General features: G+C 38.3%; 1 long non-coding RNA gene across 1 annotated transcript; it reads left to right on the top strand.

Annotated features, from left to right (window-relative positions):
- The first annotated feature begins 34,049 nt into the window (after nt 1–34,049).
- LOC116575365 lies at nt 34,050–70,161 on the top strand. Its single transcript, XR_004279735.1, has 3 exons — nt 34,050–34,145; nt 58,861–59,004; nt 69,221–70,161. It is a non-coding gene; the product is annotated as an uncharacterized LOC116575365 (long non-coding RNA).
- Nucleotides 70,162–72,089: the final 1,928 nt, after the last annotated feature.

Genomic DNA, 72,089 nt, shown 5'->3' with positions numbered 1-72,089 from the left:
ATAATTATTATCATGGATCAGCAAATCATAGAAACCTGAACTTTTCACTCTGGAACAAGGTTACTCATTTTCACCTTATTTGAATAATAAAATTAACAGAACTGGGACCCCTTAGGCTCAGCATTCAGCACAAATCTATGTAGGCATTTCTCTCCTGGGTGCATAGAGTTTGAAATTTAAGGAGGCTGGTGGGAGAAGAGAGGAAGAAGGTTTCCCTTAGAAATAATCTCTGTTAAGAACAAGGAAGCAATATCTTACTGCTCTGAGCTGCCAAAACTCATTTTTATAGAATCAAATCCATGAAGAATTGGCTACAGTCCACGTAATATTGTGAGTGTTAGAATTTGCACTTGGTCCCTCTAGTTACTTGATCTGTGTGAAAAAAATGCTTTTTGCCAGCCCACTCCCCACTGGCTACTCAGAGTATTACTACTCCACTTAGGAATTATATTCTAAAAAGAGACTTCAATTAAGGCCCTTTTCAAATGGTAGAATTTGAGGATGTGCTAGGCCATTTAATCTCCTGGTACCCTTCCCACCCCTGCCACTCCATTCTGATTCCTTTGTAGCGACAAATGACCCATTTTGAAAAGCCCAGCATGAGACTTCCTACTTCTGAAGTTCACCAGGCACCAATATCACACCTAAACACTTTGGGTCTCTTTCAGCTTGACCACTGGCAGTCTTGCCAAGGTACTTAACTGGAGGGATTTTCCAGCACATTTTCCTGAAGTAATTTCACTTGGGACACCTAAGAGCTAATTTTCAGAGATTCATGGTTCACGCATCCTGAGTGGTAGGTAGCCTAAGTTTGTGAGTTTTGACAACCTAGTTATGAATATATTTAGACAGTCTGCAGGTGCATTCCATGCTGCAGGCTTCTCATTCATTCATGCATTCATTCATACATTTGTTGAACAACGATTCTATCTCAGGTGCTAGTTTCAATGCTCACCATGACCAACAAGAGCCTAAAAATGTCATAACCCTGACAGTCAAAAATATCAATACCTCCCAAAACACATGATTGGGGTCGTTTCACCCTTTGGATCTCCACTATGGCGCTTTGCCCTAGAGGTGTGCTCTAGTTGGCAATCTGGCTAAGCATCTCAATCTTGCACTCATCTCCCACTATATTTGCAGTCCTGCATCAATGAAGCATCTGGAAAGCCAAGTACTGCTGAGAATATCTGTATAATATAAACTTTACGTGGGCCTAAATTTTCACTGTTATACACACAGGCTAAGTTTGGTGATTAATGGTCCTTCTTGGAATGGGAATTGAATCATAGAAACATGCAATTTTAGAGTTAGAATGGATTTTAGATATTGTGCAACCCAATCCCTGGTATGACCCAAGAATTATAAAGCCACCTACTAATTTAGTCACTGATGTGACTATTCAATAACTATTTATTCATTAGCTATTATGCTATTATAGGATAGGCACTAGAGATACAGTAGTCAAGTGTATAAATTTGACTCATCATGGAGCTCATAGATGAGAAAGAGAAATAAACATTAAATAGTTATTTACACAATGATGCCATTACATGGAAATACAAATCACTAAAGGAGCATCTAATAGGAAAAATACTCCCCTTGTCTGGGGAATCAAGAATTATTCTCTAAGGAAGTGAGGATGTGAGAAATAGTGACATAGGCAGAGGGAACTGTGTGCTCCAGGGCTGGACGGTGTATGTCACATCAGAAACTCTGGGAATCCAGTGTGGGTAGAGAATAGAGTGGAGGGGAAGAGCAATTCAGCATGAAGTTAGAAGTGTAGGCTACAGGCCAATTATATATGGTCTTATGGGTCAAGTTAAACACTTTAAATTTCATTCTAATTGTAATGTGAATTCACTTGAAAGAATATATCAGGTAAATTATATGGTTTCTCTTATCAATTACTTTTGCATTTAAACTTAATTTCACCTATACATACTGTTCTCATAGAAGGTTTGATACATAAAGAACAAAGACTGAATCTTGGCCTTTGAACTCCTACCTTGATTTTTTAACTTGTAGTAAAAACTACATAACACAAATTTTGCCATCCACAACCTTTTTTAACTAGGTCGATTTTTATAAATATATAGCAGAGACAAGGGTCATAAAAGCCACTGTTTATAACTCAAAGGGCCACAGATTTGAGAAAATAAAATTCTTTTGACTATGAAGAAAGGGAGCACAAAGTTTACACATTAACAATAGTTGGAAAGAATAGACCCAATAATGTAAGAGTTGATTTCAACAAAAAGAAATGATATTGTGTTCAACTAGCTAGAAGATGGAAAATGTTAGGGGAGGAAATAACTAGAGCTTAAAAGTAGTGGGTCTTTGAAAAGTGCTCAGAACTTCAACCCCTCCTCCATGGAAGGATTTCTGAAAAGAAGGGCAATAAGTATCCCCGTGTACACTTTGTGGGGATCCTACAGCTGACAGCATCCTTGATGTCTTCTTAAAAGGAACACACCAAGAACACCCTTCAACAGATGAATGGATAAAGAAAATATGGTCCATATATACAATGGAATATTATGCCTCCATCAGAAAGGATGAATACCAACTTCTGTATCAACATGGATGGGACTGGAGGAGATTATGCTGAGTGAAATAAATCAAGCAGAAAGAGTCAATTATCATATGGTTTCACTTACTTGCGGAGCATAAGGAAGAACACGGAGGACATTTGGAGAAGGAAAGAAAAAGTGAATTGAGGGAAGTTGGAGGAGGAGATGAACCATGACAGACTGTGGACTCTGAGAAACAAACTGAGGGTTTTGGAGGGGAAGGGGTTGGGGGGTTCGGTGAGCCTGGTGGTGGGTATTAAGGAGGGCATGTATTGCACGGAGCATTGGGTGTGGTGCATAAACAATGAATCTTGGAATACTGAAAAAAAAAAAAAAAGAGGAACACAGGACACCATGTACCTGTTCAGAGAGCCTTACCCTTAATCAGTGGGTAATATCAGTGGGCCATCTCTTTCTGTGTGAAAATCACCCCAAAACATAGTGGCTTAAAGCAAGAGCTATGATTTCATTATCAATCATGTTTTTTGTGGGTCAGGAACTCAAGAAGGGCTCAGCTGGGCATGCTAGTGGAAGATCAGCCAACAATCCTGTATTCCAGATACCAAGAAGAGGGAAGAAGAGATGGGTAAAAGAGGTGCACTTTCTAGCTGAGACATTTCCCTTTGATGATTATCTTTTTTGCGGAAAAGCCTTCCTGAAAGTCCCATATATCACTTTGACTTGCAACTCACTGACCAGAATTTACCCATAGAGCCATACTTAGCTCAGGAGCCTGGGAATTATGGCCCTTTTCTAGAGTCTCAAATAAAATCAGCATTATTTTGAGGGTGATGAGCATCTAAAAGATGAAGGGCAAAACAAATTACGGTAGGCAGTTAGAAGTCTGCTGGATTACATAGAGCAGACAAAGAGTTTTAAACCATAAGAAACTCAGTTGCCTGGCAAGACTGGTTAATTGCTGGAATCCAAGTGAGAGGTGATGATGACCAGGATGGAAGCCAGGCAGATAGAGAGAGATGAGCAGATTCAGGTGATCATAAAGAAGTAGAGTCAACCAGGCTTGGTGATGGTCTGGGGAAGAGAATGTGTTAAAGAGGACTTCCAGAATTTGGACTAGAATAATTAGCCATGGCATACAGGGGGAGACAATACTACCATTTACTGAAATAAAAGTCACCAGGAGAGGACCTTGTTTGAAAAAAAAGATAAATTTCATGTTAATTCTGTAAAATTTGAAGTGTTTTTGAGGCATCCAAGAGAAACATGAAGCAGGTAGTTGGGTTTTACTGTCCAAAGCCCAGAATGGTCTGAGTCGGAAGTACATATTTGGGAATCAGTATATAAACAGTGATTGAAGCCACGGTTGTGAATGAAATAACTCAGGATTAGCAAACTAAGTGTGTAGATTTTAAAACTCTGACAAGGAGGCTGAGTCAGCAAAGGAAACTGAAAAGAAACTATTTAGAATATTAGGTGGAAAATAAGGGAAGTAATATGGCTTGTAAGCCAAGAAAGAAAATGTTTCAGGAATGAGGAGAAGGAAGACTAAAATATTTGGCCTGGATCTTGTGATGTGGAGGTCACTGTGACCTTGGCAACAGCTGTTTCGGGGGCTTAGGAGACAGAGCTAGACCCAGATGGAATGAGGAATGATAGTGAGGAGAAGAATGGGAGACCATGGGAGCAGTCTGCTGTTGAGAAGTTTGTCTGGAATAGGAAGGAAAGAACATGGAAGTGGTTTGGGGGCCAGGTGGAGGCCTTTTATTCTAATGACATAAATTCATCAGGAATCAGAATCAGGAAATTGCTATTGTCTTATGCTTTCTTATCATCTTGTCTGTAATTTACTTTAAATTACTTAAGCAGTGTGATATTTTTGATTGTTGATTTTGATTTATATTTTAGGGGTTGTCAGTATTCTGATCAGGAATACACAATCTAGAAGTGTTTAATTAGCACATTAAAGCTTCTGATCAGAAGCCCAGACATCAGAGATGGCTTTATGCTAACAGAATAAATTAGTAAGTGGCTTTTCATCAGTGATTGGGAAGTTCAAGATACATGGATAGGCCAAAAATATTATAAAAGCATCCCTGCTCCTGCATAGACAAAGTATAAAAATCTCAATGGCCTGTACCCTTCAGAACTGCATTGTAAGTGTAATTCTAAAGTGGTTCCATGTCCAGCTACTGATGAAAGATTCTGGACTTCTAGAATAATGCAGTGTTTGTCTCAATTAACCATTTTTGTTGTTTCTTTTTATTTCAGTTTTTTATTATATTCTGTTAGCCAACACATAGTACATCATTAGTTTTTGTTATAGTGCCCAATGATTCATTAGTTACATATAACACCCAGTGCTCATCACAACATGTGTCCTCCTTAATTCAGTGAACCCATTCTGAAAAGTACTATAAGAATACCTAAACTAACAAAGACCTGTGGCTTCATTAGGTGTCAAGTTATAGAAAAGATTGTAGGATTGTTTTATATCTGCTAGTGAATAGGCATCTGCAGATGGGGTAGAATTTAATACACAACTCCACTGTAACTCATCAGGTTATGGAGGATCTTATCTGTTGATTTCGTCTGCCTATAAATATGACAGACTACTAATTACTCCCCCAAAGATCTTCATAATTGTGAATAACCAAATTAGCATGGGTCATTCATTCAAAATCCTTGGAAGCAGTTGATAGAAACCCCAGGTAGTTCTAAGGGGAATTTGAAAATAGTCAGAACTTATGAATAGCTTGAGAAGAAAACAAAACTCCTACAGAAGCCCATGACACCTAAGCAATCCTTGGTGGAGTTGGAGAGACAGGTTGATAACCTGATAATATATTCAGTGTTGGCATATGGGGGCACTCAATACATGTTAGCCAACTCATTAGTTAGGTTCCTGGCAGGAGATAGATGGCCTACTAAAACTGGCTAATTTCAGAGTTTAAAAAAGAAATGCTTTAATCATTATTTAAATGCTATGAAATGGTTTGAAGAATCTAAGAAAGTTGCTGAAGAAGCAGAATGAATCCATTCTAAGTCATGCCTATTGTTATGGTTTGAATGTTTGTGTCTCCCACAAATTCGTATGTTGAATCGCCAGTGCAATTGTATTAAGAAATGAGGTCTTTGGGAAGGTAACTGGGATGAGCTCATGAGAATGTAGAACTCATGAATGGGATTAGTGCCCTTAAAAGAGTGATGAGAGAGCTTTCTTCCCCTCTCTGCTGTGTGCTATGAGGAAAAATTTGGCCACTGCAACCCGGAAAAGGGCCCTCACCAGAACCCAGCCATGCCTGTACATTGATCTCAGCTTCCTAGACTCCAGAACTGTGAGAAATGGATATCTATTGTTTATAAGCCACCCAGTCTATGGTATACTTCTTTATAGCAGCCTGGACCAAGACATCTATCTTGTGACCTTCAGCTCAAGATACGTAGTTCAGGCTGACCAGTTCAATTGACCTAGCTTGGGTCATAGGTCATTGGCTCACCCTTTGACCAGGCAAAATAGGTGTCTTTTATTGTAGTAGAACATATATAACATAAAAATTTACCATTTTAACCATTTTAAGTATATAATTCAGGCTACTAAGTATATTCACAGTGTTGTACAACAACTATCACTATTAATTTCCAGAACTTTTTCATTACCTTAAACAAAAACCTGTATCCATTAAATTCCTTGCTCTTCCCAGCCCTCAGTAAATTCTATTCTACTTTTGGTGTCTATTTTCTTATTCTAGGTACCTCATATAAGGGGAATCATACAATATTGCTCCTTATGTGTCTGGATATTTTATTTAGTATAATGTCTTCAGGGTTCATTCATGTTGTAGCATATGTCAGAATTTCATTCTTTTTTAAGGCTGAATGATATTCTCCAGTGGGTACTGGCTGGTGGTTCTATGAGATAGCATACAAAGGGGACTGGCAGGTAGTTGAGGTCTGGTAAAGGAAAGGTCTAGAAAGGCACGCATAGCAGATTTTCCAATAGTCTTACCTCTCTGAGCCTTCATATTCTTTCTTCCACAATATGCAGGAAGTTCTGGCATTTCATTCTCACTGGCAATTAACCTAGCAGACTCTTAACAACACTGCCAGGTACCTGAGCCAACTCATTCTACCCAAACATTGGGTGGATACCTGCATGCCAATAAACTCTGCCCAGTCAAGCCCTGTATTTCTCTATCCTTGTTCAAACACCTTTAGAATTTGCCCCCATGCACTCCTCAGACTCCTAGATACAGATTGGTAAGGTCCTGTATGTCTCTTGGTATAGAGCACAGAATAAGCCTGTGTTCTCCACAGGCCTTTCTTGGTCTCTTATAGGTTTACAGGCAATGAGAAGTGGTGGGCGTGGACTTCTAAGAGGCGTGGCATCAGGGTGAGGCTCCTGCCCCAGGTGCATGCATTGAAATGCTTTAAGCATGGGGAGACTGCTTGGGAGTAAGAGGGGTTGCCTCCACAGACTGGGAAGGTTATGCGAATTCATTGTTCTAGGGCTTATTCATGTGTGCCTAAATGTCTTTATTCCAAATGCAGAGTCCCACACCGTTCCTACAGTGCCCCTGCCATAGTTCAGGAGACTTGATAGGGTTGAGTGTCTATATCTTGCTGCAAATCAGTCACTGTTACTACCAGGCGCTATACCTGATACTCAGCTGTATCTATTCTGTGTCCACAGGAGACAGAACTCCCTCGAAGCCGTCCTTGATGGTTTTTCACCTCCTTTTCTGTTCTGAGTAGAATACTCACCATCTTCAATTTCTCCTTTTCCCTTTTCATCCTTACTAGGGCACTAAGTATAGCCTACTTCTTTACAATCACCATTTTTGCCATAAGCAATTAAGTCCTATTACTACTCAATGCCCCAGTGCCTTGTCCTGCTCCTGTACTCTATCCTACAATTCACTGGTGATTATTGGAGTAAGTGGATGCCCTGCTGTGTTCCAGATGCCCAGCAGTGATCCCAACTCACACAAGGAGGTCATTTGTGTTCTCCTAAAATATGAGCAACTGAATTGGAGGATGTCATTTGGAGATACTTAGAGAGTACCTCTAGAACAAAGTGCTCACAAGATTGTTGACATAGCTGGCTTTGAGAAAGAAGCCTAGCAGTGGGGGCAAGATGACCCCCACTTTTCAATATAGTCCTTTTATCCATGTATAACTTAATAATATAGTCTTTTCGTTTATAAGATGTGTTTGTTGGATTAAATTATCTTTAAGGTATCCTTAAGCCTAAAATACTTGAGTCAGGACAGCCGGGTGGCTTATTTGGTTGAGCATCTGCCTTTGGTTTGGATCATGATCCCAGAGTGCTGGGATGGAGTCCCACATTGCATGGAGGAGGAGGGCTGGCGGAGCGGAGGGGTCCTTGCTCAGCCGGGAGCCTGCTTCTCCCTCTTCCTGCCCCTTCCCCTGCTTGTGTGTGCATTCTGTCTCTCTGACAAATAAATAAAATCTTTAAATAAATAAATAAATAAATAAATAAAATAATTGACTCTCTAACTTTTTGAATGTAGAATAAATAAAACAGAATTAAATGTGGATTCACTTTATTACAAAAAGCTTAATGAAGATTTAAAGTCCAGGTTTTAAAATCCAGATTTTTAAAGAGCTAATTGAAGATGATCGTTTACTTTTCAAAAGCCTTTCCCATGGGAGTTCTTTTCAGTGATTCTTTGTCTTGGGAACACCTAAAATCACCTGAGAGGTTTAAAAAAAGAAAATCTTGTGGTGCCTAGGTGGCTCAGTCATTTGGGTGTCTGCGTTTGGCTCAGGTCATGATCCCAGGGTCCTGGGACTGAATCCCATGTTGGGCTCCCTACTCAGTAGAGAGCCAACTTCTCTCTCCCTCTGCCTGCTGCTCTGCCTACTTGTGTGCTCTCTCTGTGTTAAGTAAATAAATAAAGTCTTTTAAAAAAAGTAGACAAAATAAAATTTCTGTAACCAGGCCATACTCTAGACCAATCAAATCAGAACCTCTGAAGGTAGAATCCAAGTAGTAATTTTTTTTGATGTTTTAATTTAAATTCCAGTTACCATACAGTGTGTTTTTAGTTTCAGATGTACAATTTAGTGATTCAGCACTTACATAGAACACCCAGTGCTCATCACAAATAGTGCACTCCTTAATCCCCATCACCTATTAAACTCATCTCTGTCCACCCCTACCCTCACCTTCTCTCTGGTCATTATCAGTCTGTTCTCTATAGTTAAGTGTTTCTTGGCTCACCTCTCTTTTCTTCCCTCCATGATCACTTGTTTTGATTCTTAAATTCCATGTATGAGTTAAATCACACAGTATTTGTCTTTCTCTGACTTATTTTACTTAATATTCTCTACCTCTAACCATTTGTGGCAAGTGGCAAGATTTCATCCTTTTTGATGGCTGAGTAATATTCTGTTGTATATATATTCCATATCTTTATCCATTCATCAGTCAATGGGCATTTGGGGTCTTTCTGTATTTGGCTATTGCTGGTAATGCTGCTATAAACATTGGGGTGCATGTATCCCTTTGAAGTAGAATTTTCGTATTCTTAAGATAAGTACCTAGTAGTGCAATTGCTGGATTTTAAGGTAGCTCTATTTAACTTTATACTGTTTTCCAGAGTGGCTGCATCAGTTTGCATTCCTATCAACAGTGCATGAGGGTTCTACTTTTTCCACATCCTCACCAAAATCTGTTGTTTCTTGACTTACTAATTTTAGTCATTCTGACAGTTGTGAGGTGATATCTCATTGTAGTTTTCATTTGTATTTCCCTGATTATGAGTGATGTTGAGTATCCTTTCATGGGTCTGTTTGCCACCTGTTTTGATTTTTTTTTAAATTTGTCTATTCATGTCTTCTGCCCATTTAAAAAACTCAATTATTCATTTAATTGGTGTTAACATTTATAAATTCTTTTATATTTTGGATATTAACCCTTTATCAGATATGTCATTTGCAGTTTTCTTATTGGGGGGAAACTGAGAGCTTTTCCTCTGTGGTCAGGAACAAGACAAGGATGTCCACTCCCACCATAGTTATTTAACATAGTATCAGAAGTCCTAGCCACAGCAATCAGACAACAAAAAGAAATAAAAGGCACCCAGATTGGCAAGGAAGAAGTAAAACTCACTATTTGCAGATAACACGATACTCTATACAGAAAGCCTCAAAGACTCCACCAAAAAATTGCAGAACTGATACACAAATTCGGGAAAGTTGAAGTATAGAAAACCAATGCACAGAAATCTGTTGCATTTCTATATACCAATAATGAAGCATCAGAAAGAAATGGAATCGATCCCATTTACAATTGCACCAAAATCCACAAGATACCTAGGAATAAACCTAACCAAAGAGATGAAAGACCTGTACTCTGAAAACTATAAAACACTGATGAAAGAAATTGAAGAGGACACAAAGAAGTGTAAAGACATTCATTCTGTGCACATGGATCAGAAGAACAAATATTGTTAAAATATCTATTCTTCTCAAAGTGGGGTGCCTGGGTGACTCAGTTGGTTAAGTGCTCAATTCTTGATTTTGGCTCAGGTCGTGACCTCAGGGGTGTGAGATCAAGGTCCGCATTGGGCTCCACACTCAATGGGGAGTTTGCTTGAGATTCTGTCTCTCCCTTTCCCTTTGCTCCTCTCCTCATGCTCTGTCTCTCTGTCTCTCAAATAAGTAAATATTAAAAACAATGTCTATACTACCCAAAGCAATCTATACATTTAATATGATTTCTATCAAAATACCATTTTTCACAGAGCTGGAAAAAGCAATCCTAAAATTTGTATGGAACTGCAAAAGACCCAAATAGCCAAAGCAACCTTGAAAAAAGAAAAGAAGAGCTGGAGGCATCATAATTCCAGACTTCAAGTTATATTACAAAGATGTAGTGATCAAAACAGTATGATACTGGCACAAAAATAGACACATAGATCAAAAGAACAGGGGCGCCTGGGCAGTTCAGTGGGTTAAAGCCTCTGCCTTTGGCTTGGGTCATGATCCCGAGGTTCTAGTATCGAGTCCCACAATGGGCTGTCTGCTCAGCAGAGAGCCTGCTTCCTCCTCTCCCTCTCTGCCTGCCTCTTTGCCTACTTGTGATCTCTGTCTGTCAAATAAATAAATAAATAAAATCTTAAAAAAAAAGAACAGAATAGAAAATCCAGAAATGAACCCACAACTATATGGTCAATTATCTTCAACAAAGCAGGAAAGAATATCGAATGGAAAAAAGACAGTCTCTTCAACAAATGGTGTTGGGAAAGCTGGACAACAGCATCATGCAAAAGCATGAAACTGGATCACTTTCTTATACCATACACAAAAATAAATACAAAATGGATGAAAGAACCAATGTTAGACATGAAACCATTAAAATCCCAGGGAATGTTGACTGTTTCCTTTGCTGTGCAAAAGCTTTTGATCTTGAAGAAGTACCAGTAGTTCATTTTAGCCCTTGCTTCTCTTGCCTTTGATAATGTTTCCAGGAAGAAGTTGCTGAGGCTGAGGTTGAAGAGGTTGCTGCCCATATTCTCCTCAAGGTTTATGATGGATTCCTGTTTAACATCGAGGTCTTTCATCCATTTTGGGTCTATTTTTATATGTGGTGTAAGGAAATGGTCCAGTCACTACTGGGTATTTACCCCAAAGATACAAATGTGGTGATCCAAAGGGGTACGTGCACTGAATGTTTACAGCAGCAATGTCCACAATAGCCAAACTATGGAAAGAACCTAGATGTCCATGAACAGATGAATGGATAAAGAAGATGTGGTATATATGTACAATGGAATACTATGCAGCCATGAAAAGTGAAATCTTGCCATTTGCAATGATATGGATGGTACTAGAGGATATTATACTAAGTGAAATAAGTCAATAAGAGAAAGACAATTATCATTTGATCCCTCTGACATGAGGAATTTGAGATGCAGGGTGGGGTATCATGGGGGGTAGGGAGGGAAAAAATGAAACAAGATGGGACTGAGGAGAGAGAAAAACCATAAGAGACTCTTAATCTCAGGAAACTAACTGAGGGTTGCCAGGAAGTGGGAGGGGAGGGTTAGAGTCGCTGGGTTATGAACATTGGGGAGGGTATGTACTATGGTGAGTTCTGTGAGTTGTGTAAGACCAATGATTCACAGACCTGTACCCTTGAAACAAATAATACATTATATGTTAATAAAAATAAAATAAAATAAATAAACAGTAAGGTTAAAAAAAAACAACTCAGGGAATACTTTTTAAGCTTCCTGATGATTGCAGTGTGCAACCTAAGTTAAGAAACACAAATGGTGAACTTAATCAGTTGAATCCACTGAATTAAATGCCCTTATGATATAATTTCTTTAATCAAGTAAACTAGGGCCTACTAGAAATTAAAAAAAAAAAAAAGGAGTTTATAAGTGTTTGCAATCCTGGAAGCAAAGCTGTATTGTTATGATACATAGATGCTATATCTATGAGAACAGATGCATGTCTCTTGAAAGACACCTGACAGAAGGACTGAAGGTACATCATGATGGAGACAGTAGTCCAGCTGACTCTTTCTTTCTTTTTTTTTTTTTTAAGATTTATTTATTTATTTATTTATTTACCTAGGGGTAGGAGGATCAGAAGTGGGGGTGGGGAGGAGCAGAGGGAAAGGTAGATAAGCTCAGACTCCCAGCTGAGCCTAGAGTCCAACATGAGACTCGATCTCACAACTATGACATCATGAGCCGAGTTAAATCCAAGAGTTGATGCTCAACAAATGGACTGAACCACTCAGGTTCCCCTGAGCTGACTGTTTCTTGAGAACATTTGCCAACTCTCTGAGGAGGAGGCATTGTTGATTAAAGTTAAACTCACACTTGCATTGTATGTTTGAAATTGGTTGTCATGTTTAATTTAACTGTTAAGTAAATTGAGTTAGAAATTTATACACAGTGGTTGATTAATTTATTTTTAAGTATACCTCCTTCTGCTGCAAAGCTTAGCTAAAACCACAAAGAGTGCTTTGGTTATATGAAAAAGAGCCCCCAGATTTTCTCACCGCACTGGTTTCCAAGAAGTCATGACTACTTCTAGTAAATTTATCCTTATCTATGTTATAAGGAGAGTAGGGAAAGAGGTCTGGGGACCATAGTCTTGCATAGGGGTGATTCCATGTGAGTAATCCTTACAAATTCAAGATGCCTTGGGTTGTCAGTTAGGGGATGCATAAAATCATTGATGAAATTAGTGCTCATATATAGAGAGAGCTCCTGCCCAGGAGCAGGAATCAGAGTTTGGGAGGTAGAACAAGGGATTGTGGTTTTATTATTGTTTTTACGAACCTTATTGCTTTTGCTTTTGTAAACCATAAATGTGTTAATTTGATAGAAGTTAAATTAATAATAAAAATATCTGGAAGGATATATATTTAATTTATTAATAGTGATCCTTCCTAGGGAGAATTAGATGGAATTGGGAAAAGGATGACTGTTACTCAAGTTTTTGCTCAAATTTGCTTGTGAATTACCCATTTTTTAACTAGAATATATTCATGAATTACTTATATACTTAAATGAAATAAGATAAAAGTGAAAGAAATAACAAAAGAATATATCCTCGGGAAAGAGATTTCATTTGAATGAAATGAAAGGCCAGCAGACTTTGAAATGAGAATGGTACGGTATGCTAAAATTGCCTATCTAATAAAAACAGACTCACACCTAGACAGAATAGAGTTTAATTTGGGGGATGCAAATATAAAGAAAAAATCCTAAAAGGTGCCAGAGGAATAAAATAAATCCCTATTTTAGAAAAAGTATAGACTGATACTGTATTTCTCACCAGCCATACTTGTTCTAATGAAATAATACAACAATATCTTCAGATATCTAAGGAAAAATTTGAACCTAGAATTCTTTATTTAGCTGTACTATTATTTAAACATGAGGGCAAATAAAGATATTTGAAACATTTAATTACTGGAGAACTCTTTAACTATAAATTTCTTCTAAGGATATTAAGGAAAAATGCATTTCAACAAAATGAAAAAATAAATCCCCAAGGAAAGCAAAGGACACAAAAGAAATAACAAGTGAAGAAACAAAAAAAGAACTGAATGTTAGAAGAACAAGCTTAAAAAAGAATCTGAATTTAAAATACCAATGACAGCAATGCACCAGAGGTATAAAAGCCATAAGCTATCCTGCGTCTAAATACATTGCTTTGAAAAATATGAAACAGCATCTGTGAGAAGCATATAAATAGAAGCTGATAAATCCATGATCTTATTGGGATATATTAAGACACTTCTCAAAAGTATTTTTGACAAAATTAATTACATACAGAATTTGAAAGATCTAATGAATAATTCTGATTCTATATCTATATTTATATTTATATATCATTGCATCCAGTAAAAACAATAAAGGTTTTTTTCTCCAAATACATATGGAAAATTCACACACAAAAAGCACACATGACACATTAAGACATGAAAATAATCTATTGATTACAAAAGTAGAAATTATGCCAGGCACATTCATTACAATGAAATTAAAATCTATGCCAAATAGATAGAAAAGAAAACTTTGAAATTTAAAACCAATTTCAAATAGACTTTGAGTTATAAAGAAACTATAAATAGTAAACTTCTTAAAAGGGATAAATGAAAGCACAATACAGTAAAGCCTGTAAAATTAAAATGAAGCTGCGGTCAGAGGAAAATGTATAAACAAAATATTATAAGTTATAATATGATGAGCCAAATATTCTAAAGTCATAATAACTGAAAATAAACTAAGTGATCTTCCAACCTGAAAAACTTAGAAAATAATAACAAAATAGGCTTTAAAAAGTAGAAGAAAGGCATTATTTATTTATTTTTTAAAAAGATTTTATTTATTTATTTCACAGAGATCACAAGCAGGCAGAGAGGCAGGCAGAGAGGGGGAAACAGGCTCCCCACCAAGCAGAGAGCCTGATGCAGGGCTTGATCCCAGGGCCCTGAGATCATGACATGAGTGGAAGGCAGAGGCTTTAACCCACTGAGCCAACCAGGCACCCCAAAGAAAGGCATTTTAAAAGGTAGAAATACTAATTAATGAATCAATCCATTAAAATGTTTATTTGAAAACATTGATAACATTACAACAAACTTGGAAAATCTTATTAAGGATAAAAAGACAACTGAAATGCCATTTAGCCCATAAAACAAATAGAAAAGAGTAAATGTCAGAATACATGTAAAGCTTTATAATATTATATTTGTAAGTTATATGAGATGGAACATTTTCTAGGAAAATGTGATTTATATTTTAAAAAGGTTCCCAAAATAAAGTAGAAAACTAAATAAGCCTATAATACAGTATAATTGAAATGGGAATCAAAGAACTAATATTAAAAATAGAGAAAGTAGACAAACCATAAGTGACTCTTAATCTCACAAAACAAACTGAGGGTTGCTGGGGGGAGGGGGTTTGGGAGAAGGGGGTGGGATTATGGACATTGGGGAGGGTATGTGCTTTGGTGAGTGCTGTGAAGTGTGTAAACCTGGTGATTCACAGACCTGTACCCCTGGGGATAAAAACATACGTTTATTAAAAAAAAAAATAGAGAAAGTACTAAATGGATATATGGGTGATTTCTACCAAAACTTCAGGAAACACATAATCTCCATGACCTGTAAATTATTCCAGCACACCAAAAAATTATAAAGCTATGTAACTCATTTAACTAAATTTCAAAAACTTGGCAAGAGAAACAATAGATTAGAAAAGGAAAGCATAGAACATTTTTACTTAAAATATGGGGCAAAATTTTTAAATGAAATGCCAGCAAATAGAATACAACTCTATATTAAAAGAAAAAAGCACATGGCTAAGCAGGGTTTTCCCAGAAATGCAAAGATGATTCAGCATGTGAAAATTTTACCCGTGTAATTTAGTACATTATAAAACAGATTAAAGGAGAAAATCTTTTCAATCATCTCAAATAGATGCAGAGAAACCATCTGATAAAATTCAGTGACCCATAAATCATATACAACTTTCAATCAGCTAGAAATAGGGTAAGTTAAAAAAAAATTTTTTTTTGAAGAGCATCTAACAGAAATCTAGAACAAACATCACACCTAATGGTGAAACAGAAGTACTTCTTTTTAAAAAATTTTTATTTATTTTTTAAATTTCTTTTCGGTGTTCCAGAATTCATTCTTTATGCACCACACCCAGTGCTCCATGCAATAAGTGTCCTCCATAATACCCACTACCAGGATCACCCAACCTCCCACTCCCTGCCCCTCCAAAACCCTCAGATTGTTTTTCAGAGCCCATAGTCTCTCATGGTTCATCTCCCCCTCCAATTTCCCCCAATTCCCTTCTCCTTTCCATCTCCCTGTGTCCTCCGACTCCTGATGCTCCACAAATAAGCGAAATCATATGGTAACTGACTCTCTCTGCTTGACTTATGTCACTCAGCATCATCCCTTCCATTCTCGTCCATGCTGATACAAAAGTTGGGTATTCATCCTTTCTGAGGCATAATACTCCATAGTGTATATGGATAACATCTTCCTTATCCATTCGTCCATTGAAGGGCATCTTGGTTCTTTCCACAGTTTGGTGACTGTGGCCATTGCTGCTATGAACATTGGGGTACAGATGGCCCTTCTTTTCACTACGTCTGTATCTTTGGGGTAAATACTTAGTAGTGCAATTGCAAAGAAACAGAAGTACTTCTAATTAAGTTAGAAAAAAGACAAGGCTGCCTATTAACACTGAGATTCTGAATTTTGTGCTGTTGGCTATCTTTTTAAAAAGATTTTATTTATTTATTTGAGAGAGAAAGAGCTGGGAGGGGGTAAATTGTGGTGGAGAGGGAGAAGAAGACTCCCTGTCGGACAGGGAGCCCGGGTGCAGGGCACGATCCCAGAACCCTGAGATCACAATCGGGACCCAAGGCAGACATTTAACTGACAGCAACCCAAGTGCCCCTGTGCTGGTGATTTTAGCCAAACATGAAGACAAGAAAAAATAGGAGTATAAGCATCGGAAAGGGGTCATCATCATTTATAGCAAAAATACATTTTTATACTAAAACCCAAAGAGGAATAGCTGATAAAACTAATAAAAGAGTTCAGCAGTGGCTAAAATGTGGGAACCAAATATTGAAATTAATTAGTTTAAGAAACTTGACTAACCAATATCAAAATAAATGCAAACTTATTTTTAGTTTTTGTCTGGGTTCCATTGCAATAGGGGGCAATTACTTCCACATTTCAAAGTTGTTACTGCCCCACCCATTAAGGACTAATCCCTGAATCTACCCAACTCAAAGGTATAAAAGTACTAAAATTTTGGAGCTGAAAATAAAAGACATTGTTTCTTTGGTGTAAAATAGACTACGTAGGACCACAGAAAGACTGACACAGGTTTCCAGAGGTTGAGGGCCCAACAGGGCAGGTGTTTAACACCTGTCTGAGGATTCTAAAGACACAGCAAAACAACACATATTTCTAATATTCATATATGTGTTTGTAAATCTGTAAGGATATATCTTATATCTATATCAATAGTTACTTTGGCATGGGAACTAGGATTGGGATAAGGAAGACACAAGCTTTATTTGAGTTGTTTGAAAGAAACATTACATTGCTGCATCAGTGGGTAAATTATATGCTCCAAACTTGCTTTTTGAAGAGACTATAACTGCTGGGTTCACATATTCATTAATAAATGTCACTTTTTAAATATTTTGTTTATTTATTTAACAGAGAGAAAGATCATAAGTAGGCAGAGAGGCAGGCAGAAAGAGAGAGAGGGAAGCAGGCGCACTGTTGAGCAGAGAGCCCAAAGAGGGGCTTGATCTCAGGACCCTGGGATCATGACCTGAGCCGAAGGTAGAGGCTTAACCCACTGAGCCACCCAGGCATCCAAGAAATGTCACTTTTGATAAAGAACACAAAGTGCTTTCCAAGGTCTGAAGACATAACTTCCTTTAAAAGACTTCATTTTTTATCTTAGACCTTTTCCCATGAACTTTATCTTAAGTCTTACATATTTATATTATACCTGTATGCATATTATAAAATTTCAAATAATACAGAATAATTTAATTAAAGTTAATGTTCCTCATTCACGTCTCCTTTCTCTAGTCATCCACCTTACCTCAAACTAACCATCATTATCAGTCAAATGTGTATCTATTGAAATAAATTCCATGCACTTATATGTATATTTATGTGCCTATAACACATTTACACATTATTCTGCAGGTTATTTCTTCATTTAACAATCATCAACATTGTTCCCTGTAGATACTCTGCATTCTTTTAAATTCTGTGTGATATTTTACTGTAGATGCTTTACAACTTCTTCATCCCCCTGTCAATATCCAAAATTTAGATTTTTCCTAAATTTTTACTGCAGTGAACATTCTTGTACATTCATCTTGGAGTACAAGTTAAAATATACAGATGGGAGTGGGATAAAATGGTTTCTTAAAGGAGAATCAAGATACTGTTACTGTAGGAAGGAAGGATGGATGGATGGGTGGATGGAGGGATGGATGGGTGGATCGTGGGTGATTGAAAGCATACCCCCAAGATTTGAAATCTTACATATTTATTTTATTTTATTTTTTTAAATATTCCATTTATTTATTTGAGAGAGAGCGAGAGCAGAGTGAGAGAGTAAGTATGAGCTGGGGGAAAGGGCATAGGGAGAGGGAGAAGCAGACTCCACGCTGAGCCGGAAGCCCAACACAGGGCTCAATCCAGACCCTGGGATCATGACCTGAGCAGAAGGCAGACACTTCACCAACTGAGCTACCCAGCTACCCCATGATCTTACCTATTTAAGTAAAATGTTTGCTTCTGTAATTTGGTTGAACTGTGTGAGAATGCTGAACGGTATGCGTGGGTGTTAGCACTAAGTTGAAAATAACCAGTCTATAATCTGTGAATGTGTAAACTTTGGTCTTTCAGAGATAAATCGAGACTGAGCTTAAGTCCACATAAGCACCTTTATCAATGAGAGAAGTAAAATGAAATTATGTATCATATTGATATCATTCTATATGAAAGGGAGGATTGGTAAGTCTTTAGCTCATATTAGTGATTAGAGAATACTGATTAGGGTAGGTAAGGCTCCACTGTGGAATATCTATACCAATTTTGTAGTGTGAACTCTACATAACTTGATATTATTGACTGATTGTGTTAACTCTACCCTTGACTCTGTCAGTTCAGTCTTAGCTACTAAATTCTTTGGATTTAGGGGTTCCAGGCCAGGTTTGGGAATTCTCGTTCCCAAACTTCTTACTTTCACTTATTCTTTCCACTGGATCCTAATGGCTTTGCTTGAGTGATAACCTGTTAATGTGGTCTGTTAAGCCCTTCCATCTCTGGATGGAGTGATGATCCAGGGGATCATCCAACCCTAAGGATGATCCTAAGATGATCCATTGCTTAGCTCATGGGGAGTGGGTTGCTGCTGTCGGAGGAACACAAATCATTAGTGGTTTTGGCAGGATTTTGTTGGAAGCACAATGCTAATGAGGAAAGGTCAGTTTTATTTAACTGATGAAAACAATGAGTAGCAGATTAAGTTCATTTTCCTGTAAACAATGCCATTTCTTTCCAGTAAATAGTGTCAAGATGCCTTGATGAATAACATACTTGGAGATAAAGAAGAACATCTCTCAGTGATGGAAAATTAGGTATCTTCATGAACTCAAATATGCCTTTGGTTTTCTTGCTATGATCTGTTCCCTAAAGCATTTATCAACAGGTCATTTGGTTGTATTCATGGAAAAACTGAAGTATGTTCCACTGAAGACACAGTCTATAAAGAGGGCCCAGCTTAAAGACGATTCTTTTCATCTGAAGTGTTAAGACATCAAAACAAAGCAGTGTGTTCCGTGCTACTCCTGTATTGCCCACCCGTTTGTTGAAACTCAAAGATGAGCTGGAATGCAGTAAGAAAAGAGCCAGTCTCATAAAAATTGAATGCAGCATACCAACCCATCAGCATCCTTCATGGCAAGATGGAAGACCTAGCTTTGGCCTGATTGCATGCATTTTTGTTTGTTTGTTTTGAAGCACACGTTAACAGTCCATGCAGAGAGAATCTTTAAACAAGAAGCTACATGGTGTTTGCTATCTAGACAGTTAGGTTCTCCATAGTACCTGAGTGGCTTTGTGGTAGTAAATGCTTAGGGTATATGCTTTTTTTAAGGGTACATGCTTAAGGGAGAATACTAACTCTTGCAAGGTGTTCAGAAACTAGTTAGTAAATTTTTTGTCATAATATCTCTAGCAATAATTAAAAGAACAGCTAATATTCATTGAATGCTTATTGTATTCAGTACTTTTTTCAATACATTGTTTTAATACTTTTCAGGAATAATAATACTCAGTCCTCACAATAACCCTGTGAGAGGAACAAGAGGCACAGAAGAGTTAATAACAAGTGTTTAAAGTCACAAGGCTAGTGTTAAAGTTGGGATTTGAACCCAGATGGTATTTAAGTCTTGGATCACACTCTCACCATTATACATAATACCATTAAATTATCTCCTAGAAGCTTGAAGTAATGATCGCCAATCTTTTTATATTTGGGGTGGCTGATTATTTTTAAAACTCATCCTGACTTCCCCTAAAGGACTGTGTATGGCGTAAATAAATTAAAGGAAAAATAACTTGAACCAATTAACTGTGGGGTTTTTCCATTTATTTTTAGTATTTTGCAATATCCCTCAAGATATTTGGAGACACCCCACTGAGTAGTGAAGATAGCAGTGAATTGGTCAGGGACTTTAAGTGAATGAATTTCTCAAGCACTTACAATAGCTAGGTTTTCCACTTGAAACATTTTGAAACATCCTGACGCCTGAAAAAAGGAAGAGCAAGAGAGAGCCAGCAAGCTGACGGAGGTGAGGGGAATCTAGTTGCTTACCCATGTCTCTGCTTTGCTGCCTCAGATGTTAAGGGAAAAATCTTTGGAAACCATTACTTAAAAATGGAGCTTTTTGGACACTGATTCAGAACTGGTTTTGATCTTTTGGCCTGTTTTTGTTGAAACGATATATTGTTTTACAAGCAGTGCTGCGCTCCAGTCCCACATTCCTGCTGATATAACTACTATTATTTCATGGTTTCAGCATCTTCTCTGGTAACCCTATGCATAATTAAAAAAAAAATATCTAGAACTATGTGTGTACAAGTGCATGCACATGTGTGTGTTTTGGTATGGGGGTAGGGGGGAATCCCTCAGGGGAGTGCGGCACTCCCCTGAGTCCATTCAGATTTTTCTGAGTATGGACAGCAAAGCAGATGTGCCTAAGGTACTGTGTTTACAAAGTTTACAAAGCAACCAGTTTGTATAGTAGAAACAAACTGATTCCATAGAATGAGTGGCTAGAGTTGAATGTGTACCTCATGTGGTAAATGCCAGGCCCCTATTTTGCATTTTCCAGAAGGATCAAATATCTTTACATTTCTTAATTAACAATTTCGCTTTGCAATTTTTCCATACTACTTATAAATACATAGTTTACTAAGGCCTTTTTCTATGGCTGCATGGATAAATATTAGATAGACATTTAGATTGTTTCCAAACTTCATTATCACAAACTACTTACATTGTGCAGTTATATATAAGCCACTTTGAATGTGTGAGTTTGGGTTTTAGTATAAATTAGTATGTTTTAGTATGAATATATAAAATGAATTTACAAGGGTGAAGGATATGTAGATATCCAGCTTTGTAATATGTTGACAAATGGCCCCCCACAGAGGTTGAACCAATTTACACACCCACCAGAAATATCTGTTTCTTCATATCTACTAATAGACTGTGTTAAAACTTTTTGATATTTGACAATTTGCTACATAAAGCATGATTTCTTAGTCTATTTTTAATTTGCAATTTTTATATTATGAGTGGAGTTACTTTTCATGTTTGAAAATAAATGTATTTTCTTTGAACTGTCTCTATGCCCATTTTTCTACTGGGATGTTAATCTTTTTTCTTCTTACTGATTCATAGAGGTTCTTTATATATTGGAGACATTCATCCTTAATTTACAATATAAATTGCCAGGACTTTTTTCCAATTGGTATTTTTTTTTTAAACTCTGCTTGTGAAAGTTTTTGCTTTGTAATTAAAAAAAAAATTTAGGGAGCCAACTCTATCAACTTTTTCTTTATAGCTTCTGGATCATGTCATAGCTAGAAAAACCTTCCCCAATCAAAGACTGTAAGAGAATTTTCTCTCTTGTAGAGCTTTTATAATTTCAATTATTATATTTAAATATTTGATCTTTCTGGAATCTATTTTAAATAACATATGTCGTATGAACCTACTATCTAGTTTTTGTTTCCAGATGGATACTTCTTTGTTCCCTTACCATTTAATAATTATTTTCCCTATAAATTTAAGATACTCTTTCAATATATTTGTGTTTATTTCTTTGCTTTTTATTATGGTACAATAATCCGTCTCTCTATTCAAGTGCCAGTAGCATACTGTTTTAATTCTTGAGCCTATAATAATATGTTATAAAATTTATTATAATGATGTTTTTGCCTCTCTAGTACATCTTCATACTGCTCTTTTTCAAAGTTTTTCTATTCTTGTTCGTTTATTTCACCCTATGAACTTTAACATCAACTGGCTTAGTCCCAGAAAAAAAAAAGTGCTGCTATTTTTATTGAGATTATGTGGTATTTATAGATTAATTTAGCAGGAACTGGAATTTTTATAATGTTGAATCTTTTTACCCTAGAACATGGTATGACTTGCCTTTTGATCAAGTATTCTTTCTGTCTTTTAGGAGTATTTAAAATATTTACTCAAATAAGAAATTTGTGTATTTCAGTGTACCTGGGTGACTCAGTTGGTTAAATGTCTGACTCTTGATTTCCACTCAGGTTGTGATCTCAGGGTCTTGAAATCAAGCCCCATGTAGGGCCCTGGTCCATGCTGGATGTGAAGCCTGCTTAAAATTCTCTCTCTCCCTCTCTCTCTGCCCCTCCACTCAATGGTCTCTGACTCTCTCTAAAAAATAAAATGTAGGGGCAGCTGGGTGGCTCAGTGGGTTAAGCCTCTGCCTTTGGCTCAGGTCATGATCTCAGGGTCCTGGGATCAAGCCCTGCATCGGGCTCTCTGCTCAGTGGGGAGCCTGCTTCCTCTTCTCTCTCTCTTTCTGCCTGCCTCTCTGCCTGCTTGATCTCTGTCAAATGAATAATTTGATTCACTTAATTCATTTGATCTCTGTCAAATGAATAAATAAAATTAAAAAAAAATGTATACATTTGACGTTTTTTCTAGCATTTTTTCCTTTTACTATTGTAAGTTGAATTGTATCTTCCCTATTTCTGTTTGTGCATGTATAATCTATGGATTATATATTAATCTCACTCAGCCAACAGCAAAACGTGATAATTTTACTTTTTTGATCCCAATTTTTTATCTTTCTTTCATAGAAATTTCTTTGGCTAATACCAAGAAGCAATAGTTGATTAGATATTAGTGGCAATAGTGGAAATTATGGTATTTTTTTCAGATTTTAAGGGCAACGTTTCTAGTGCCTTATTATTAAAAATTACACTAGCTTATGTGTTGAGAGCTATCAGGTTGAGAATATTTTCATCTTTCTTATTTAATTAACAGTTTTCTTTGATTATTTATTAAGATCAAGGACAAACATTGAAGTTTATCAAATACCTTTTGAAAATCTATAGGGGAAATTATAGATTGTTTTTCCTTAGATCTATTAATATGATGAATTACAATAATGTTTTTCATTATTGAACCATCTTTACATTACTGAAATAAATTGCTAGATAATGGCATGATTCTTTTAATGAGCTGTTAAAGTCTGTTAATATTTCTTTGGTATTTGTATCAATAATCATAAGTAAGATTGATTTATATTGTACAATTAGTGTTGAGTTTTGTTATCAATATTACGCTTGATGCATAAAAAAGGTGAGAGCTTTATTTTTTCTGTGTTTTGGAACAGTTTAGCTGTGGGATTATTATTATTATCATTATTATTATTATTATTATTAGGAAGGTAGAATCTCCTCACACAATGATATAGGCCTGGTGATTTTGAGGGAAAAATAGCTCTTTATAATAGCTTCCATCAATTTTTCTATGGCAATTGATTCATTTAGATTGTTTATCCCTGAGGAAATGTCCATTTCATCAAGATTTCCTGACATATTTGTAAAGTTGAGAAGATCATTCTATACCATGCTTTTTGGTTTCTTCTGTATTTGTATTTTTTCTGTATTTGTTATTTCTCCCTTATTGTATCATTTTTTAGATTATTTTATTTTTATTCCCTCCAGTACAGATATCTTTTTAAAACGTTTTTTGTTTTGTCTTCTGATTTAATTCAAGTATAATTAACACATGTTACATTAGCTTCAGATGTACAATATAGTGATTCAACAATTCTACACGTTTCTCAGTGTCCATCAAGATAGGTGTACTCTCCTTTATTTTATCTTGTTCATGCATTTATGTTCTTTCCTCTCACTTTTCTTGATTAGCTTATTTAAAATTTCATTTATTTTATTGGCTTTCTCAAAGATTCAGTCTTTGAGGGGCACCTGGGTGGCTCAGTGGGTTAGGGCCTCTGCCTTCTGCTCAGGTCATGATCTCAGGATCCTGGGATCAAGCCCCACATTGGTCTCTCTGATCGGTAGGGAGCCTGCTTCCCCCTCTCTCTCTCTGCCTGCCTCTCTGACTACTTGTGATCTCTGTCTGTCAAGTAAATGAATAAAATCTAAAAAAAAAAAAAAAAGAGATTCAGCCTTTTAATGTATGTATTAGTTTTCAAACTAATTTACACTTTAACTTTAATATTTTCCTGCTTTTATTAAGTAACTTCTTGAATTGGATACCTTATCTTTAAAACTCTTTCTTGTTAATGTAAGTACTGTAAGAAGGTAAGGATTAGGGGCGCCTGGGTGGCTCAGTGGGTTAAAGCCTCTGCCTTTGGCTCAGGTCATGATCTCAGGGTCCTGGGATCGAGCCCTGCATCGGGCTCTCTGCTTGGCAGGGAGCCTGCTTCTTTCTCTCTCTCTCTCTCTCTCTCTCTCTCTCTCTCTGCCTGCCTCTCTGCCTGCTTGTGATCTCTCTCTCTGTGTCAAATAAATTAAAAAAAAATCTTAAAAAAAAAAAGAAGGTAAGGATTATATATTTAATGTAAGGACTATACATTTTCCTGTGAGTACTATTTTAGATGTTCTCATACGTATTTTCTTTATTATTATTATTTTAAATAGTCTTCATAATTTATTTGGATCTTTCCACCTCCTTGAATATTTTTTGATATAATGTTCAATGATTCATTAGTTGAACATATCACCTAGAGCTCACGATATCATGCACCTTGAATATTTTTTAAGATTTTACTTATAAGTAAACTCTACACCCAACATGGGGCTTGAACTCACAACCCCAAGATCATGAGTTGCATACTCTACTGACTAAGATAGCCAGGCACCCCATCTCTTTGAATATTTTTACAGTTTATCATCCACGTGCATCCTAGAGACTAATTTAGTCTTGCTCATTAAAAAAAAAATGATTCTTTCACATTCTTTTAATTTATAGATGAGCCTGTTATCCTTTTCTTCTTACAGTTTATCTGTTGAAAGACCTGAAGCACATGACTTATAGAGGTCCCTACTGTCTAGGTTTTGCCAATTGCACATTTGTAGTCCAGTTCAATGTAATCCTCTGACCTTTATATTTCCTCCAAATTGGCAGCCAGATCAGCCTGTGTTCTATCCCTTTGGCAAGACTATAAGAGATGGTGTTCTTTCATCAGGGGGCACATAGCCTGATTATCTCTCTATTTGTGTGTGAGCAGCTATTGATGTTCACGCTTAGATCCATTAATTTACTGGGGGCTTCAGAATGGTAACCATCTAACTTCATCATTTCTTCATCACTTATTACTTATACTTCTTTTATAAAGAGATGTTTTTGATTGGCTGCCAATCATGTAGGAAATACAGAAAAAGTTCTCAGATCTTTCCCTTTAATTACCAGTTTTAAGTAGCTTACTACTAACCTCTGAGAGTGACCAATTAGCTTTTTAAAATGTCATCATAATTCATGGATTTAAAGATACTTGGTAGGTTGCAATCAACTGCAATTATTATTTTTTTGTGAAGTTCAAGTTGTTCTATTTTTGGCTGATGAATGTCTCTTCATGTTCACTCCTGGATCCTTTTGACAGAACCCTGGTAGTCTTTTATAGCTTCTTTGTTTTCTGGATGATGTATTCCAGGCTCATTTTGTACATTTCCGGACCTGGAATAAGCTATTCCTGCAAAACCCCTGCTTACTTTAGTGAGAAATTATATTTTAAGATCACTGGGCAGGTGTTACTAGGAATGCTCATTAGTAATGAGGGTATCTCTTCAGTGGAGGCAGAACTCATGGAGACTTCGTGAATAGAAATGATAATTCCAACTACAATTTAATATTTCTATTTTTTTCCCTTAAAACTTTTCAATATTACATCTATTTATCTCCTTCCATTCTCAAAACACAGGGGATAAGAGAATTGGAATATCCCCATAACTGCTTGTTTACTCTGGTCAACATTATATGCATAACAGTCAGAATAATTATATTCACACACCAATATAATAACTGAAAATAGTTTAAAAATGTTCTTGCATACACTGTCCCAATTCTTCCCATTTTTAATAGCTGCAATACATTCATTGCTGAAGTATACAGCCATTACATTAAACATTCTTTCCCTTGAAGCTTATATTGATTAAGCAACTATAAGCAACTAGAGGGTTAATGCTTGCCACTAGTCTCTGTGGTATCTTCCTATTCATTTCAGGTTTTCTGAAGCTAATTTTTTTTTTTGCTTCTTTTTTTAAACTTTATTTTTTCAGTGTTCCAAGATTCATTGTTTATGCATCACACCGTGCTCCATGCAATATGCTAGAGACTAATATCTTAGAGACTAATTTAGTCTTGCTCATTAATAAAAAATGATTCTTTCACATTCTTTTATTTTTTTTTTAAGATTTTATTTATTTATTTATTTGACAGAGAGAAATTACAAGTAGATGGAGAGGCAGGCAGAGAGAGACAGAGGGAAGCAGGCTCCCCGCTGAGCAGAGAGCCCGATGCGGGACTCGATCCCAGCACCCTGAGATCATGACCTGAGCCGAAGGCAGTGGCTTAACCCACTGAGCCACCCAGGCGCCCCTTTCACATTCTTTTAATCTATAGATGAGCCTGTTATCCTTTTCCATAATACCAACCACTAGGCTCACCCAATCCCCTAACCCCCTCCCCTCCAAAGCCCTCAGTTTGTTTCTCAGAGTCCACAGTCTGTCATGGTTTGTCTCCTGCTCCAATTTGCCCCAACACCCTTCTCCTCTCCATCTCCCAATGTCCTCCGTGTTATTCCTTATGCCCCACAAGTAAGTGAAACCATATGGTAATTGACTCTCTCTGCTTGACTTATTTCACTCCGCATAATCTCTTCCAGTCCTGTCCATGTTGATACAAAAGTTGGTATTCATCTTTTCTGATAGAAGGATAATGTTCCATTGTATACATGGACCATATCTTCTTTTTCCATTCATCTGTTGAAGGACATCTTGGCTCTTTCCACAGTTAGGCGACTGTGGCCATTGCTGCTATGAACACTGGAATTTAGATGGCTCTTCTTTTCACTACATTTGTATCTTTGGGGTAAATACCCAGTAGTGCAATTGCAGGGTCATAGGGTAGCTATATTTTTAATTTCTCTTTTTTCCCATTTTATTTTATTTTATTTGTTTTGTTTTGTTTTGTTTTGGGTGTTCCAAAATTCATTTTTTTATGCACTACACCCAGTGCTCCATGCAATACGTGCCCTCCATAATACCCACCACCAGGCTCACCCAACCCCCATTTATAATATTTATAATATATTTTTAAAGAGCCTCATGGGATAATCAATCATCTCTATTATGTCTAAGTCTGTTAATAGTGATTGGATTTTTCTCATGAGTATGGTTCATTTTTTCCTGCTTCTTTGCATGTATGTTATTTTTTTCTTGGATGATGAATATTTTAAGTTTTACATTGTTGAATGATGTATTTTGTTGTATTCCTTTGAAGAGTTCATCTTTTTTTTCTGCACTTAAGTTACTTTTTTTTATACACTTAAGTTACTTAGGATCAGTTTGATCCATTTGAAGCATACTTCTAATTTCTGCAAAGTCAGATATAAAGGTAACCTTTTTTTTTTTTTCTAGAGAGAAAAAAGGTGAAAGACTTCTGAAGGTTGTATTGAATTTCTTATGAATTACAAGGTCTCTCCATACTGACTGCTTTGTGAACTCCAGGAATCGTTTGACCTACTGCCTTCCAGTGTTTCTATCCCTGGCCTTAGGGAATTTCCACTTGTTAATGTGCACATCACTACTCAACCAATATTCAAGAGGACCCTCTGCTGATTCTCAGACTTCTCATTCTATGCATCTCTCTCTTCTCCAATACTCTTCCCTAAAAATTATAGGCATTTAAGCCTTCCTGAATCTCTGTTTCTTCCATTCAGGAAGATTGAGAGGCTCTGGGTTAACACTCTCTGACCTGCATTTTTGAAACTATCTCCAGTTAGTGGGCTGTTACAATTGTAGGGCTCAACTGATTTGCTTTCATTTCCTAAGGAATCATTGCTGCGCTGCTTGCTGACCATTGCCTGAAAACAGTAGTTTTACATATTTTGTCTAGTTATTATTATTATTATTATTATTATTAGATGGCAAATCCCATTGCAATAGATCTTGCAAGGAAAGAAGCGAATGTCCTCTACTTTCTCTTTTAAAGACAAACTTTCATAATCTAATAACTTCAGGGATGTTCTGGTTCAATATATTACGATGGCTTATTATAAATCTATACTTCCTGGGGCACCTGGGTGGCTCAGTTGGTTGTGTCTGGCTTCGGCTCAGGTTGTGATCCAGGGTCCTGGAATCTAGCCCTGCATTGGGCTCCCTGCCCAGCAGGGAGCCTGCTTCTCCCTCTCCCTCTGACTGCTGCTCCCCCTTGCTTGTACTCTCTCTTTCTGTCAAATAAATAAAATCTTTAAAACAAAACAAAACACATAAATACTTCCCGTGTGTGTGTGTGTGTGTGTGTGTGTGTGTGTGTATGTGTGTGCATGAGAAATATTTGGGAAGGAAAGGGGAGCATTTATGGCTTAGTATCATTATTAGTTTGGCTTCTCTTTAAAATCAGAATATGAGACCAGTACTTGGGTGCATGTAGTTATTTGGAAGGTAATTACATGAAACAGATTTGAGGTAAGGTAGTGGGGATGTGAGGTCAGGAGGAAAACCAACATAGAAAATAGATTTTGATTCTGCTGTGATTTCTTAAGAAGCATACAGAACTGTCTGTCAAAATGGTTGAATGTTGGGTTTCCTCTGGGAATGCTAACTCCTTTTTACCGCCAGGCTGTATTTGCTCCTGTACCAACCAAACTGTCTTGGCAATAGAGAAGGTCCTGGGGTTAGAATGTGTAAGGAAACTAGGCACACTCTTGAGGAGGGTGCTGGCAGTGCAAAAGGAATTGAAGCTGTTCACTGTTGAGAGTTCCAGCTAAAACCAAAGGTGAGCTGAGGAGTTATGGCACAGGTACCAGAAATGTCTCCTACAGCATGATTTTTCCCACAGGATCAGAACACAATACTCAAAACTAGAATGTGAAAGAAAGTCTGGCCAGGCCATAACCAAGGCTTAAGGTAGTTTCCTGTTTAAAATCATAACCTTGGAGATAAAAAGATCCTATGGCATGGCTATAATTTTAGTCATTTGCATATTTGCCACCAAAGTAAAAAAAATAAATAAAAAGATGGAGCTGAGCAAAGGTTTGGAGGTGGGTGGTGCCCTTATTTGATACAAAAGGCTAGGACCCTCTTGGAGAATAGACTTCTTTTGGCTTGGATTCTGGGACCTCTTTTCTAAATATTTCCTTTTCTGCACCCCTTTCTCCCACTCCAAGAGTTCCAGTGTCTTTTTGCCACACAAAACAGTACTGTTAAGTATAGCTCCAGTGGAAAATAATCTTAAGCCTTCAGACTTAACAAATCCTGTCCAGCCAGATGCTGACCTGCTGTCATTATTGACAAGTACTTTTAGAAAGACTTGATGCCTATTAAAAAGCTACCGAATACTAACCAGAAAAATGATTTAACAAACTGCGGCTGCCCAAAGTCTTAATCTCCATTTTGTTCCGTGCAGTGTGATACATGTTCCTTTGCATTTCCTGACTCTAGGCATACCAAATCAAACTTTACAGCCACAGTTGACTTCTTCTTCCAATACAACTCCTCTACTTCCTGAAAGTCAAGCCTTTATCATAAAGTCTTCTTTGGATCAGTCTTAAGATCTTGACAAGAGAAACAGATGAGACAGAGCACATGTTCTTCTCATGATGAAATAACCGGAAGATGAAGGGACATATCAGAGCATTTTGGTATTGACAGTTAAACTCCTCTTCTTTCCAAGATGACAAATTGGAGTGTATGCTAAGAAGGAAGATATTATTTATGATTTTAGGAAGCACTTGAATGTTGAGATGGTGGTCTGTTTTCCTGGTAAAGTCCTCTCCTATTCTAGAACTTGTTTATGAGCATGCTAGAGAACTAGACTTCTACTGATAAATCGTTTCCCCTTCCCTCTTGACTAACCTTAATTTCTGATGAAATAGATGCAAACCCTTATAAGCACTTTCATAAATCTATACAATCATCAGAATAGGGGCAGAGCAGGTAATAATATTAGTTGATTTGACTAATTTCATACCCAGGGTATGAAATTGAATTGCATCAGGATGTTACACAGAGTGGCTTACATTATACACATCTAAGCAGTATGTAAGGATCATATTTGAAGAGTGGAACAAAAGTTAGTCCTGTAAGTGACTGTGAAGACATCCAAGACAAGAGTTCAAGCACTGGAAACCTGAAAGTTTTAGAAGCAGAGTGCAAGACAGGATGTAAAGTTCAGAATGGAAGGTTCAAGTCAACAGTTCTAAGAGGGCTGAAACTCCTAATGGATGGTGGCCAGGTGGGAGTGATGGGTAGAATCAGATAAGAAAAGGTGGATTTGATTGATTGGTTTACGCTGAAACTGAGCTGCTTTGGACAGGCCTGTCACATATCTTGCCTTGTATTCTTGATTGAATATCCCATCCAGACTGTAAGCATTTGGGGAATAATGTGGTATCGTGCAATTTTCTATAACCAACATACCACCCAGCACAATGTTTTGCTCCCTGCATGTTTCCTAACTGGCTAAAAACCCTCCTAACATATCAGCCATTTCATTCAGTCTGGCATAAATAACACTAAGTGCTAGTTCATGTAAACTACATTTGACAAATCGGTGTTAAATGTTTTATGATTTATTATACCTGGCAATATTTACTAAACCCATTTTACTCTTTAAAAAGTAAATCAAGAACATATTTGCAGGAGGTGTGTGAATTTTAAATCACTTTCACCCACATTAAATGGTCTCATTTAATTTAATGAGAATAGTCTCATTTCCATTAGGAAGTTCTCTTGTGTTTTACTACCTCAATGCCCTAAAGAAGGAGTCAAGTTTATATTCCAGCAAAGGGGCAGAGTTCCCTGTGCCATTTTCATAGAAAACCTGCCTGTGTTATATTGAAAATTCCATCCTGCACTGATTACTGGCCTCAATAAACACATTATGATGGCTTTTATGATTACCAATGCGTGAGAGTTATTATAAAATATAATGAAAAAATTTAATATTGCCATGTGACTGCTTCCTACTTTTTTTTTCTATTTTTGAAGAGTTGGTTAAAATGGTAATGTTCACCTCTAACATCCCAATACACTGCAGTTCTTACAAAACTAAGAGACACCCATGAACTTTAAGGAGCAGCTAAGTAACGCAGGTGTGACACTTTCCAGATGACTCGATATTGGGCAAAGTGATCTCTCAATCTCAGAGATTTGTGCTCAGAGTGAACAGTGAGGAGAAGCACACTCACTTCACATTCCTGTCAAAATAGGGAATTTACCAAATACTGAAAATACATGAAACTTGTGAAATGATGTTTATGGGCTATAGATTAGTGTGTGTGTGTGTGTGTGTGTGTGTGTGTGTGCACATGCATGTGTGTAAGACAGAGGGAGCTCTTCTTAACATAATAAATTAGCTTCTACAGCCTTTAGAACAGGTTGTTTTAGGCCTTGAGAATGCAACTGAGATTTCTGAACATCTAAATGCTTTTGGAGGTAACCATAATTATTTTTTACTTTCTGAATGATATGATGAGGTGAGAAAAAAGTCTTCATTCCATGGACTTTTAAACCACTCTAGACTGGAGGAGGCATTCCGCAAAAAGAAGTTACACAGAAATCAGAAGAAGAGAGTTCTAATATCTATCTGTGATGGCTTCATAAGGTATCAACTTGGCTAGTCCAAATGACAGTTCCCAGAATTCCTTTTCTTGTATGTTTCTAGGAAGAGCAGCCCACAGAGAAGTGTGGGAGATTTGGTGGGTGGAAGAGAAGCAGCAACCACCTCATAGCTCACCATGGTATCCTGACTCATCTCACTGGTTTGAGGTACTGGCTACACCTACAAATGTTTCACCTTTCCTTGAGTTCTCCTCCAGATTCTCCAACTTCTGGGCTAGGTTTATGTGTTTAGTTCCATGAAGAAGGTCCCCAGCTCTCCATATCACTAAAGTCGGAGGCAGTAAGAACTGACACTGGATGGAACTAGAGGGTATTATGACAGGCGAAATATGTCAATCAGAGAAAGACAATTATCATATGATCTCACTGATGTGAGAAACTTGAGCAAAAAGACAGAGGATCATGGGGGAAGGGAGGGAAAAAAATAAAACAAGATGAAACCAGAGAGGGAGACAAACCATAAGAGACTCTTAGTCTGAGGAAACAAACTGAGGGTTGCTGGAGGGTTGCGGGGGTGGGTGGGAGGGATGGGAAGACTGGTGAGGAACATTGGGGAAGGTATGTGCTATGGTGAGAAAAACAAAAAAGGAACTGACACAGGTTTCAGTTTGTCTTTGTGAGGCTCTAGCCCATGCTTGTGGATTCTTCCCCAACATGGCATCTATCCTCCTAACACACACACACACCCCATCAGAATTCTGTATATGTGTGTAGATACATAAATGTAGATTCAGCATGTATACATACAGGTACGGCCAGTGGCTCTGCTTCCTGAGTGGATCCTGACTATACACCATCTCTCTCTGTCTCATTGATATTGAGGCTTGAGTTGAAGGCTTAGATTTGTTACTGTCTTTGTTGTTGAAATACATTCTTCATTCTGTTTTGGGTGATCTGTATTAGAGAAAGTGCCCTTGTGGTGGATTTCCAGAGTCTCCCTTTAGAGATTACTATAAGAATGGCAGTTGTGAAATCTGTGAAGCTTTCCAAGGTTCTTTTGTTAACCTTTCCTCAATCTTCTTTTCCACTGCTGTCCCTCTATTGGTCAGACTATTTTTTATCTCCAGAAAGGAGGTGAGGCTTAAGAGAGTGGCTCTGGAAAAAACATCTTTATCTATTCTGTGATTTATACACAGAATTTCACTTTAGAGAAGAAAATTCAGCAAGAATTTTTCCAGTGGTCAGTCCTGAGAACTTGGTCTAAAATTTGAAAATCAAATTATGTTTAGTCTTGCACATGGAAATTTGGCTCAATGGTCTCACTATTTCTTTTTTAACTTTGATCTGATATTCAGCATGCAAGACACCGTTGGAGGCGGGATTCCAGACCTGATGACCAGGCCTGTCAACTCCTTTGTTACCTCATCACTCAGAAGATGGGACATTTGGAATTTTGTTGATAGACTGAATCAGAGGGATCCAGCTTTCTTATCCAGATCTATGTTGGCTCAGTAATGCTGACAGTAGCAAAAATTGCTTGTGATTGCAAGAGTGATTACCTTTAGCCATAGGGAGTGGATCTGTTCTTTCTCGCCAGCGGACATGGTGCTCTGCCATTACTGTCACGGCAGTCATCTTGAGGTTTCCAAATGCTTTCAGGCCAGATGTAAGGCATACTGAGCTTGGATTGATCCTGGAGCTTCATGAAAGCCAATCCAATTTCCAAGAATTTAAACTGAGAGTCATAACAACTCACATTTACAAAGTGCTGATTCGGGCTTCATGCCAAGCATTTTACAGGCATTTTCTCATTAGAGCAACTCTCCGAGGAAGTTATTATCATTCCCATGTTACAATTGCGAGCACTGAGGACCCTAGGGGTTAAATAATTTGTCTGAAATTCACATGGCTAATAATTTGAGAGTTAGAATTTGAACCCAGGATGTTGAATGCAAAGGCCAGGTATTTAATCACCTTGCTACCCTGGGAACTGAAGGTAAGTCCAATGGGAAAGAATTAGATAATCTACACTGTTAATTTATAGCAGTAGAATAAAAACTCCCCCTGCTTACTTTCCATCCCACCTCACAGTTGGAAAATAGACTGGAGAAGAATTGGAAGTTCATGCTTATCTCCCTCTCACAGCCTTCTGAGACAAGGTCAAAAACAAAAAGTGGACTCAGCAGGTGAGTAGCTACCACAAAGGCACTTCCTCTAGTCTCTGCCCTCCTGGCTGTGACCCAGTTCTCTTCTAGGATAACAGATCAGAGTAATGGTGATGTTTCTCTGAAGTTTTATTAAACAAATGGGGAAGCTGTACATACAAATTTTCTCAGACTATTAAATTACTACTAAGTTAGGGAGTAGGAGTGAGGCAGGGTGAAAAGATACTACTCCTTTTGGCAAGACAAGCAAAACAAAATCTGGTCCACATGATTGCTAAGTGCCCTGTTACCCAGAGAACACATTTTGTGCTCCATGTTAAACTGTCAGGACTTGTTCTACTGAGTGGTATGTGGAGAGGAAAGCCAGTCCTGCAGGCTGCTCCCTGCTCCTGTAGACCCACTTGGATTAGGCCCATGGTTCAGCATGACCCTGCTGGTTCTCATTAACATGCATGTTGCCTTGTCATTGATAAAGAAATAAAATCAATATTATGACTCTGGCTTGACTTATTGTTTGTAACTTTCAGCATTGCCTTTGCCCTTCAGATCTTTAGGAATTGATGGGATATATTCAAAATCAGGATTCCAGTTCCAAATCACTTGCTATTTTGTGAGCTCTGATGTCCCAGTTACTGTTTCTCAATCCCACCATTAGATCTATATGAAGTGCCTCTCTGTGTTAGGAGCTGAGGGTACCAGACTAAATGGTCATTTACCATTTAGTAAATGGGAGAGCAGTCAGGCATAGGAGACCCATGGTTGTGAATGAGCCACAATCATCTAATGGCTTATAAGCACTGGAACTCTCTGGGGGAAATGAGCATCTCTGTCTAGGGGAAAGGATTTGAGGAAAAGGAAGAGAATGACTGACTTGAATTCAGAAAGACGCAAAGGAAAACAGGCTCGAGAAGCAATGGGAAATTGAATGACTTTTTTATTTTTTTATTTTAGTTAATATATAGTTCAATACTGGTTTCAGGAGTAGAATTCAGTGATTCATCACATACAGATCACACTCAGTGCTCACCACAGGGCCCTGTTTATTACCCATCACCCACCTAATCAACCCCCACCCATCTCCTTCCATCAACTGCCAGTTTGTTCTCTATCATGAAGAATCTCTTATGGCTTGTTTCCCTCTCTCTTTTTTTCCTTGTCTTTCGTAGTGTAAGTAGACAAAGACCATAGATAGAGACAGTGTCAGAACCACATTGGAAAGTAGGCAAGAAGTCAAGAGGACTGTTGAATGCCATGCTAAATAATTTCATGATGGGGAAATATGAACATTGAATGTTTTGAAGTAAGGGAGAATTATGATCGAATAGTATTTTCATATTTTGAGAGGCTCTCTCTGCAGAAATGTTGAGGATGGATTGGAATGTCCAGAGTGAAGATGGGGGGGGGCGCTAAAAGCCATTACATTTTTTTTTTACAAGAGATGATGGAAAGAAGAACCCATTAAGCAGACTACAAAATGGTGTTCATAGAAACAGCAGTAGATTTGGGACTGAGGATGATTACACTAGGCATTTCAAGACAAGGTGGAGAGAGTTTCACGAAGGAAGGAATGGCTGACAATGTTGGAAGCTGCAGATGTCTCTGAAAAGATAACTGGATTTGGTTTGGCAGATAACTAGTGACCTTGGTGAGGTTAGTCTCAGTGAAGTGGTGTGACCGAAGTCTGACTGCAGTGGATTGGGGGAGTGCAGGAAATGACGACACTGGGAAGTCAGTACGGATCGCCATTTTGGGAGAGTTAGCTGTTATGAACAGGACAATAGGCTTTTTGTTGTTACCGTTTTCCCTTACAAAAAAAAAAAAAAATCAACAACAATAAAAAAATCCAGAAGATGGAAATTGTGAAAATGAAACCAAGTCAGTTTTTTGTAGTCTTGTTAGTATTGGCTCTTTAATCCGCAAGACACTGCAGCTCCCGAGTGATGAGCCAGCTGGACTCCGCCACCATGAGAATAACTATTCTCTTTTGTCAAGAGCAACAGTCCTGATCATTCTCCTACATTTAGCCTGAATCTCATCCTCCTCCCCTCCCTCTTCTCAGATGTTATTCTGTTTATTTCGTTGATGCTTGTGCCCTGAATTAGTCCATAACACAAGTGTTGACCACATCACACTCCTCTGGCTCAGGCTGTGACTCTTCTCTGGTTCTGAACTGTAGACAGGGTGTATAAGGTCATCCTGGGCTGCCGTTCCACTCATACCAGGGTCTGAACCTCTCCCAGGTTAACATCCTCCAAAATGAATACCAAATGGCAGTATATGGGAGTAGGTTAAGAGTGGAGGCTCTGTAACCAGGATGCCTGGGTTCAAATCCTGGCTCTACCACCTGCTACCTGTGTGATCGTATACAAATTTCTTCACCTCTCTTTGTCTCAGTTCCCTCATCTTCTCCCTGGGAATAATAACGGAACCCAACTCATGGCATGGTTTTAGGAATTACATGTGTTAATATATACAAGGTGTGTAGAACAGTATTTGGCACACAGTAAGCCCTCAGTGTCCGTCCGGTCCTTGAAAGAAAGACAAGTTCCACAGTCGGCTCCCACAAGGGTTTCTACCTTTTTGCTGCCCTCTGGTGGCCAGTGAACATATTGGAGGACTTAAAGTGCAAAGCTGACCCCTTGTGTGTTGGATACAATGCAGATGAGATGATGATGATAAACAATGATGATGACCATGACGACAGAAGTGTTTGTTCATTATTTCATTGATTCTTCCCAGTAACTATAGTGAAGTAGGTAGGAGTCGTCATCCCCTTTCCATAAAGAAGAAAACTGACAGGGAGAAAAGTCCCAAGATAAACTATATGTGTATTGGATTAAATATCATATGCATTAAAGTAAGCCTTATTTGTAGCCAGGGATTCAATTTGAGGGAAATAAAAATTTATTTGTTTAGTTTAAATTCAGGGAATATTTAGATCTTATTTTTTTTTTCCAGTTCAATAGTTTCATAAAACACAGTCTCCACTCCAAATCAAACTGGTTTAGTAGGTTTTTCCCCCTTCTCCCAAGAAAGTTGGTTCAGTTCATAGTTTAGTAATACATTAACATTCAGGTTCACTTCTGCTTGAATTTTGGATTGAAGTGAGGTTTGGTTCAAGTCCTGCTTCCAGAAGTCTGGTGAGTTTTAGATTGATGGACATATTCGGGAAATGGCCGATGGCTAACAAGAATGCACTGTGCCTGTTTCATCAAAAACCTTTCCACAGCCCTCTTGTCTGAACTCGTATGATATCTGGTTCTCTTTAAGCTGGCTGTCCTTAGATGGAATAATAACGCTAAACATAGTAGTGAGTAGTGATTTTGCAACACTGACAAATGATCTCACTTTGCTGGACAGACTTCTAAACTTACAAATTTATAAATTTAGTCACACATGCATTCTAAGGGATTGTACATCACAGATGGATAGAATTTGGGGACTCCATGCTTCTTATACTTACTGTCTTATCCCCCATTGTAACTGTGTAAACAGTGTGTGATTGTGACAACTGTTTTGAATACAGATAATATCTCACTGGTAAGTTATTTTCCTTTAAAAAATGTTTTGAATTCTGAAGTTCAACTTCATTTTATATATATATATATATGTATATGTATATGTATACATGTATATATATATATACATATATATATTTTAAATGGGTTTCAATTTTATAATAAAATTTAATAGACAAATAGAACTTACAGAAATGTGTTTATAGCCAACTTAGCTGGAACATGTCATTTTTATTAAGTAAGGAAGCCTAGATTAAGATTTTGTTTATATTGGGATAGTGGTTTTATGGTGTCAGAACCTCAAGAAGGATTGGAAAACTGGGACCTGAGACTATAGGCTGAATCAGGGATGTTGTAATAGTAACATTTACTGGGCACACACTGTATGCCCACTTCCCTGTCACATAGATACTATAATTATTTGCATTTAAACAATTGAGAAAAACAAAGCTTAAAAGACAAAAGTAACTTGCAAGTTAGCAAGTTGCAGGTTAGCAAGAAGCAGAATTTGAAGCCAGGCTAATCCAGAACTCAACAACTTAACAACTTAACAACTATCATAGTAAATTTGTAGGTAGGGAGGAGGGTACAAAATATAAATTAAGATCAAGGCAAAGGAGAAATTCAGACACCAAGCAGGCAAGCAAAATTCAGGGCATGTGCAGCAACCAAGAGTCAAGAGAAGTCAAAGGTCAGAACCTTTTCATGCAGATGAAAACCAGAGGGGAAAACTAGTCTGATGAAAAAGAAAAAAAAAAAAAAATAAAAGGAAAAAAGGAAACTTGGCTAGACAAACAAGGGGGCTAAGAGCACAACTGTAAGGCCTTAATCACAAAGAAGCCTTGACTGAAATGCATCTTCCATCCTAGCCAGATGGCCTCAGCCAAGAAAGGAACCAACTTAATATCGGACCCATTAGAACTAATCATAGTATATAGATTCATCCTGGTTTGGTAGATTTGTGAGGTCAGAAATAAGAACAGGTTTAAGTCAACCTCAGGCCAAAGAATCTTCTATTTTACACATGTCATCTATTTCAATTGCCTACTCAAAGCAAGCATTTCTTCTACAGCATCTCCAATGAGGTTATCCAAATGTTTGTTTGGACATTTCCAAGAGTGGTAAGATTTGCACCTCCCAGGCAACTCCTTCCTTTGGTTATAACATTCTAATTGCTGGAATGTTCTTTATGGGTCCAGAATTTCTTCTATGTGACTACTATCCATTGTCTTGACTCTGTCCTTGTGGTCTCACAAGAACACATCTGCTCTTTTTTTCTGCATAATGAGTTGTAAGAGATGAAGATATTTAAAATATCTAAAATAAAAAATCTGAAGTCTTCCAAGAGATAGGAGAAAACTAAGCAAACAAATCCAGAGCTCATTAGGGAAAGATGGAAAGAGATGCCATAATGAACCATAGTTTGGTGGTCTTTTTTCATTTTCATCCCGCCCCAAGAAGAGTTCACCCTTCTAGATACTACTACATACAAGTCTCTTAGGCAAAGCTGTGCTGTCTTTGTAGAACCACGAAGAGTTAACTAACAGTGCTTTTTTCTTCCCATTAGTTCTGTGGAGACAAGCTAGTATGCTTAAAAATAATTGTATTAAGAGAGACAAGGGGAAAAGAAGTACAAAAGAAAGATGATGAGCATATGATCAATAGACATAAGCAACAAATTTGGATAGTATTCCTTCCAAACTGGAGTGCCTCCTCTGCATGCTCTCTATAAGAATGGGGAGGAGGAGCTTCAGTGGAATCACATCTTTCCTTTGGAAGACTATGCCAGTGTTACCACGTGTGTTGAGCAAGGGGAGCTGCAATATTTTTGTAGGTGGTAGGAAGTAAGGTGGTCATTAATTCTGTGAAAGGAGAACTAGAAGTCCCAATCTTTATTGAGTACATACCATACCATGGGCCTCTTAATCCTCACTGTAACCTAGTAGGGAGGCAGGCTGCATGCAACCCATTTTACAGATGAAAAAAAACCCACTAAGGTTCAGAGAAAGTAAATTGCCTTAAGTGTACATAGCTAGCAAGCATGTACTTTCTAGTATAATAATAAGTATAATAATAAGTATAATAATAAGTATAATACAAATATAATAAAAATAAAGGTGACATCATTTATTGACTTCTATCACGTTAGTAGTTATATATAGCATTTATTTATCGTTCTCTTCCACTCATTCATTTAACTGATGAACATTTATTATGTAACTTAGAGCCAGTATGTTGCCAAAATTTGAATGTAATCAAATTTCAATGCATACAGATTGAAGGTTTACTGACAAACCAGGCTTCTGCTAAGCATTATATGTGATCAACAAAATACAATCCCACTTTCATGGAATTTACCATGTAAATTTATCCAGTAGCTGAGACTAGCAAATAAATAAGCAATGACAGTGACGAATGGTAAATGTTGATCTAAAGGCTGTCTGTGTTCTTTCCCCTCCAACATACTGAGAAACACAAAATCTGGAGTCATGCTCATGGAGCCTCAGGCTGAGCTCCAAGGAATTTTCCTTTTTAAAGACATTGAGCCCTGCAGGCTCCCCTGCCTTCCTTGTGCAGTGCAGCCCCAGGAGAGGATGAAGTGGCCTTGGGGGTGGCAGTGTAGTCCCTGGGAATGTTAGCAGGCAAGGGCTTGGAAGTGGTGGCCTGGCCACGTGTGTGTGCAGGGGCTGGCAGACAGCTCAGCCCTTCCAGTTAAATGCTTGCCAAGGTATGAGTGAGTCCTTCTGTAGGGCACTGGAGAATTGGCTGGGCCTGGGGGGTGGGGTGGGGGTGAGTAGTGGTGGTTAGGGGACTGGAGTGCTGTGGTCCACAAAGACAGGAACATAAATTTTTTTCATTAAAACAATCTTGAAATTGTTGGCAAGCCCATAAAAAGGATTGGTTAGAGCCGTCTTGGGGCAGTTTTCTTTGAGTTCAGTTTATTAATGTAGGTTTTTACATGGCTTTTTATTAAGAAACATATGGTACTTTAGGCCATTTAACACCAAGGAAAAAACTTCATAAAGAAACATTCTGAACACTAATATAATATAAACGTGTACTCTTGCATTTTGCAGAAAAGCAAGTTATTGGAAGATCTGTGAATAATCTTTAATGTTCATTGACAAGATATTTTATCATCTAGAAATATATACATTAAGTCTTTCAAAAAGGGAAAAGAAGAATCTGTGTCAAAAAGGGTGTGTGTGTGTGTGTGTGTGTGTGTGTGTGTGTGCTGAAGGAGGATGAAAATTATAGGTTTTATTTATATATTCCCCTCCCCCAAAATGCCTTATTGACCCTTTGAGGTGTTTTCTTTTTCTTTTCCTTTTCTTTTCTTTTTTCTTTTAAGATTTTATTTATTTATTATTTAATTTCTTTTCAGTGTAACAGAATTCATTGTTTATGCACCACACCCAGTGCTCCATGCAATGCGTGCCCTCCATAATACCCACCACCTGGCTCCCCCAACCTCCCACCCCCCGCCCCTTCAAGACCCTCAGGTTGTTTTTCAGAGTCCATAGTCTCTCATGGTTCATCTCTCCTTCCAATTTCTTGCAATTCCCTTCTCCTCTCCGTCTTTTGAGGTGTTTTCTTCCAGCAGCTAAGGAAGATGTCTTATGTTGCTTTAATTTAGGGTAAGATTCCATTAAATGAGATCCTTTCAAAACTATTCTCTACAGAGAAATGCAGGCTAATTAGAAAAAGAGTCTTGGGGTTGACCATATTTGTTCATTTTTTTTGCCCAATGCTAGGTTCACAGAGCCAGATTCAGAGTTAAGAGAATTCTCAAAAGAATAGTACCCAACCTCAACAAAACATGTGCTAGAAACATGTCCCTATCAATTTTTGTTCTATCTGGGAGTCACTACTAATGTCGCAGATACTAGCCTTGCCCCCATCCTGCAGGCAGCATCCGGGAATGTGCAGTGGCCAGGGGCTGGCACTATAGAAATGGGCCCCAAAGACAACATGCAGCTGTCTGAGGCTATTAACTGGAGGACTAGAGCTGGAACCGTAGCAACCCAGCCCAACAGGGGTCACTTATGTGGCAGTTTGTGGAAAGCACTATGTCAGTAATGGTTCTCAAATAGGAGGTTTTTTGCCATCCAAGGGCATTTGGTAGTATGTGGAGACATTTTTGGTGTCACAGTTGAGGGTAATGGTGCTTCTGGCATTTAGTGGGTGGACATTAGGAATGCTGATGTAAATGACCTACAGTACATAGGATAGCCCTTACAACAGATTCATTCAGCTGTATTCTCAAATGTCAGTAGTGCCGCTCTTGAGATACAGATGCCCTCTGAGGTTTGCATTGGTGTACCCACATCGAAATGACAGTGTTGTATGTTTTCTGCTCTATTCAGAAAAGTCCCAGAAATTCCTTGACCATACACCTAAGAGTCCTTGAGGGCACTAAATCAACTCTACCTTGCCGTAGGGGTAGAGAGTACAGATTTTCCAGATAATTGGGGAGCCACCTTAGGGGAGTGGACAGGTGGCTCTGTTGTATATTTGAAGGTTCTAAAATTAAAAAGCAGAAACAAATAATGTGGGGAGAGAATGAGGGAGGAAAGATGTTTGACTCTGGGCCCATGGCATGGAAGTCCACACCCTCTAGGATGGCTTTCAGTCCAGAGGTTGCTGTGTCTGAGACTAAGGAAAGGACCATCACTGCCATCCCTAGGGACTGGTACAGGACCTCCCCAGGTCAGCTGTTGCTTGCCCAACCAGTGTGCCCCCTTGTGGCCATAGGACAAGGTGTAACATTATTTCCCTAGTTGGCCAAGGAAGTTGGCATTCCCATCATCCTCAGGGACCAACCCAGAGTGGATAGTGCCCTATGAACTGGGAAAGAGGGGAGTAAATACTCCTTTTACTCCAAGTTCAGATTTTCATCACTATCGCCTAGCAATAAAATTCACAACTATTGATTCAACGCCTGCTGCTAGCAAGACACTGTTCTGGATTCTCTCGGAGAGATATATAGAGGAATGGACCCTGCCCCCCAAAAGATTCATTCTATAGTAGGGGAGACAGACATATCTCCCACACTATAGAATATAACTGTAATGAAAACCAGATCATTGTAAGTGTTATAGTAGAGGTAGTACAAGTCAAATGTAGTGGGACAACAGGAAGCAGAAAATAAATTTATTCCAACTGGAGGCATGTGGGAAGACCTTAGAGAAAGTGGCATTTTTACAGGACCTTGAAAGATACAGAGGTTAGCATGTGCCCAGAGTTAAGAGAGCACATGGCCTGTTTGAGAAGTCACAATTAATTTGGTGTAACTGAAGCAGACAGAACTTTCAGGGGAGCTGCAATGAAGACTACAAAAGGCATTCAGAGCTGACCACAGAGGACATGAATACCAAGAAGAGGAATTTGGGCATTTTTATCCTCTCTGTAGTAGCAAACTGTCTGAATGTATTTGAGCAGGAGAATAATATGATTAGTTCTTTTCTTTATAAAGGGAATTTTGTTAGTAGTATGTGAGAGATGGAATGGAGAGATGGGAAGCTGGACAAGCAGAAGGGAACTGTGAATGCAATCAATTTTTTTTTCCTTTCCTTCCTTTTTTAGAGACATTAAGGATGCAACTGAAAGATCCAGCCGGTACTGGAGAGGGTGGTAGCACAGTGTAGCAGATAAGAGCAGGGGCTCTGGAACTCCATATCCAAATCCTAACTTTGTCATTTGGTAACTGACAAGTTACCCAAACTCATTGTGTCTCAGTTTTCTCATCTGTAAAGTGTGACTAATAAATATAACAATATAAAAAATATTTAAAAAATCCTTCCTTCCTTGTCAATAGTTTTAAGTGGGTTACATAGAAATACTTAGGATAGACTTAGAGTTGATAATTAAAATTTTTCTGGAATCTTGCAAGCTGTTGACATCACGTTGGTAGTTTGAAGCCATGGTGGGAGTACTTACAAATGGAAATTGGCAAATGCTACAAATCAAACAGACAGAGATACAGAGAGACAATGAGAGAGGAAAGGAAGGTTGGATGGATGAAGAAAAAGTGGGATGGGAAGGGGAGAAAGAGAGAAATAGCTCAAATATGATTGAGCTCTAGAACCACCTCAAATTTCAAACCCAGCATCTCAAGCCACCTGAGTTCTTTGAATGGTTCTAAACATTTGATGGAAGGAAAAGGGTCTCAACAATTAGGCATTATAATATAGTTTTCATTGTTTATCTCATTACACTTCCACAGAAAAGTGGAATTTGGAGTGACTTGAGGAATGAAATCAAAGTAATTTAATTTAAGCAACAAGTGCCAGAGTAATAAAGCCTAGGGCCACACAATATATATCATACTACAGTTTACTTGAAGGTAAGGTTCAGGGATAGTTGGTTTGGAAATCAGACTACCTGAGTTTGATTCACTCTTCTACTACTTATTAGCTTGAAGAAGATGTTTCTCTTCTCTGTGCCTGAGTTTTCTTCCACATGTCTTACATAGGGTAATAAATAGCACCTCTCTTGCTGGATTGTCATAAGGATTAAATGAATTACAGTATAAATATGTAGACTACATAGAACAGTGCTAGCTTATGGTAAATATGATAGAATTATTAGCTGTTATCATTATGTGTTTAGATATTAACTGTTGAATTTCATAAAGTCATGTGATTTCTTTGACCCTTGGTTTTCTCATGCATAAGACAGAAATAATATTAACAACTGGCTCATCTATCTTATAAGATGGTTATAAGGCTTGAATTAAATACATTAAATGTGAAAGTGATTTGGAAACCATAAAGTACTAGAGTATCACCTCTGGTGATGAAAATAAATACAGTGCAGAGAAGCAGTCTTGGAATGCAATTACAAGGAATGAGATAGCTATTTCTGTGCAAAACCCACACGTAAGAGGCAACCTGCAACAGGCTGTGAAAATTAGGAATGCCTCTGCCAAGCACATGTGCTCAGCATGGAACAGAATCAGAATACACTTTGGTCTTTTTGGCTACAAAACCATAAACAGATAGAAATTGTAAGCAGTACTAACACAGTAAAAAAAAAAAAAAAAAAAAAAAAAGGGAAAGAAAAAGAAAAAAAGCTCACTGTCCAATTACACCTGAAAGTGGAAGAGCCACCACACTATGAGTAATGATGTGGTGTTAGATTTCTAGGAAAGCTTCTAGGCTCCCATCCCCTTCTTCCAAGCTCACTTTCCTTAGCTGAATAATGTCTGACCTCAGACCCCAGTACCAGTACATCATTCCTTCATTACTAGAAAAGCTGAGAGTTTAATAAATTATTATCCACTATTTAGACTCCAGGGTAAATGAAGGAAGAGAAAAGTCTTCATCCAGATCTGGGCATACACTAAGTAAATACACTGCACAACTCTTCTCGGATAATTTCTCAGGTGTCATTTCTGTATTGACAGATCAATTCTACTTTGTGTTTGCCCATTAAAGTGCTTTATCCCCCTATCACCTTTTAAAACTCTATTTTCCAGGATGCCTGGGTGGCTCAGTGGGTTAAGCCACTGTCTTTGGCTCAGGTCATGATCCCAGGGTCCTGGGATCGAGCCCCAAATCAGGCTCCCTGCTCAGCAGGGAGCCTGCTTCCTCCTCTCTCTCTGCCTGCCTCTCTGCCTGCTTGTCATCTCTCTCTGTCAAATAAATAAATAAAATCTTTTTAAAAAAATAAATAAATAAATAAAACTCTATTTTCCTTGATTTCCATGACCTTACTTTATTTGGTTCTTCTTTTTACCTTCTGGCCATTCTTGCTTCATTCCCTTTGATACCTCTTCCTCTTAAATGTTGGTGTATTCCTTATGATGTATTTCTCTGTTCATTCTATACTCTTCTGTGTATTCTCAGTTATTATTTGTATCTCCCACATCTGAATCTCTAGCCTTAACTCTCTCCCATGAAACTCTCCCTCAATTGTGGGTGATTTGAAAGCATTTTGAGGGCAAATGTCTTAAACAAACTCATTTTTTCCCTCTCTGCCCCCAACATTCTTTTCCAATTGTATTTCCAACCTGTCAACCATAGTCAAGGTCTTCACCATCCACCTATTAACTTAGGTTAAGAACCTTCATATCCTGGATAATTTCTTCTTTCCTTTCACCCACCACACTCAAGAAACTACCAAGTCACATCTACTCTTCTGCCCATTATCAACCAGTTTTCCTTTAGTGCTCCTCTCTTGCTGCCTTCATCTATGTCCTCATAATGTTTCATTTGCATATTTTAATGTTTCATTGCAATATTTTAACCTGTTTTCTGGACTGGAAGCTCTCTCCCCAGCGGAATTCATTTTCCACAAGGTCAAGAAATTATCTTTGTAAAGTGTAAATGTTATTATTCCATTCTTACTTGTCTTGTCTGCATCCATATAGTTGACATAGTCTGCCTCCCTTCCTGCTACTGTAGGTTAGCATTCAATACCCCTGTATAAAGCCATTCCTTTCTTTGTTCCCACCCTGCATTACCTCCTGAAGGGGAGGACTCCAGCAATTCTTCTCCTCTCTCTAGCACCATCGTTTTTGTTTTTTTTTTTCACTTTCTACTAGAAGGCTCCTGTCAGCATTCAAACCAGTTACTATCTCTCCTAACTTAAAATAGAACACTTTTCTCTGATTTCACTTTCCTCATTAACTCCCAGCTCATTTCTTTCATTCTTTCAGCAAAATTCCTCAAAATAATTTTCCATATTCACTGTTTCCTATTTCCTTTCTCCATTTTCTCTAAAACCTATTCCAATCTAGGCTTACTCCCACGACTCTTGTCACTGTCACCAATAATGCAACATAGCTCAGTCTTTGGTCCTCCTCCTGGTCTACAATCCCTCTCTTGGTGAATCATCAGCCCCAGTGGCTTACTAGCATTAAAGACATCAATATGCAGATGACTGTATCTATATCTATATCTCTAACGCAAATCTCTTTCCCAACCTCCAAATTCCTATGGCCCACTCCACTTGCCTGCTTGGAGGCCCCATTTGAATGTCTAACAGGCATCTTAAAATATGTCTGGAACCAAACTCCTGATCCTTTGCCCAAACCTTGCTTCCCACATGGCTATCTGCATCTCAGGTGAGAGTAAGTCTATCTTGCCAGTTGCTGGAGACCTAAAATATTGGAATCTTGATTCCTCTGTTCCTCTTACATTCCATATCCAATCCATCAGGAAATCACAGTGGAGGTCCTGACTGCTTCTCACTGCCTTAATCACTTCTACCACCTATACTGACACCACTGTCCTCTCTCATTTGGACCATTGCAATGCCTTTTAATCTTGCACCACTAGAGTCTATATCCTATACATCACCCAGTGTCATCAGATTATGTCACTCCTCTACTCAAAACTCTGCTGCTCCTCATCATTTTACTCAGATAAAAGGCAAAGTCCTTACCATGACCAGAAGACCTGTCAGAATTTGCAAACTCTAGATCTCTCTGACTGCCTCTTCTACTTCTCTCCTCTTCAATGTCCTCCAACCACTTTGGCCCCACTCCTTTTCCTCAAAAGTTCTAGGCATATTCCTGTCTTAGAATCTTTGTTCAAGCCTGCTTCTGCCTCCAGTCCTCTTGTCTAGGTACTCCTTGCCATGCTCATCATCTTCATGAGCAGGAGTATTATTTACTTTTTCCCCTACTGTATCTTAAGTGCCCAGAACATAGTACATGCACAACAAATCTCTCTCTCTCTCTGTTTCTCCTTCCTTTCTTCCCTCCATCTCTCTCTCTCTTTTCTTTACTTCTTTCTAATTTATACTTTATTTTTTTATAAGATTTTATTTATTTATTTGACAGACAGAGATCACAAGTAAGCAGAGAGGCAGGCAGAGGGAGAGGAGGAAGCAGGCTTCCTGCGGAGCAGAGAGCCTGATGCGGGGCTCGATCCCAGGACCCTGGGATCATGACCTAAGCCGAAGGCAGAGGCTTTAACCCACTGAGCTACCCAGGTGCCCCTAAATTTATACTTTAAAACAACAAAAACCCAATTTTAAAAATGGGCAGTGAATGGTCACCTAGCCAAAGATACAGAGATGGCCAATAAGCATATGAGAATCATTGATCATTAGGGAAATGCACGTTAAAAGAACAACAAAATACTACTATATACCTATCAGAATGGCAAAAATCCAAAACCTGACAATACCAGTGCTGATAAAGATACGAACCAATGGGAAGACTCGTTATTGCTTCTGGGAATGCAAAAATGGTTCAACTTTGGAAAACAGTTTGATAGTTTCTTACAAAGCTTAACATGGTCTCAAGTAGCAGTTGTTCTCCTTGATGTTTACCCAACTGATTAAAAGACATATATTTATGTAAAAATCTGCATACAGATATTACAACAGTTTTATTTATAATCACTAGAATCTGGAAGTATATGTGTGATGTGATGAGAATGACACTTTACTTTTGTGATCTTCTTATTATTAAAATCTTATAACTCCAGACTAATCATGAGAAAAACATCAGAAGAATTCCAATTCGCAGACATTCTACAAAATGTCTTACCAGTGCTCTTTAAAATTGTCAAGGTCATGAACAAGCAAGGAAAGTCTAAAAAACTGTCACAGCCAAGAAAAGCTTAAGAGACATGATGACATAAATGTAATGGGATATCCTACATGGGATCCTGGAACAGAAAAAAAATGTTAAAACTAAGGAAATCTGAATAAACTATGGACTTTAGTTAATAATAATATATCACTAGTGATCCATTAATTGTGAGAAAAGCACCATACTGATGTAAGATGTTAATAATAAGAGATCTAGGTATGGAGTGTATGGAAACTCTCTGTACTAATTTTACAACTTTCTGTAAATTTAAAACTAAAGTTAAAAGTGTGTATCTTCTTAAAAGCTCTAAGGCAATCTCAAATTTACAGAATACTTGCTAATACAAAGAACTCTTTTATTTCCTAAACCATTTGAGATGATGCTCTCAGATGCCCTATCACCCCCAGAAACTCGAGTGTGTAATTTCTACAAACAAGAACATTCTCCTACATACCCACAATACAACCACCAGTATCAGGAAATTAACATTGACGCATCACTACCACCCAATCCAGACTCCACTCAGGTTTCACCAATTATCCCAATAATGTCCTTTATCATGAGGGAGCCAATCCAGAGTCACACACTGCATTTAGTTGTCAAGGATCTTTAATCTCTTTTAATCTGGAATAACATTTCCTCAATATTTTCTTGATTTTCACGATCTTTCAAAGTTTTTTTGAAGAGTGAAGACCAATTATTTGGAATGTCCCTGAACTTGAGTTTGTAGAATGTTTCCTTGTGATTAGACTCAAGCTATGGATCTTTGACAAAGATATTGCAGAAGTAATGTTTTTATTGCATGATACCAGGTGGGGAATTGTCCCCATAATGATGATGTTCATGTTGATCTCTTAATTTTGGGGGTGTCTGCCAATACCCTCCACTGTAAAGTTGCTCTTTGTCCTTTTGTGGTTAATAATTAATTAGAGAGGTATACTTTGAGATACTATACATCTCTTTTTTCTCATCAGTATTTTAATTTGTGCATTTATTTATATCAGTTTTATCTCTTGAGATAAAAGAGATATCAGTTATATCTCTTTTATCTAGATAAAAGAGATATCAGTTATATCTCTTTTATCTCTTCTATTGTATTCATTGAGTTATATAATCCTTCACGGTGATTTTTTATATTGCTGCCCACATTGTTCCAGGTTTAAGCTGGGTTTTGCATCCTTTGCTTTTTTTTTTTCCCCTTTAAAAACATTTTCTATATCTCTTGGTGTTTCATCATCATTCTTACTTTCTGACACTATTCCAGAGTCATCTAGCTTTTCCCTGCCTCAGCCCTGGAATTTGTAGCTTTTCCACAGAGTCTTAGTTCTTTTCATGGAGAATGGTTCTGGAAACTAAGATTTGGCACTAGTTGTGCCATTGCCCTTGCTCCTAAGCCCTCTTATTGGACAGACCTTGAGACTAAATTTGTACATTGAGGACTATAATTCTCACTGAGATCTCCAATTCTAATCCAAAATTCACAGGGCTCAGTCTAGTTTTCTCCCTTTCCACATTTGTAATTCACTATCAACAGTAACAACCCTGGCACCAACTATTTTTAATATATTGCTAATTTGATCAATCTTACTGCGATAGGCAATCTCCTGTCACCACTGCCTCCCCTCCCGGCATGGATGCCATCTTTATCCCTCGTGGGTTTGGACTCTCTACTCTAGTCCCCCAGATCCCATCCTCATCACACACAGGCTCTGACACCACATACCAGGCTACATCTCTGTGCCCCTTACCCTGGTGGACACCCATATACTCTACTGAGCCGTGTGCTGGGGGGACGCTTTCCTCACTCTGCCTAGATCTGTGCACTCTGTGCAGGACATGGGCCTTTGCTGACACTCTCTCACCCCTTGTGGATGTCCACATGCACACTGGAATTACCTCCCACCTACTCCTTGCATGGGCATCCACCTCACTAGTCAGGCTCCAGGTCCCCAAACTTCCTTCATCCTGGTGAGGAGGCCTGTAAACCTCTGCCTCTAAAAAAGACGTTAAGACTGAATTGTTCCAAAAGGAAAGAGAAGAGGAAGAGGAAGAAATGAACATTTCTGAGTGAATGAATGAATGAATTTTAAAAATGCCTTACGTTTCTTTCTTTCTTTTTTTTTTTTTTTTAAGATTTTATTTACTTATTTGTTATAGAGAAGTGAGAGTGAGCACAGGCAGACAGAGTGGCAGGCAGAGGCAGAGGGAGAAGCAGGCTCCCTGCCAAGCAAGGAGCCCGATGTGGGACTCGATCCTAGGACGCTGGGATCATGACCTGAGCCAAAGGCAGCTGCATAACCAACTGAGCCACCCAGGCGTCCCTGCCTTACATTTCTTTCGAACTACTGCACCTGCTAGGTGTTTAACAATGGTGTATAGGGATTGGTAAGATATCAGTCTAGGTGTGGAGGGATCAAATTTTACCTGAGATCAAGGCTGGAAGTCATGCCTCTTCCCAAAGAGGTTTTAGAATAACCTTCCACAATCATAGTTCTCTGTAAATGGGTGGCTAACCTATGAGAGTGAGTCTAAAATCTCCTGTAGACTCTACAGGTTCTAGGAGGTGGTTAAATACTAAAGCCCTGGGTTCCTCTGTGGGCTGGGGAAGGTTTAAAGCTATTGCATAGAAAGTGCCAGTTGTGCTACTAGCTACCCACTTTCAGCTCATACTCCAAGCAGGATGTGACTTTTCCTGCCAAAAGGATTTCTGAATTTCTCTTTCATGCCACAGCATACAAGATGCAGATGGGGTAAGAGAAAGAACAGCGTCTATAATGATTAAGGGAGGGGCTGAGTCACTGCAGCCATTTTGTTAGCAATTTAAATGTGCAGCAAGGTGGCTCAGTGGTTTGGGCCTCTGCCTTCAGCTCGGGTCATGGTCTCAGGGTCCTGGGATCAAGTCCCGCATCGGGCTCTCTGCTCGGTGGGGAGACTGCTTCCCCGTGACTCTCTGCCTACTTGTGATCTCTCTCTGTCTATCAAATAAATAAATAAATAAAAATCTTTTATTTAAAAAAAAAAAGAAGCATGTGGGACAAAGCCTTCTGAGATCACCAATGAGTATTTAAAGGCTAACTCTGAGTAAGGAGTAATTAAAGCTTAAAAACTATAAAAAAATTAGTAGCAAGAGTAATAAAGTAAAACATATAATAATAAAACATAGTCAAATCTTGTTGAATTGAGTAAGCTAGAGTATACTAGAAAAATTTCATTAGCCACACCAGGTGAGGGTTATCATCACCAGTTCATGACTCAGAATGCTGGACTGGGTCTCAGGAATTCAACACTACTTTTCATTTCTTCCCTTTCTTTCTTTCTTTCTTTCTTTCTTTAAAAGATTTTATTTATTTATTTGAGAGAGAGTACGAGAGAGAGCATGACAGGGGAAAAGGCCAGAGGGAGAAGCAGAGTCCCCGTGGAGCTGGGAGCCCAATGTGGGATTCAATCCCAGGACTCTGGGATCATGACCTGAGTCGAAGGCAGTGGCTTAACCAACTGAGCCACCCAGAAGCCCCAAATGCTACTTTTCTTGTTCTGTGCACTGCTCTCTTGTATAGTAGTTAGAAGTGTGGACACTACATTCTCATCATCCCTGCCAGCAAATTCTAGATTAGGTTTCTTTGATGTGAGGCACTGTATTAAAATGTAACAATATCATCATCGTCGTCATTATTATTATTACTCAGGTATGGTGAGGGCAACAGATCAGGAGATAACCGCCAGTGGAAAAAAGTTTGTTAAACTCACAGATCCCAAGAGGAGGGGGCCCACCAAGCTACTGGGAACCACACCCATACAGGAATTAACCAGTGTCAGTCAGGAGGCTGAGGGAGACGGGAAAATGTGAGCAAGGTCCTTCATTGCGGTTTCCAGGGGAAAGAAGAGTGAGGCAGACAAACAGGTTTAGGATTGGCTAGTTGGAGTAAATTCAGCTGCCTCTAAGTTCTAGAGGCTGTTCTTAGTTATCTGGTGCTTGATCATAGGGTGATTAGGGCAGGAGGACAGTGATCCGGAGTGTGAGAGTCAGTAAAGGAGGTGACTGGGGGTGTGGACTCTAGATCGGTTGGTTCACATAAAAACTAGTGATTTGTTTGTTATCTCTAGAAATTAGCTTGTCCTGGAGGGAGCAGTCTTCTTGGTCAGCAAGGCCCCAAGGTGTAAAAGCACCAGAAAATACAGGCCTTTCCAGGAGATCTGCAAGGCTGAGCAGAAGAAGTTACATATTGTTATGCAGGTAGCAATAAGCGGATGCACAGGCTTTGACAGAGGTGAGATTTTTGTGGCAACCACAGAGACATTTACTGCCAAACACCCATGTTAGTGCTATAATTATTGCCAGTTTCTTGGAGTTCCTGTAAGTTCTCAACTCCCTAAAAGTCAGCAGTACCCCTGAGATGTAGCAGTGGCCTTCTCTGGCATTCTTTTTGCTGTTCTTCCTGTGGTTTTGTGAATGCACAATTCCCTGCATTTAAACTTTCCTGCTTGAAATACCTGGAGTAAAATAGCCATTTTGCTGTCCAAACCCTGGCCAATATTCAGAAAGATGTGGGGGTTACTGTATGTATTTTATAATTTATTATTGGTAATATGCTAAATTGACTTCTCCTATCAAGATTCTAGTATCTTGAATTAACAAAAGTATGTGCACAGTTTCCTTTCTGGAATTCTGTCAGAGTTTATTTCACTCTGGTGAGTCACATCCTGCAGAGTCTTCCTACCTCCTGTATTCTCAAAGGACTGTGTCTTTATTTCTACTGTGGTGTGATTACTTAGTACTACATAATCTGTATACATACTCGTCCTCTCTGCTAGATCTGTGAACTCTGTTAGGACAGAGTTTTTGTACACTCACACTATAGCCTCAGAATTTTGTATGGTTCTTGACACACCGGAAGTGGACTGATACACTGCACAGTAAGTGGGTGTGTCCCACCCTGGCTATAGATAGCAAATGCATACAGATAAAATTGGCTGTACTATATACTAGGTGCTTTACAACTGTCATCTCAGTTAATCCTTAAAAAAAACAAAAAACAAAAAAAAACAAAAAAAACCACAAAACCGTGTAAGGTAATAATGTCTGAGACTGAGGCTTGAAGAGGTTTGGTTTTGCTTCAAGTCACATAGCCAGTAAGTGCTACAGCCAAGAGGTAAACTCGCTTCATCATGACTATCTCCTGAGCCTCTTTTTCCCTCTGTACTACTCATCCTCCCTGAAAGCAAGGCAGGTATCAAGAACAAAGGAAGTGGCAGAGAGTTCAGAGAAAAAAGTTCAGAGAGTTATGAATGTCAGAGCAGGGTAGAGAGTCTGAAATAAGTAGTTACCCACACTTCAGATTGAGGAGTCAGAAACTAGCAGAGTTAACTAAACTCTTATATGAGCAAAATAACTCACAGACCAGGAAACCCAGGGGACAGAGAGAATATGAGAACTACGGTGTTGGACCAATTGAGGGGGATCAGACTACCTCTACTCTTTTATTTTTTTGTCTTGTCCTATAAAGGTTGCCAGAGCTGCCAGGTGAGGAGAGTAGACGCAGTGAGTGGCCCTACCCCTTAGCAGGAAGAATTCCTTAAAAGAGATGCAGTCCTGCCCTCCCACTTCTTTCCCTCAACACTGAAACAACAACATACAGAGACCATGGAGAATTATTTAAAACTAATCAAAATGTGAACAACCTTGGAAGAAGGGTCTTGGGCAAAGCAAACTCAAAATTACTTGCTTTTGGAATGATGAATAGGAAGAAAATGAAGAACTTGGCTTTCAAGGAGCTTAGGAAGCTACACAGAAGAACAAGTACCCAGTTGAGTGGGGATTTGTTTCTTTGACTTGTCTGAGATCAGAGCCAAATGTCCTAGTTGTTTGGAAGGGCTCGAAATGTTTCTTTCTTCACCTGAGTGGAGCTGTTTTGGAACTGGATGCATCTCTTTGTAAATCACATTATCTGGGGAGTTGCCCCCCATCCCCTTCCTAAGAGCTCTTTGAAGAAAAATACAATGTTCATTTTCGTATTTTTATCACTTAACACAGTTCCTGACTTATGTTAATTAAAGGAATGAATGATGATGAATGAATAGAATGGAAACAAATAAATAAGTAGATAAATGCAAATGAATTAATTTCCCTAATATATATCTTGTTTATGTTTTATATAAAGAGATATAGACAAAATACACGTGTCTTAAATGTATATATCATAATGAGAAATACTGGACAGACTCTAAGAAAAATTCCGGGCAAGCAAGGTTTGTGGACTGATAGCTTCCAAAACTTGATCTGCATGACCATTTCCTGTTTGGTGGTCTGGCTATTAAGATCTTGAGATTGTCACAGGCAGGTGAGCTGATAGAACGAACATGAAGTTTTTGCATCCAGTATGGAAATGCAAACGAAATCCGATCTTAGAAAAATGATGGGTACTGAGACTGTACAAAAGGAAAAATTCTACTTGCAGTGACCTTATTATTTTCCTTTAAAACTACAAGTATTATTTCTTCCCTTTACTTTTTCTGCCAACTTCTCACAGAGCAGTATGCACACATTATCAAATTGTACAATACTGTGTATTGGTTTTCCAGGGCAGAGTATCAAAGGCTCTCCTGAGGAAAGAAAAGGTTTTTGTAGAATGACACTGGATACTCTAAACATTCTCATGTTCTTTTTCTTCCAAAATTGGACCTCTTTTTTGATCTGATTTTACATTTGAATATTTTGAATATAAGGCATTTAGGGCAGAAGGATAGTGTCCTCATTCTGCTAACATTATGACGTATTTTAGGAAAAAAGAGAAAAACAAGAAAGCCTTAAGGGAAAAAAAGAAATCTTCTAGAATAATCAGTAAGAGATTTCTTATTTTTAATTCTTTTATGTATATAAAATTGGATATGTCCCTAAGTGATTTTGCCTTTATTCTGTTCATTACCTGTATTATTTCACATCAAAGGCAAGCTCTGACAATGACTCATCTTACTCTATTTAAAGTTATCAAAGTGATTAACACTTGAATCATTTCTACCAGTCCTTTGGGTATTTAGAAGAAAACAAACATTAGATTTGACTTTTTAGGATTTGTTGTTGTTGACTAGGTTAAAATGTTACATTTAAAAGATTTCTAGCTATCTACAAATCCTGAAGTTCAGTCCTATAAATTGTTTTTGAAAAATGTATGCTAAGGCAACAATTTCCAACACAGCTCCCAAGAATGAGGTATTTTTATTGATATTATTAACCTCTTGTTCTATGGGCTAGCAGTGCTCTCCTTGTCACCTCCCTTCCGCTACCCTACCAGAACAGTCTATTCAGGAGAGAAGAGTCTCAGAAATATGTTCCTGATAGATCACTGGCATTCTGTAGGACACTTGTTCTCAAAGGAGATTTTCCAGATATAAATTACAAGCACTAACAAGCAATGGGCAGGTCAAAATATGAATGTCTCCATCATTAGTAAATGTTCTTGAATACTGAAATCAAAGAGAATAGAATTGAGACCAGCATGTTTCTGTTTTTCCATTAAATCCATAAATAATCCTTTCCCACTCACCTGTATTTGCTTTAGATATGCTTTAGCTTCCAGAGGAATTTAAGACTACAAGTCTTGCAAATGAGGTAAACTCAGAGGATCAAACGGTCTTAGAGTCTTTTTTACTTATCTATCTATCTATCTATCTGAGAGAACAAGAGAGAGAGAAAGAGAAAGTATGAGAGGGGAGAGGGGCATAGGGAGAGACTATCCAAGCAAACTCCCCATTGAGCAGGACCCCACAGTAGGGCTGGACATGGGCTCAACCTCACCACCCAAGAGATCACAACCTGAGCAAAACCAAGAGTCAGATGCTTAATGAGCTGAGCCACCAAGGTGCCCCTTAGAGTCGTTTTAAATAAGGAGTTTAGCAAATCCAATGTTTTCAAATATTCTATGCATCTATCAATATTTTTACCAGTCTACAATTTTTTGTAGTCTATTCCCCTATGTCATTGCTTTATATTTTCCTCCTTGAGTTAAAGTGGTCCAACTCATAAAGAAAATGAAACTTTTTATAATACACCCCCCCCCTTTTAGCAATTCTCAACTTTATTTTTTCCAATCTTTCATGTACAGGGAGTATTTGCTAAAATAAGATTCCAAAATAAGATACGCTTCTAGGGGCACCTGGGTGGCTCAGTGGGTTAAGCCTCTGCCTTCAGCTCAGGTCATGATCCCAGGGTCCTGGGATCGAGCTCCACATCAGGCTCTCTGCTCAGCAGGAAGCCTGCTTCCTCCCTCTCTGCCTGCTTCTCTGCCTACTTGTGATCTCTGTCTGGTAAAAATAAATAAGTAAAATCTTTAAAAAAAAATACGCTTCTAAGTTTTCTATAGAAAAGTTTATACTAACCAAAGAGACTCCTTAAACTGGGAAATTAGATTGAGCATCATCCCTGGTCTCTGCTCTCTAGGAGCTAACAGTCTAGTCCCATGAAAAATGCTAAAACACTCCCAGTCTGTGCATGGCAAGTGACAGTGATTGGAAGGGGAGAATGGAGGAAAAACAGATGATTGGAGGTGAGAGGTGTTAATAGGAGTGACCTGCTAAATCTTCACAAAGGAGCTGAAATTTTAAGTTGGGTCTTTAAGGACTGTGTGTTTGATTCCCGTGGCTGCTGTAACAAAATACCACAAACTGGGTGGCTTAAAATTGGGCCATGCTCACTCTAAAGGCTCTACATGAGAATCTTCCCTTATCTCTTCCAGCTTCTGGTGGTTGCTGACAATCCTTGGCAGTCCCTTATAGCAGCTTAAATCCAATTTCTTTTCCTGTCATAACATGGTGGCCTCTCTGTGTGTTTATTTCTATGTCTCTCCTCTTACAAGGATACATGTCATTAGATTAGGGCCCATTCTAATTTAATATGGCCTCTTTTTAACTTGTTGACATTTTCAAAGACCCTATATCCAAGTAAGGTCACATTCACAGGTACTGGGAGTTAGCACTTGAACATGTCTTTTGGGGGGACATAATTCAAATAAAAAAAGACAGTATCTTAGATCATGTGCCGTAGAAGCAGGAAATGAGCTGAGATGAGTTTTGGAAAAAGTGTGCTCAGGAGATGGAAAATGAAGTAAGCAGGCCAGGGCAGGAACAAGAAGCCAATCAAGGGAGTAGATATAAAAACTCCTGGTGAGGCTGCTCCCATTTGGCCCAAGGGAATTCTCTGTAGCAGATGGCAGCAGTGAGCTGCTAGCAGCTACCATGCATACTAGCTGGAAACTGGGGACATCAGCCTGGTGACGGGGGATCTGGTGGGGCTCCAATAGCATTCAACTCATTCTATCCCTGATCCTGTTCAGGTTTGCTTGCCTTTCACAAGAAGTCCTTTCCATCCAGACACAATTACCTCCAGAATCTGGTTGTTGTATTTTATAGTAAAACTTACAAGATGAAAATTAGTGGTTGTTACAGCTGGTCCTGAGGCTATAGTTGATTCTCACTAACATCTCCCTCTACATTTCCTCTATATCCCATACCCCTTGGCTAGAACTTCTGCTAATCTAAATGCTCGAAGCTTGGGATGAGTTTGAGCCTCTATCATTCCCTTAGCAAATCTCAATTGCTCTCCTTGATCATTTATAATAAAAGTCTGCTATGGGAGTATTGAATGACCTAGTAGATCATGAGTACTCCATATATTTCTTCCTGACTCTGTTTGGTAGCAGCAGTCCTACCTCTTCATGATTAGGGTAATTACTCCTGTCCTTGCAGTGATTCCTTTCTGCACCTGCAATTTTATTGCCACAAGTAGCCCAGAGAGATCAGGTGACAGACTTAGCTTTAGGTTTAGTGGAACTCTTACTGTATCCCCTGACAGAAGTATCTCTCTTCTAGGGCCCAGGACTTTGAGAAACAAATAAGCCAAAGCTTTGGAGATGGGAACAACAAATGCCCCAGTCAGGTCACTAGGAGTAATGTTCAGCTGGGCAACCCCTTACTTCCATACCTTGATTCTCAGACCTATGTATTCTTCCTACAGAGGACACAGCACCATATGATGGTAGTTGGTTCAAGATATATATCATATCTAAGGATGGGACCCCATCAATGTGTGGTTATCTCCAATCAGTTAGTTGCCCTTTCAAGAGGCCTTTCCAATAACAGCTTCTGGATGGTGTCATATATGGTTGAAAATCTGATACCAAATGTGTGGGTTTTCCTAAACTAAGCAATTTTGCAGTTCTTGGTGGGCACTCACTAGGTGTCTTTGATTTAACTCAATTCTCTGAATACTTTCTTTGGATTTTTCTTCACATCCAATAGTACCTTTCTAGCTCCATAATCTTGATCCCAATTGCCCACTAAATAGTAATTTAATTTACTCCATTTTAATTTTTCCTCTAAACCCAACTAATTTTTAAGAACAAATTTAGCTTCCAACTGATCATAGTGAATAGTTTATTTCAAAGGTAGGCAATTGGTGCCTTTGATTTAACAGAATAATGTTAGAATTGATGTCTACGTTTTTTCTCTTGATCACTCCTATTGGATAGCAAAATGTCTACTGTTGTAGCTACATCTATCACACTCATGTTCAAGGCAGAAAGAATATAGGGATATGGCCAGCTTCATCTATAAACGTCTACCAAAACAAACATTTTCAAGAACACCCACTGATTTCCCCTTATTTCTCATTTGCCAGATCTGGAGGGAAGCTAAAGACAGGGGTCAGGATTGTGTTGACTGGATTAAACTATCATGATCCACTCCTAGAGATGGGCACAGAGCAGCTCTCAACAAAATTGGAATTTCTTTAATAATAAAGAAGGGCTAAACAGATATTTAGGTAAGTAACCAACACAGATGCAAACAATTATCCAGATTAATCTTCAAATAAGCTGTGAAAGTTGTAGAGGAGAAACACAGTTTTCCCTTTCAACCACCTTGCCAGCTCAAAATGATCAATTCTTCAACATCACGTAATAGTTGTTCCATATTCAAATTTCTGCAATTGCTTCAAAGACTGTTTTCCCTGTTTGAATTGGGATTCAAAGTCCACACATTATATGCAATTATTTTTCTTGAGCAGATTATTTCCTGCCCTTTTTAAAAGTTGCTGCTTTGTTAGAAAAACCAGATCATTTGTCCTGTTGATCCAACTCCCTCCCCCAAAACTGAATTTGGCTGATTATTTCCCTGTGGTGGTGTTTAACTTGGTTTCTCTATCCCCTGTATTTCCTGTAAATTGGCAGTTAGATTTAGGGGCTTGATTAATCTTCCTAAAACATCAGTTTCATCCCTCTTTATCACTTCTGCTCATAAGTGTCCAGTGGTGCTTGCCTAGAGAAAACTTCCCAAGTTCAAGTCTTTAAATTATTGGCCATTAGTGATTAACTCAACCTCTAGTCTTTCTTCTCTCCCTCGAGGCAGGGGTGGGGATGAGTGTTCCAATCCTCTAATCACAAGGTTGGTTCCCTGGCAACCAGTCCCATCCCTAGAGGCCTCCCAAAAGTCATCTCATTAACATAAACTCAGGTGTGGTAGAAAAGGACCTGATACAGATCACAAAGATGCCCCTACCACCTTTATCATTCCAGAACTGTTTCCGGATTAGGAGACAAAACCCAAATATTATAACAAAAGATACTCTGACTCCACTTCAGATATCACAAGGGTTTTAGGAGCAAAGAATGAGGACAAAATATATATTCCTTATTATATCACAATATCACACCAGTGATGAAAAGAATAAAGTTCATTTTACTTTTTAGGCAACAATATTGTACAGGTAGTGTTGCACATCTCCTACCTCATCACATAATGACATTTTAAATTTAGTGATGCTATCAGTCAGTCTCCTTCCTTATCAAGTTTCAGTTAACATTTTGAACATCCAATGGGGATAGCCACCTAAAGCCGTTTATTTCCGCGTGGCACAATGGTGATTCTGGAATTCTATTATTTTGTATATATTGGCTGGAATGCCTCTATAAAGAAGAACGTTACCTTGACATCTATTTGGTAACTCTGAAATATAGCCTAAATGGGAAAGGGACACACACACACACACACACACACAGGCTTGATTCTTTTCCTTTATAAAGTTCACAGCAAATAGTTGATGTTTTAACAATCTAAATGATAACCAATTAAGGTTTTTTTTTTTTGTTTTTTTTGGGCTTTTGGGGGAGAATGGAACATTATAAGCTTGTGAAATATTATATATGTGATATGCTAAAATCCACTACAGTGATTAAAAAAAAATTCTTTTGTCACTAGGAATCCCTTCAAGTTGTCCTTTTGACATGACCCAGTTAGTCTTTGATAGCTTTCTTGCTTTCTGGCACAAAACAATCCTCCAAAACCAAGAGTCATTTATTTTTTTCAAAGGTCTCTTGTTCCTCTATTGGAAATGGTATTACAGGCCATTTAATCTGGGTGCTTAGAATATTCATTGCTACTGGATTGTCATTGTGTCTGAGTCTTTTCAGTAGAGAGCACTAAGAAATGCACTTTTTTTTTTAAAGAGACAAAATAGTGTGGTCACTTTAATATTTCCAAATCAAATTTAAGATTAGAACAGAATTAGAATAACTAGTATGTGTTGGGAAGACTCAGATGACACAGTGGAAAAAATAATGACCTGAGAGTCAATGAGATCCAGCTCTCTGCTCTGAGTTAGCAAGAGTTCCAATGAATATAGTCACTTAAGCTCTTGGGACTTTGATTTCTCTCTATGCAAAATGGGTGGTCCAAAGAGATGATCACTATACTCCCTTCCAGCTCTAACATCTTCTACATCCATAAACCTAGACCATCTACACAGAATATGCATTTTTATGCCTTTAATAAACAGTTATTGAAGGAGTAAATGAATGAACAATGTGCTTAAAAATAACTACTTAACCCTCTAGCCTAGCCCAGCTACTGGCTCTGACCCAGTCAGTGCCAGATGGAACAGAAGAACCATGTAGGAAAGCCTGGCCCTAACCCCTTGTGCATAAAATCATTAGTGAGAATAAAGTTGTTATTTAAAGTAACTAAAATTTGAGTGGGTAATTATGCAACAGTAGATAATTTTAACAATTGAGTAAATAATTTAACTTCTCTGAAGCTTAGTTTCCTCATCTGTGTAACGGACACACCATTGTAATCATCAATATCATTTTTGCTTAACATTTATTGGAAGCTTACTATGTGCCAGGCATGGTTCTAAGTACTTCACAAAAACCTGGTGACATATGTACTATTAATATTCCCAATTTTCAGAGATACAGAAGGACACTACATCATTCTTAAAAAGACTATCCACCAAGATGATCTAACAATTGTAAATATCTATGCCCCCAATATGGGAGCAGCCAATTACATAAGAAAACTGTTAATCAAGATAAAGAGTCATATTGATATGAATACACTAATCGTTGGAGATCTTAACACGCCTCTCAGAAATAGACAGATCATCGAAGCAGAAAATCAATAAAGAAAAAAGAGCATTGAATGACACATTGGACCAGATGGACCTCATAGATATATACAGAACATTCCACCCTAAAACAACAGAATACTCATTCTTGTCAAGTGCACATGGAAATTCTCAAGAATAGACCACATACTGGGTCACAAATCAGGATTCAACCGATACCAAAAGAGTGAGATTATTCCCTGCACATTCTCAGATCACAATGCTTTGAAACTGGAGCTCAATCACAAGGAAAAGTTCCAAAGGAACTCAAACACCTGGAAGCTAAAGACCACCTTGCTTAAGAATCCTTGGATCAACAAGGAGATCAAAGAAGAACTGAAACAATTCATGGAAACCAATGACAATGAAGACACTTCTTTCCAAAACCTATGGGATACAGCAAAGGCGGTTTTAAGGGGGAAATACATAGCCAACCAAGCCTCCCTCAAAAAAATTGAAAAATCCAGAACATAGCAGCTGTCTCTACACCTTAAAGAACTGGAGAATCAACAACAAATCAAACCAACTCCACACATAAGAAAGGAAATAATCAAGATTAGAGCTGAGATCGATGAGGTAGAAACCACAGTAGAACGTATCAATGAAACTAGAAGCTAAGCAACCTAGATGAAATGGATGCATTCCTGGAAAACTATAAAATCCCAAAATTGAATCAGGAAGAAATTGACAACCTGAATAGACCAATATCTAGTAATGAGATTGAAGCGGTGATCAAATACCTCCCAAAAAACAAGAGCCCAGGACCTGATGGATTCCCTGGGGAATTCTACCAAACTTTCAAAGAAGAAATAACACCTATTCTCCTGAAGCTGTTTCAGAAAATTGAAGCAGAAGGAAAACTTCCTGACTCTTTCTATGAAGCCAGCATTAACCTGATCCCCAAACCAGGCAAAGACCCTACGAAAAAGGAGAATTTCAGACAAATATCACTGATGAATATGGATGCTAAGATTCTGAACAAGATCCTAGCCAATAGGATCCAACAGCACATTAAAAAGATTATCCACCGTGACCAGGTGGGATTCATTCCTGGGCTACAAGGATGGTTCAACATTCGCAAATCAATCAATGTGATAGAACAAATTAATAAGAGAAGAGAGAAGAACCACATGGTCCTCTCAATTGATGCAGAAAAAGCATTTGACAAAATCCAGCATCCGTTCCTGATTAAAACGCTTCAAAGTATAGGGATAGAGGGAACATTTCTGAACTTCATCAAATCTATCTATAAAAGACCCACAGCAAATATCATCCTCAATGGGAAAAAGCTTGGGTCCTTCCTGTTGAGATCAGGAACACGACAAGGATGCCCACTCTCACCACTCTTGTTCAACATAGTATTAGAAGTCCTAGCAACAGCAATCAGACAACAAAGGGAAATAAAAGGTATCCAAATTGGTAATGAAGAAGTCAAACTCTCTCTCTTTGCAGATGACATGATTCTTTATATGGAAAACCTAAAAGATTCCACCCCCAAACTACTAGAACTCATACAACAATTCAGCAACGTGGCAGGATACAAAGTCAATGTACAGAAATCAGTGGCTTTCTTATACACTAATAATGAAAATACAGAAAGGGAAATTAGAGAATCGATTCCATTTACTATAGCACCAAGAACCATAAGATACTTGAGAATAAACCTAACCAAAGAGGTAAAGGATCTGTATTCGAGGAACTACAGAACACTCATGAAAGAAACGGAAGAAGGCACAAAAAGATGGAAGACCATCCCATGCTCTTGGATCAGAAGAATAAACATTGTTAAAATGTCTATACTGCCTAGAGCAATCTATACTTTTAATGCTATTCCGATCAAAATTCCACTGGTATTCTTCAAAGAGCTGGAGCAAATAATCCTAAAATTTGTGTGGAATGAGAAGGACCCCGAAACGCTAAGGAAATGTTGAAAAACAAAAATAAAACGGGGGGCATCATGTTGCCTGATTTCAAGCTTTACTACAAAGCTGTGATCACCAAGACAGCATAGTACTGGCATAAAAACAGACACATAGACCAGTGGAACAGAGTAGAGAGCCCAGATATGGACCCTCAACTCTATGGGCAATTAATCTTCGACAAAACAGGAAAAAATATACAGTGGAAAAAAGACAGTCTCTTCAATAAATGATGCTGGGAAAACTGGACAGCTATATGTAGAAGAATGAAACTCGACCATTCTCTTACACCGTACACAAAGATAAACTCAAAAAGGATAAAAGACCTCAATGTGAGACAGGAATCCATCAGAATCCTACATAGGCAGTAATCTCTTTGATATCAGCCACAGCAACTTCTTTCAAGATATGTCTCCAAAGGCAAAGGAAACAAAAGTGAAGATAAACTTTTGGGACTTCATCAAAATCAAAAGCTTCTGCACAGCCAAGGAAACAGTCAAGAAAACAAAGAGGCAACCCACGGAATGGGAGAAGATATTTGCAAATGATAGTACAGACAAAAGGTTGATATCCAGGATCTATAATCTATTTGAGGACAAACTCAACACACACAAACAGACAATTATATTAAAAAATGGGCAGAAGATATGGACAGACACTTCTCCAATAAAGACATACAAATGGCTATCAGACACATGAAAAAATGTTTATCGTCACTAGCCATCAGGGGATTCAAATTAAAACTACATTGAGATATCACCTTACACCAGTTAGAATGACCAAAATTAGCAAGACAGGAAACAACATGTGTTGGAGGGGATGTGGAGAAAGGGGAACCCTCTTACACTGTTGGTGGGAATGCAAGTTGGTGCAGCCTCTTTGGAGAACAGTGTGGAGATTCCTCAAGAAATTAAAAATAGAGCTTCCCTATGACCCTGCAATTGCACTACTGGGTATTTACCCCAAAGATACAGATGTAGTGAAAAGAAGGGCCATCTGTACCCCAAAGTTCATAGCAGCAATGGCCACGGTCACCAAACTGTGGAAAGAACCAAGATGCCCTTCAATGGACAAATGGATAAGGAAGATGTGGTCCATATACACTATGGAGTATTATGCCTCCATGAGAAAAGATGAATACCCAACTTTTGTATCAACATGGATGGGACTGGAAGAGATTATGCTGAGTGAAATAAGTCAAGCAGAGAGAGTCAATTATCATATGGTTTCACTTATTTGTGGAGCATAACAAATAGCATGGAGGACATGGGGAGTTAGAGAGGAGAAGGGAGTTGGGGGGAAATTGGAAAGGGAGGTGAACCATGAGAGACTATGGACTCTGAAAAACAATCTGAGAGTTTTGAAGGGGTAGGGGGGTGCGAGGCTGGGGTACCAGGTGGTGGGTATTATAGAGGGCACGGACTGTATGGAGCACTGGGTGTGGTGCAAAAATAATGAATACTGTTATGCTGAAAATAAAAAATAAATTAAAAAAATATATTAAAAAATTCCCAATTTTCAGATGGTAACTGAGGCATTGAGAGATTAACATAAACAGGTAACATAGTTAGTTAAGTGACAGAAATAAGATTCAGACATGCATGGCCTGACTGCAAGATGAAAACAAGTTTATGGAGTATACAGTATAATGTCAATCACATAGCAGGGGCTGAGATCATGGTGATGGTGATGGTAGTGATTGTGATAGTATCAGTTGTGATTGTTAGCATCACATAGGAAAGTTTTCTCAGGGAGTCTGGGTTCTGAGCAAACACTTCAAGGAAAGAAAAAACTTGAGGTGCATGCATAGGGTTATAGGAAAAATGTCTTTGACTGGAAATCAGGAAGCAGATGCAGCAAAAGAGCATGGTAGAAAATACTGATGGGTGAGAGTGACAGTGAGTGGGTAGAAAGTGGGACTGAACTGATGTTTAGGCAAGTAATTTAAACTGGTGGCTCTGTAGGGTCTTTTGGCTCAAACAGAGAATGTGACAGGGCCAGCCATGGGTTATTTACTATGGCATCCAATCAAGCCACATGTTCATGAAATGCGTGACTTACCACTGCACCGCATTACCAAACTTCCTCTCCCCAATTAAGGAAATACCCTTTTCATTTATGAAGCCATTCGTGGGCATCTGAATGATCCCACCATTGAGGGGACCCAATGGGGGTCATACTCACATGACCAAGGTCAAGTAGTCAAAAGATATTTATAGCTCATTTATAGCCCATTATAGTACCGTCAGGCAGGCATATCCTGCACAGGCTTCCTAAATGAGGTAAATATGCTGGACCCTGGGCTTTCGGTATAGCCGTGTGACCAAGGATATTTGTAAGTTACCTGAGAAATCCAAACAACACCTGAAGTGGTGGATCGTCATGTTCCAGATGAGTGGTCATGATGCACCTATCCTGTCCTCGGTAAGGGTCATAATTTTTCAGACAATCATCAAATGTTAATTCTTGGAGACCTTAATTTAATGCATTCACTGAGAGATGCATAAATGGACAGTACCAAAGCAAAGGGACTTGTCCATCAGTGTAAGAGGCCAAGTATAGAACTACACATTTTGTTACTTCTACTAGTTTTCCTTTACAATAAGTGAAGATTCAAGATTACTTAATAAATGCCAATGGAATAACTGGATACCAATAGAGGCAAATCCTTTAGGTTCACATCTCATAACACAAAACAAACTCCAGACTAATTAGTTAATTACAAAAATGTTACCTCAAAGGAAATAGGAGAAAATAAATTTTGCAGAAGCATGACATAATTGTATCAGATTAAAGCAATAAGATAATTTAACAGATGTGAAGTGACCACACAGAAATTTAAAACTGTATAATAAAAATAAGAAACATGCAATCAAAAGATGTATTACAAATTGGGAAACTCTTTCATAATAAGATTTGAGAGATCGCTGACAGAAACATAAATTGTTTACCTCTATAGGATATAATAATTAAACACAACAAGGAATGTTAAGCCTTATTAATATAAAGACATAATAAATAACAGTTAAAACAATAATAATTTTAAATCCATTGTCTAAGAAAATATTTAATTTTCTTGATCATAGCAAACAATACTAACTAGATTGTAGTGAAATAATATTCTGGTGGCATTATATATCAGTCCATTTTAGGAAACAACATGATGATATTATAGGAACTATGTAATATTTTTATAACTTTAGCTTGATAATCCCACTCTTGAGAATTTATCTGAAGTATGATCTCAATTCATTAATAACATCTGAATCTTCTGCTTAATTTCTGTTCCTTGGGTGTGTTCTAGTTTTCTAATTCCAATCAAATTTTGCACTCTGGTACTTTAAACCCTTCCTGTCCAAAGTGAAGTTCATCTTCTTTCCTCTAAACTATATAGCAAGCCACTTTTAATCTCTGCATCACTGGCACCTGGACTGTGCCTGAAACATAATAAGTGCACAATAAACTCTGCTGAATGAATGAATTACTTCCCTGTTTTCATCTTCCAGGCCAGGTTGGGAAACTTGGAGTTATCTTTGACTGTCCTTCCTTACATAAAACTTGTCACAGAATTATGTTATTTCACAATGTCTCTTGGCCTCTCCTTTCTTCTTATGTGGTTCTCTCTCCAGCTCCCTATGGCTTTGTACTTTGTTAACTGGAGTGGACTACTGGTTCATCTTCTGATTCTCAAGCTTTCTCTATCCCAAATCACCCCATGAGAGTGTAACGCCCGATTTATCAGTATCAAGTAGAGATCGTTGGTCCAAGCAACAGAAAGCAATTCTGGCTAACTTAAGCAATAAAAATGGATGTATTGGAAGGTTGCTGGTGAGCTCACAGAAAGGGAGGAAGAGCTGATAAATCAAGCATCAGAAAGATTGGAAACTGGGACTATTCCCTGCATTCCCAGCAACATGAATTTGTATATTGTCTCTCTTGGGTACTGTCATTAGATAATTACCTACAAGTAATTTGCAGCGCAACAATAATTTTCTTAATGTTTAAGGTATTATGCTTTCCTTACCATACTGCAAGTCCAAGGGCAAGGATCATGTAATTTATTTTGCAACCCTAGAGCACTGAGCATGAACTATGTACTTGACTGAGACAGACCAATGACACGATAGGAAAATGGGCTGGCTTGTGGTAGAGTGTGGGGTAGGACACTGGGGAAAAATGATTCCAGAGGCAAGAAAGTCTTATCTGGAATCCCAGATTGTTGATCCTGACCCACATCTATCAGAGCCACTGTCTTCTAGTTCTCTGAAAGAAAAAGCCAGTGAGATGCTCTCAAAAAAAGGCCCACTTGTTAGTACTTTGGGCCCACATTATTTTGTAGTCCTCTACTCTGATAAAACAGCTAGATCAAATATGAGATGGGAGAGTTTTTTAATCTTGTTAGCCAGCAGCAAGCTTAGGAACCTGCTCTAGCCTTTTTCCTCCTGAGCCATCTGTTGGGCTGCCCTGAAACCCTATGAATGTGCTACTATGCCAGAAGGAGGAAAGAGAAAGTAAGAGCCCCCTTCAAGCACTTATATAGGAAAGGTCTTCAGAACGATGAGAAGATGATCCTCTAAAGGACAATCCTGATGGAAGTTCAAGTTTTCTTTTCTTTGCTCCTATCATAAATTCCCCCACCTTGGCCTTGGTCTAATTGTGAGACTTTGATACATTTTAGTGCTCCTTTTCTGAAAAAAGGAAATCATACTTAAACTCCATCTTTTCGGTACAATGACTCTCTAACCTGACTGTGCATGAGAATCATCCACAGAGGCCCCATTCTGGGTAGAATTCTGGGGAGGAACCTAGGATCCATATGGTAACAACTTTTCCAGGTAATTTTTAGGCAATCGGCCCAGCACTGGTACATGGCTTGGATTCAGGGGAACTACTGCCCTAGAAGTGGGGCAGGGCCATTGCAAGCCACATTTTGTCATTGCTTGGGTTAACTCAAGAATATCGAGGCTCCATGATCAATCAGAGATGTGAGTGACCTTTTCCATGGAGGAAAATCACCACAGTATTAGAAAATTCCTGCATATGACATGTTAAGGACACTTTTCCCTCACCCTTGCTCATATGTATTCTGGCATAATCGGTAAAATTAGAATATTGTTAGGAATTATGATTTCTTGGTGGACTCCAGAATGTGGTTTATGTATTTATATGATCAAAATATATTTTCCCTTGCAAAACAAATTTATATTAACTTTTAAAATGTGTTATACAAAGTGTATGTATTCTCTCATGAAAAAAATTTACTTATAAAACTAAAATACATTTTTGGGCAAAATAATATACTTAACCAGATTTATCCTGCAAACTTGACATTTCCTCAGCCTTTGATTATGCATGGGAAATAATAGGAGCTAACATTTAGTGAGCACTTGCCATGTTCTAGACACTTTCCTAATTGCTTTACGTATGTTAACTCACTTAATTCTTACAGTAACCCAACTTACCTTTCTACAGATGAGGACACTGGGCCAGGGTCAGGAGCTGATCACAGGTCATCTAGCTAGTAAATGGTGATCCTAAGATTCAAATCCCAGCAGTTCTGGGCCCAGACAAGCCAAGCTATGCTGCTTTTGCAAATTTTTTCTACATAATGGCAGCACAGACCTCTCTTCCTAGAAGTACCTTTCCGTGTTAAAGCAGATACTCTCTGTTCCTTCCAGATTAATCTGCTCCTCCTGCAGGCCCTAGTATCCATGGTGAAAAAAGGAAAATTGAAAAATCAAATACCATTCTGTCTACCTGACGAAGAGCCTGCAGACGAACTTACCCTGAATCTAGGACTGAGCTCTTGTTAACACCAAGACCAGATTTCTGATGATATTTGTGAGATGTCGCCCAAATGTCTAAAGCAGTTCTCTGTGTGTTAATAACAGACTCCATCTTTTAAAAAACTGTGCCATAATTTCTCTGGAACTTTGCTCATGAAAAGACCAGTTGCTCTTGCTCCAGAATGAATGATTATCCTTCCATACAACAGATGCCTTCCTCTAACTCTTCTCCCAGTGCAGGCAGGAATCCTGCTTCCCACTCAGGAATTTGCACTGATTGGGCTGTTGCTACAGTATAATATCTCTGAGTGGACCTCCTCCTCCCCCAGATCCTATATTTTCCCTGATCTGCTGGACTATTTCAGGTATTCAGCACAATGAATGGGAAGAATATCCCAGACCTGCAAACCCTCAGCCAGCTACCCACTCTGGGTTTTGGAGGAAATATGCAAGGGGGAGACTGGACAAATGAACACTTTCTCTGTAGTTCAAATGAACCTGGAGACCCATGTGGTCTCAGAACACTGTTGTGTTTCAGAAACAAATTCAAAACCAAGGGTAAATAAAAGGGAGTTATAGTCTTCATGCTAAAATGATTAAATGGGAGCCACAGAAATGCTTACCTGAACTTGCCTTCCTCTCCCATTCTTTCCCCTTATTCAAGAAGCTGCTCCCAAGACTCCCCTCCAGCCCACGCTTCTTTTGTCCCTCCCTCCATTCCTGCATCTCCTCTCACCAGATCTCATGAAGTAGGTCTACTTAGCCTTGCTCCCAAGAAGAAAGAAGCCCCCTTTTAAGAAATGGAGAGGAGGCTTTGAAAACTGAGTTGACAAATAAAGGTTTTCTCTGGTGGTAAAGTTGGGGAATGAGTCTCCGAATATTGCTATCTCAATATTTATCTTTTTTTTTTTAAACCATGCTATATATTACATCCCTATGACTTATTTATTTTATAACTGGAAATTTGTAGCTTTTGACTCCCCTCACCCATTTTCCCCAACTCTTACTTGTTCTTGCTTCCTCTAGGCATACGGCTTTCTGTGCATCAGTTTGTACAGCTCCTCCAAATTATTGAGATAGTGATAAATTAAATCAGGAGTGTAGATTTACAACTGAAATCTTCAAAAGAGAAAGAAATATTTTGGGTCTGTAGGAAATAAATGGTTACCCCAAAATAGATTATGGTACTTTCATTAAATGAAGTTTTTTTTTTAAAGATCTTTAAAATTTTATTTAGTTGAAAGGGAGAGAGAGAGAGTGAGCACAAGAGAGAAAGGGAGAGGGAAAAGCAGACTCCTTGCTGAGCAGAGACAGGGCTTTGATCCTAGGACCCTGAGATCATGACCCAAACCAAAGGCAGAAGCTTACTTAACTGACTGAGCCACCCAGGCACCATTGTTAAATGAAGTGTTGCATTTTAATTATTTTTGTGTCCTGAATAATTGTCAGTCATCCATACCCCTAAAATGCAATAAAAACTAGGATGCTTTCACAGTATAGATTCTTTTCAAAATTCTGTAACAAATAATTTAATGCCATAATGTAATTTCCGTATTCTTGCTGGATAAATCCATCTTATCAATGTTTCACAAAAAATTTGGGGAATGGTTTCTGTTTTAATGATCAGAAATTTGGAGGCACTGAATTCCTTGTTGTAAATTTCTTGATATACAGTTTACCGTATTCGTGATAATTATTTTATGGCATAATTTAAACCAAAGTTATAGAAAGATAATGTTGATTGTTTCTGGCAACCACTAATCTGTTCTCTGCTTCTATGAGCTACCCCCCTTTTCAATTCCATATATAAGTGAGATCATTTGTTATTTGTCTTTCTCTGCCTGATTTATTTCACTTAGCATAATTCCCTTAAGGTTCATCCATATTGCCACAAATGGCAAAATCTTATTGCTTTTCATGGCTGAATAACATTCCAGTGTGTGTGTGTGTGTGTGTGTGTGTGTGTGTGTGTGTGTGTGAGACATTTTCTTTATCCATCGATGGACTTAGGTTATTTCCATATCTTGGCCATTGTAAATAATGCTGCAGTGAACATGGGGGTGCATGTATCATTCTGAGTTCGTGCTTTCGTTTTCTTCAGATAAATACCCAAAAGTGGAATTGCCAGATGATATGCTACTCCTACTTTTAATATTTTAGGAAACTTCATACTGTTTTCTGTAGTGGCTGCACTAATATTTATCTTGTCAGTTATTTTTAATTGGAGTTATTTATGAAATGCCTATCCAATCCCCTTACCTCAAGAGCAAGACTATATTTAAACTCTGAGGATCCTTTTGCCTGGACTATCAAAGCAGTTATATGGTGGGAAAAGAAAGAAAAGTGAAGCAATTTTTGAAAAGGGCTTTTCTAAGAAAGGTAAGAGGACAAGGCAGGTTCAAAAGGGGAGGGGTCCCAGTGGGCACACCAGGCAGCAAGAACTTTGAATCTTGTTGCTCCTCCCACCAAAGCTCCACCCAGACTCCGGTCCCGTTTGTGTTCTTGACCACACATCACAATAGAACTCTCTCTCTTCAGGTTTGGGGACTTGAACTCCCTCTAGAGGCTGAAGTGTGCCACTAAGAGCAAGTCAGTAGGATATATAATGCATAGGGGTTGAAAGAAAGCCAAGTGTGAAAAACTGTGCGAATAAATAAAGAGGCAGTGACTCGGTCTAACCCAATAAACTAAAGGGGGCTTCACAGACAAGGTGACAAAAGAGTGTGTGAGTGACTGAATGAATATATGGATTTACATTGCT

The sequence above is a fragment of the Mustela erminea genome, chromosome 16 (assembly GCF_009829155.1).
Source record: "Mustela erminea isolate mMusErm1 chromosome 16, mMusErm1.Pri, whole genome shotgun sequence".
Classification (NCBI taxonomy): domain Eukaryota; kingdom Metazoa; phylum Chordata; class Mammalia; order Carnivora; family Mustelidae; genus Mustela; species Mustela erminea.
Note: the sequence above shows the minus strand (reverse complement) of the source record. Positions and strands in the feature narration are given on the sequence as shown.